This window comes from Delphinapterus leucas, chromosome X (genome assembly GCF_059928025.1).
Source record: "Delphinapterus leucas isolate spDelLeu-1000000601 "Yukka" chromosome X, BTC_Dleu_Yukka2, whole genome shotgun sequence".
NCBI classification, from domain to species: domain Eukaryota; kingdom Metazoa; phylum Chordata; class Mammalia; order Artiodactyla; family Monodontidae; genus Delphinapterus; species Delphinapterus leucas.
The window spans coordinates 3,813,049-3,883,783 of NC_143150.1; the positions used below are offsets into that span (position 1 = coordinate 3,813,049).

Consider the following 70,735-nt stretch of genomic DNA (forward strand, 5'->3'; position numbering starts at 1 on the left):
AAGTCTTAATAATAAGGATTTTTTGTTTTGTTTTGTTTGCGGTACGCGGGCCTCTCACTGCTGTGGCCTCTCTCTCTGCGGAGCACAAGCTCCGGACGCGCAGGCTCAGCGGCCATGGCTCACTGGCCCAACCGCTCCACGGCATGTGGGATCTTCCCAGACCGGGGCACGAACCCGTGTCTCCTGCATCAGCAGGCGGACTCACAACCACTGCGCCACCAGGGAAGCCCAAGGTTTTTTTTTTTAAGGGAAAAGAAGGGAGAGGAGAATTAGAGTTGGATGCTTCGTGAATGTGAAGTTTACTTTTGGGGTGATCAGAATGCTCTAGAACTAGACAGGGGTAGAGGTTGTATAACATCGTGAATGTACTAAATGCTAATGAGTCGTACACTTTAAAATGGTTAAAATTGTGAATTTCATGTTATGTGAATTTTACAACAATACAAACAAAAAGAGGGGAAAAAAAGTAAGAGAAGAAAGAAAGAGGAGCCAGCCATTCAGGGCTCCTTAGAATGCAGTCCACTCCCCTCACCTCTCCTCACCACAACCCTGTCTCCAGTCTACTGGTCCCCGAAGCCAGGTGCCCCACTACAGCGCAAGGACCTCTATGCAAAATTGGCATAGACGGCAGTGCCCTGGACTGGGGGCTTGAGGCCTGGCTTCCAGCCCCAGTTCAGCCCATACCTCCTTGGGTAGTTAGTCCTGGCCCTGTTTACCTTGCAAGCCATTGAGAAGACCTGGCGGGCTGATGTACAGGAAAGATCTCAGCACCCGACAGAGAGCCGCGCTGCTGTGAAGGATTATTGGGGATATTTATGACCAAGCCAAATTGCTCACAAGGCAATTTTCTCTCCCTTATTCCTTCCTGACATGGCAGTCAATTTCCATTTCAGTGACCTGGGACTTTGAGGATGCAGTATCACAATTCTTACCCTCTTCCTCAGGGCTTGCCAAAAACTTGGTCATCCCTCCTGATGTCAAATTAAAACAACGACTAAAAGACTGAAAGACATGTGATGCGGGGGGTGGCCAGGGGCCAAAGCTCAGAGCCCATCCCTCAGACACAGGATGGCTCCTCCAACAAAGGTTGCTGCATCCCAGAGCCCCAGGCCTATAGCGTGTGTGTGCAGGTTCAGGTCCATGCACCAGGCTGCATGCTTAGGGGCCTCCATCCTGACCCTGCATGGAGATGACCTCAAAGGGGCTGGCTCTGGTAGAGTGGGACACTTCTAGGCTGTGGGACAAGCTGGTGAGAGGCATTAGGACATTTCCTTTCTTTAGACGGGCTGCTGGCAGCTCTATATTTGTTTGGAGGCCCCTGCAGTTCCCTCATTGGTACCTCTGGGTCTCAGGGTGCTTAAGAAGGCAGCCCTCCTCCAAGGTCTTGGTGTTCAAGTCCAGCACCTTTGGTCAGGGAAGGTCAAGGCTGGAGCTGGTAATGCTAACACTCTAATGCATGTTTCCCTTTATTAGAAAATTCCTGTCCTGCTTCTCTGCCTGGAAAACTCCTAATCATCCTTCAATACCTTCCCTAATTCTCCCAGACAAGGTTAGTCACTGCCTCCCTGGGCTTCACAGCAAATATTCATTGAGCCCCTGCTGGGCGCCAAGCACAGTGCCAGGACTTGGGAATACAAAAGGGATCAAGACGGATGTGGTCTCATACTCACAGAGCTGGCAGTCTAGTTAGGAGAGAGAGAGACTGAACAAAGGAAGAAATAAAGGAGGACAATATAAGCAAGCAGTGCTGGCCAGAAAATTAAGATGGGATGATGTAACAGAGTGGCTGAACCGCCACTTCAGAACAGGTGGCCAAACCTGGTGACATTTAAGCTGAGTACTGAATGTCAAGAAGGAGCCAGTAGAGATTGGGGGACAGAGGATGCAGACAACAGGAACAGCAAGTGGTTAACCAAACATTATGAGCCTCTGCCATCATGAAACAATGACAAAACACACAATACCTTGGGCAAAGTGCCCAACAGCTCAGCTTGTAGTGGGGATGAAAGGAAAACAATGAGCAAAAGGCAATCACCTCCCTTGAGCACTTTGGGGGTTTGCCTTCTCACCCATCAAGCTGCTTCTGCTGGACAAGAGCTCAGAGTACACCAAGCTTAGCATCAATATTTTGTATTATGAAAACATTTCCTCTCTCTTTGATTACTTTGTCATAGTACCTGGACAAACATTTGAAAATTAGTAGACATATTACAATGAGGATAATAGTCAAAATGTATCTCTGAACGTATTGTTTCTTAATGGTTAAAGCAAAGGTATAATGTATGTTTAATAGGCCACAAACAGGCTGTTTTAGTTAGCCTAAAGTTCAAATTAAATCATGTATAAGCCAGAATGATTTCCCCATATTTCAATATGTGAACATTTCTTCCATCATTTTCCCCTTTTAATTGCAAATCTTTTCATATAAAGCATTGATAATCAGTATATTTTTCTAGCTCAGTTGGTAGAGCATGAGACTCTTAATCTCAGGGTCATGGGTTCAAGCCCCACATTGGACGCCAAAAACTGTAACCAAAACTGGGGTCTAGCTGCTCGCCGCTCAAAAGCCATTAAAGAGGCAAGGTTGGTGGAAAGGAAAGTTTGCTTTATTTTGGACGCTGGCAAATGAGGGTGGGAATGAAGGTAAGGGTGGACGCCTGTCCAAAGGCCGACACCCCCTCTGACAATCAGTGGGCAAGAGCTTTTATAGGCAGAGGGAGGGGGCTACATGCAGAAACAGCACAGTCAGCTCTGCAGTCATCTTGAAATTGGTCACCGATGGTCTGACCAGCATCATCTTGATTGTTTTAGGTACAGTTAATCTTCAGTTCCAGGGTAGGTTTGTTTCCATTTCTTGATTCTAGTTGTAGGAATTGTGGCAGCTCGTGTCATGGCTACAGTCTGGTCATCATGCAGTTAACTTCTTCCACCTGGCGAGGGTTTCAGTATCTATAAGACAGCTCACAGGCTGTGGCTCAGAATAGGACCTATAGCCCTTGAGAAGGAACTAAAGTCCTTGACTATGCTTAATGACTATATTATTATGTTGTCTCCTTTGAGTATTTCCTTTGTTTCTGCATTTTCTCACTTCTCTGATTAAACTTATTCTTTGGCTAAAGTTTTTCCACAGACAAAAGGCAGGCGGAGGGCCTGGGGGGCAAGAATCACAGGGGTAAGAGTAAGGAGGGGAGAGCAGCCTTGCGGGAGGCCAGGAAGGGGGGCAAGGGAGGCAAAGGGGGAAAGAGGAAGGGAAGGAGAAAGAAGGAGCAGAGGAAAGGCAGAGAAAGGGCCAGAAAGTGCAAAGGCAGCAAGAGAGCTATTGAGGGAGAAAGACGAGGGGGGGGGAGCAGGAGAAAGAGGGCGAGTGATTGAGAAAAAGAGAGGGAACTGGCAGAAGAAGGAAGGAGGGAGACAGGAGAGAGGAGAGCTAAGAAAGAAAGATCCAGGGAAAGGAAGCCAAAGGGGGGGTAAAAGGCAGGGGAGGACCACTTCAGCTGGCACCTGGGACCTGGGTGTGAGGGATGACGGGCCAAGCCTGTGAAGACCCATTTCAAAGAGGACATGATCGTGGCCGGCTGGCCAGGCTCTCAGGAGACAATGCGGCATTTCCCCAAGAGTAAAGCCTGCACACCGCATGCTGCCAAGATTCTCTCCACTGCATGAGTGACACTTGCGCCACCCTTTGGAGTGAGCCCTGCCACCCCGCAGAGCTGTACACTAAGCACTGGGTATTGGGTGCTGCCTGCCGTAAGCCACCAGGATAGGGCCCCGAAGTCTCCCTGCCCCTCCCCCTCTCTCCCTCTCTCCTTCCTTCCTCCCTCCCTCCCTCCCTTTCCCCTTCCTCCCTCCCTCCTTCCTCCCTTCTTTCTTTCTCCACTCAGGACTGGCCACAGCCTTACCTCCCCTGCAAGTCCCTCTACGCCCCAGTGAGACCCACAGTGGAAGCCAGGCAGAACCCAGGTGTGTGAGGCAACACCTCACAGCTGGCCGCTCCCTATACAGCCCTCACTCCTCTCCAAGTTGTGGCTTTGCAGGGCCACTAGTCCAAAGGACTAGGTCTCCCCAAATGTAAGGGGGGACATGACACAGAACTAGTTATGGTCACTGGCTATGAAAACTATCCTCTTAAAATGACAGGCAAATACGAACTAGCGGATGGGATTTTCAGGCCATTCAGAAATGATTCAATACACGGCAACATTTGAAAATATAAAACAAAAAGTTTTAAAAAAAGAAGAAAGAAAATAGGAAAAAACCAAGTTCCAGCCAGATCCAACTCAGAATCTTCAAATGTCACCAATCAGCGCTTACTCCATCTGGCTGTGATGTTATCTCTGCAGTTGGGTAAACAATCCACCAGAAACCCGGGTTTGGGGGCCCGCTGTCACTGGAGGATGAACTCAGGAGTAGCTTCCAGGTCGCTTGCCCTCGGCAACCAGCGTGCTGACCTGCCCACACCACGGGGACCTCCTGAGAAGAGTGTCGAAGCTGTCCTGCAGTGGGCACAATTAACTCTCAGCACGTTTGGGTACCATGGTCATGGCCTCACCTGCCTTGTCTCTGGGCCAAGGAAAACTGTTTTCTCTTCCACAGGGTCAGAACTGAAAAGGAAGAGCAGGACGGCGCCTGTGAAATGAGCTAGGTTCCCGGGACTCTTTTCAGGCATATTTCCTCTTTTCCAGACTCTGTTTGCCAACCCCCCTGCCCCCAGCCCACATCTGCACAGCACTGGTTTATTTCCTGAAACCACTGCTATGCTATGTATACACTGGACACACACTTGTTTCCTAAAGGGCTGTCCTTTTATTTCCTAGGTTTAGTAGGAAACACAGACAAAGCCAAGCACGTTTAAAAATAGAGAAATACACTGGTTTCCTCATTCTTACAACAAGTATTTATTGGCATCTGCTCTGCACCAAGCACTGAACGGGGACAAGGAGATGGAGCCACAAGAGGTGACTCGATTCAGCAGGGCTGGGGGATCTCTGGAGTCCCCCAGATCAGGGTAGCTTTAGGAAAGGTCAGTTTCAACTGGAAAACTGGGGGACTGGTCCCAGCCCTTGCAAAAGAGGGGCCAAGGAGGGGAAAGGACAAGGGCCATGGCTTCAGGGTCCAGTATGAGGAGGCAATGTTCCCAGGCCACTGTGGTGCACCCCAAATAGTTCCACTGTCTGGAGACAGGGCTCCAACTTGGCCTCTCTTTCTAAGCACATTGCATATCCAAGTGCTCCGCGATGAATCGATCGGCAGAGGTGACTCACAGGCAGACAGCCAGCGTGGTCACGGAGCCCTGTCTGCATTCCCAATTTGCCTGCTCGGGTTGTCACTGTGATAATGTTATTTACCAAGCCAGATGCCCCGAATGCCTGTCCCCAGCCCCTACTCGAGCCCTCCAGCCATTGTCTCTGTGCGCCTGTCACATCTTGTCACTGCCTCCCTGAATTCAACAGCTCTGGGCAGCCCATCTACAGACTTGCCTGCTCACTTTTTCGGCCTCAGGAGCCAGAAAGGTGGCCTAGGGGCCCCAGCCCCACCCTTCTCAGAGCGGGTCCCAGAGGGGAATGTCCCACAGCTACACCCCGCCTGTCTTTCGTCGCGCAAGAAGGGGGAGTGCCAACAATGGCTCTGCAGCGTGGCACTGTGTCCCTGGCAGATGTGCTCAGGGACCTGGGCAGTGAGAGGAGGGGGCGAGGGGCGAGGCTCCGCTGGGGGGATGGGGATGGAGAGACCTAGGGCAGGCGTCCAAGAGCTTCCTCCTGTCATGCCCTGTGCCCACGGCTGCGCTTCGCTCCGCGCCCAAGCCTCTTCTCGCCCGGAGACCTTGGGGTGCCCCCGCTCCCTGGAGTCCAGGTGGAGCAAAAGCGTTCCCGCGATGTGGAGGGTTGGCAAGGGCTTGGAAAGCGCCGCGGCCCGCTCCACTGGCGGCGCGAGAGCTCCCCCGCTCTGCTTTGTGGCCGGAGGCGGAACAGCAGCTGGGCGAGCGGTCTTGAGCCCGAAGCAGCCTGGCCAGCGGGCACCTCTAAGATGCTGGCCCAAGCAGAGGCTGCTGTTCACCCGACCCCGGCCGCCTGCCCACCCCACTTCGCTGGGCCTCCAAGACCTGGGCCCCAAAGGCTGTCCCCTTCAGCACTGGACGGACCAGCTGTACCCTGGTGGGGCTGGGTCAGTTCCCACCTCCCCAGAAGTAGAGTGCCCCCAAAATCCAGAACAGAAGGGTCTCCAGAGACCTTACCTGTCATACAGATAGGAAAACAGAGGCTGGAAGTTCAAGGCAGGGCTTTGTTCGCGGGCAACGCTAAGAACTTCTGATTATTATCGTGTCACCACTGCTCCCATCCAACACTAGTCTCAAAGCCCCTCTAACCCAGCTTGACCTCTTAAACCAACAAAGAGAGTCGGGCTATGCCCTTGGGACTCAGACCCTCAAGAGTACTACAGATCCCAGGGATACCCACTCCTCCAGCTGGCTTCTGATTCTTCCACTCCGGGAAGAAGTTGGAAGGACTTGGATGTGGCACAAGCCCAGGTTATGAAACTGAGTTGGCATTTAAATGACCTAACAACAAATTGCCCAATTTAATTTGCTTACTCAATTCAATAAAAGAGAAAAAAGAAAACCCTCTAATTAAATACATTGATCCGTAGAAACTGGCAACTCTGAAGTTCTGACTGGATGTTAGCGATTGGACAAACTTGAGTGATGCAGGGGTGTAAGTGGAAATAAGACAAATCAATTCTCCTCCCAACCCCAGAAGGGCTGCAAGGGGCCCTGAGAAAATCGTTCCTTACAATAAGTGGGAAAACAAGCCCAAAAGGGGAAGACCCCCTTAGAGCACTGCCCAGTTTAAGTAATGTGAGTACAACTAGGCGGAAGGTTCTGGAAACGAGCAGAGCCTCGCCAAGCCTGGAGGAGCCAAGAAAGGATGATTTGATTGGAAATAACGATAATGTCTTCTTCCTCAACTTCCTCACTGTGCTGTACTGCAGGTCTCCAAAGGTAGAAATTTCCAAGTCCCCAGCAAGTTCCTGGGCTCCCAGGCCAGTGCCCATATCAGGACCTCCACATGACCCTAGTCCCAGCCACAGCACTGAGCCCCTTTGGACCTGTGCTTAGCAAACCTTTTAGCTCGAAATGCATCTTCATCACCGTTCTGATTGGGGCTAGCTGTAGCAGGCTTGGTGTCGGGCCCTAAATCGGGACTGGCTTGTCCTTCTAGGGAAATGTCTGCCTTGGAAAGAAGCAAAATCACTTAGTCCTTGGCAGCTCTGTCTCTGCCGGGCGGAGGTGACCAGCAGCTGAACCCACAGCCAGTATGGCAAGCCGTTCCTCCCACCGGGACCAGATGGCACCCCGTGCCTGCCTACGAGCACTCCCTGTTCAGCTGTGGAGCTCTGCCTTCAGCGGGGCCCTATGAGGCCAAGTCCCCACCCACACCCCCGGGCCCAAGTAGCCTCAGCTATGGGGAGGGCATTATGAATTCCACACAGACCTCTCCCCAAGGAGCAAGGAGAAGAAAAGACACAAATACAGATGAGCAATGGGGACAGGGGCATTACAACTGCTTGTAAGGGATCAAAGAAAGCTTTGGGGGGGAGGTGGCATTAGGACTGACTTTGAAGGAGGAGAAGGATGTTGCAGCAGAAATTTGAGGGCGGAAGTGGGTGTAAGCTGAATTCCCTCTGGGGCAGGTTCAGGTGGGTTATGAGTCCTATGTGGCCGCAGCATGCCCAGGGCATATGAGGGTTAGCAGAGAGAGAGAAAGGCTGAGGATATGTGATCTAATCCATGAGAGAGAGAGAGAGAGAGAGAGAGAGGAGGGAGCCAGCCCCGCAGAGAGTTCCAGGCATTCAGCATGTAAATAGCACTGTGATGGCTAATGGCTGCTAGAGATACTGGTGACAGGAGGGGGACCAGCAATAATGTCTGCCTCGGGGGTGTGGACAGTCAAATGGGGTTTGAAACAGACAGTAAACAGGGAAACAAATATACAGAATGATGAGAGAGTGATGAATGCCCTGAAGAAAATCAAACAGGGTGATCAAACGGAACGTGACAGAGCAAATGGGAGCTGTTTTCAATGTGGATCTCAGCAAGGGCCCCTTCAGAGCCCTGAAGACAAGGTCCCAGCCACAGCAAGGTCCAAAGGCAGAGGAATCAAGGCAGAGGAAAAGCAAGGGGCACAAAAACAGGAAGAAGCTGGGCATGAGTGTGCAAGGAATTAAAAGGAGACTGGAGGGCCTGGGGTAGAGCAAAGCTGGGGGAGAGAGGAGTCGGCAAGGCCACAACACACGGGAACTGGAGACCATGTCTTGAGTTTGGATTTTATTATAAGAATAATAGAAAACCACTGGCAAGTTTTAAGCAGAGGAGTGATGTGATAGGATTTTCATTTTTTAAAAACCTCGATGGCTGGGTGGAGAGGATTGCAGGGAGGCAAGGTGGAAACAAGGATACCAGTCTGGAGATGACTGCAGCCATCCAGGAGAGAGCTGGTGGCAGCCTGGACCAGGGTGAGGCCAGTGGAGGCGGGAGAAGTGCATGGATTCTGATTTTATTTTGAAAGTTAAGTAGAGAGTGTTTCCTGGATGGTTGGATATGGTGGATGAAGCAAAGAGAGGAGTTCAAGATAACTCCAGGAGTTTGGCCTGAGCAACTGGAAAGGTGTATGTGCCATGGCTGACACGGGGAGGGTGGGAGGGAGCCGGTTGGGGAGAAAAGTAATTAAGAGGTGCGTTATGACGGCGTTCATTGTGAAACGCCATGGTGGTGTCAGTTAGGTATTTGGATATTTCGCCATCATCCGTGCTCTGCCTTCATGGGCCATTGGAACAGTTATTTACATAATTCTTTTCTTTAAATCAACCTTAAATCGGCTCTCATTTTTCTTTAGCTCCATGCTAAGGATTAATATCCATAACATCAAGTGTTTTGTGGGTTAGTAGCATTTTTTCTGAATACAGATTAAAATAATAACCACCAGGTCCCCTTGCAGTTCAACCCTGACATTTCCTCCATACCCAGCCAAGTCTGGGCATCTAGCATACACAGACTTGAACTGAGCCATTTGGCTTTGACACGCAGGAACATCTGAGGGCATTTGAAGGGATCACAGCAGGGCATTCGGGAGACAGACGTGGTCCCACAGCTCAGTGAGGCTCTGTAAGTAGCCACCGAACTGCCTCCACAGGCCCTTCTCAGCCCTCTGCTTGGGGATGGGGGGTTCACAGAGCAGAGCCCACCATCCTTTCCTTAGGTCCAAGCGCCCTCTGGTGGCCGGGTTCCGGTGCACCGGTGCACTGGGGGCTCCCCAGCTCCTGTTTCTGGAAGAGGGGGACCCTCTGCCTTGGCCTCTCCCTGGAGAAAGGGGCAAGAGGTCAGACTAGCTTTAGGCTCCAGACTGAGGGACAGATAGATGGTGCTGAGTCTGGGACTCAGGCGGGGCCAAGGTGGGGCCGGCAGTCTGCAAGCCAGGCAGGAGCCACCAAGGGTCAGACCGAAAGGGGAGGGAAAGTGGTGGGTGGGAGAAAGGGCTCTTGTTTCCTATAGAAGTTCACCAATGCAGAGAAATGCAACTTGATTACCATATACAAATAGGGCAATTTACCTTCGGTGGGTATTTTCAGAGGAAAAGAAAAAGTATTCCAATGTAACCATTTTTAAATTAAGAGCAGGGAACATTAGACTGTGCTGAATAAATACTATGACCGGTAATGGAAAATGTACTTCTTATATTACAGCCAGTTACGGGAGAGAAGCGGGTTGGCGGCCAGTGACAAGAGGGAGAGAGTCATGCTCTTGCCGAGAGAGACACTGAGGAGGTGGCTGGACAGGCTGACGGAGGGTGCAGAGATAAGCACTGTCTGCTTAGGGTGACACCCATGTGCTCACTCAGGCCTCCACGCTGCATCCACACAGGGGTTAACATTGGTGCACGCACACACGCATTCACACACTCACAGATATTCCTGCTGTTACTCCTTCATCCTCTTCTCAATGAACAAACTGTGCTTAGATGAGAAGAGACCAATGGCCAAACAGAGACTGGCAGTCCAGTGTGCAGGGGAGTCTCGCATAGAAGGCTGTGGTGGGGCTGAGGGAAGGAAGAACTGAGTCTTAGAGGAAGAAAAGGCAGAAAAGAATGATCCATGCAGAGGGAACAGCATGAGGAAAATCCTAGAAGCCTAAGAGAACACAGGCATTCGAGGCACCACAAAAAATTAGCGGTGACTGAACTCGAGGATGTCTGGGGAAAGGGAAGCCAAGGAGAGAGTGGGAGCTGAGAACCCTAAAGTCTGCGTCTCAAACCGGTGGGCTCCCCATGTGACCCAGGTGTGTCACCTGCTTTGCCCTGGGGAAAACCAGATCCAAGATACAATGTTCACCTGACTGATGTGGACTAAAAGTCATGTACCCGTTGGTGCTGGACTGAGGGTGAACCAGGCTCCAGGGAGAAATGCTGCAGATTTCTTGCTGAAACCAGGGCAACATTCTTCAATGCAGTCAGCCCTCTGCCTCTGGGCCCAGTGCCATCCTAGGGCTACAAAACTAACATCTACTTGCGGTTCTAGCACATGGTGGAAACTGACGTCCTTAGCGCAGCCTTAGCCATGAGAGTCTGGGCAAGCAGCTGGCTGGTCTCCAAGGCTTCTACCTCTTAGTGGCTTAGCCTCTCTGGAAGTGAAGGAGATTAAAGCCTTTTCTTCCAGTCCCATACCAAAAGGGAGGGCATACACAGAACACTGGCCTATCACGAATGCTGCCTCCCTACCTCTGCCACTCTCAGGGATCAGGGCCTAGGCATGGGTAATGTTCCAGATCTCTCCAAGTAAGTCTTCCCCTGATTGAGATTTATTACTACAAGCTAGGGAAGAGGCCAAGAAATTACATTAAATTTAAAAAGAAGTCTGGCTAGAAGAATGAATCCCAATAAAAATGAATGGTGACACCAAAACTCAGGCAACAAAAGAAATAAATAAATAAACTGGACTACAACAAAATTAGAATTTTCTGTGCATCAAAGGACACGATCAGCAGACTGAAAATGCAACCTATGGAATGGGGAGAATTTGCAAATAGTATGTCTGTTTTGGGTTAATTTCCAGAATATATAAAGAACTCCTACAACTCAACAACTACAAAAAACAAATAATCCAATTGAAAATTGAGCAAAGAACTAAATAGACATTTCTCTAAAGAAGACAAACAAATGGCCAACAAGCATACAAAGAGATGCTCAACATCAATAATCATCAGGGAAATGTATCTCAAAACTGCAAAGAGATACCACCTCACACCCATTAAGATGACTACTGTCCAAAAAATGCAGAAAACAACAAGTGTTGGTGAGAGTGTGAAGAAATGGAACCCTTGTACACTGTTAGTGGGAATGTAAAATGGTGTAGTCACTGTGGAAAACAGTGTGGCGTTTCCTCAAAAAGTCAAAAATAGAATTGCTGTATGCTGCAGGAAATTGAACAGACATTTGTACGCTCATGTGCATAGCAGCATTATTCATAGTAGCCAAATGATGGAAATAACCCAAGTGTCCATTGTCAGATGAGTAGATGAACAAAATGTGGTCTATCCATACAATGGAATATTATTCAGCCTTAAAAACGAAGAAAATTCTGACACCTTTTACAACACGATGAACTTTGAGGACATTATGCTAAGTGAAATCAGACAGTCACAAAAGGACCAATACTGTAGGATTCCACTTATATAACATATCTAGAGATAAAAGGTAGGATGGTGATTGCCAGGGCTGGAGGGAGGGAGACCGAGGAGTTGTTACTTAATGGGGACAGAATTTCAGTTTCACAGTTTGAAGAGTTCTGCAGATTGGCTGCACAACCATGTAAATGCACTTAACACTACCAAACCGTGCATTTTAAAAATATTTAAGATAGTAAATTTTATGTGTGCTGAACCACAATTAGTAGAGCGATAGAGAGAGAGAGAGAACTGGTATGCACAAAGGCATCTGAGTCTGCACCTAGATATTCCTGCCCACTAATTAGCACTTGTCCTTGGGGTTCCTGACCATCTGGTGGTACCCACTCAAGTATCTGAGCCTTCAGGAGATCCTCCCCAAATCCGCAGACATAGCCGGCGCTTCTGTAAAGACATGGCTTCTGGCAAATGGAAGCATAGGAGTTTTGGTGTGTTCACTTATTGTCCCAGTGAATAAACATTCTCCAAATTCCTCCTCTGTGCCAGGCATGTCTCCAAGGCTACAGACAGAGCAGTGAAGGAGACTGCCTTGGCCCTGCCCTCAAAGAGCCCACAGTCTGGAAACTGGATCCATCAAAATGGACCACCCAGTGTGATAAAGAGCCAGGACAGAGACGCCTAGAGAGGGGGTGATTGATGGCCTAGTGTGGGAGCCAGTTCAGTCAAGGGAGCCTTCTCCAACAAGTTGTTACCTGAGCTGAGTCCAGAAGGACCAGTAGGGCTTAGGCAGGCAGCAGAAGGCAGCAGAGGGGATTCCAGGCAGAGTGGGTCCTGGGTAAGGGAAAAAGAGAAATATGGGGAAAAGAGAGGGGTTGAGGTAAGAAGGGAGAGAATGTCAGCAGCGTGGAGCAATAACCACAAATAGTTCAAAGGAATTTATTAACTCGTAAGTGTCTCTACTGCAGATGTTAACTTGAAGAGTCATCCACCCACCACCAGCCTCAGGGCCTCTTCAGAAATGCTCTGCATAGAGATGATGGTCAGAGCTCCTGCCCACCACCTTCTCCAGCATTGCCCGCTGGCCCACTGCTAGTTTCTCACTCCCTGCTCTGGAATGGACTCGAGGCCAGGAGCATCATCATCCCCCTGGTCTAGAGAAGACCTCAGGGGTCGCAGTCCTGGTTGGCAGACAGGCAGATGGATCAACAGAGCAGGACGTGGAGTGAGCACCTCCTACCTGCCCCCTCCATACTTTTGTCTGCCTTGGAATACAGGCACTGAGACCAGTGCTAAGTGTCTGCCGCCAGTGCTTGAACTACATACTCATGCAGGGAAATGGAGATATTCAGAAGACATATTAGAAAAGAACCAAGTGAACTGTATATAAAATAGATAACCAACAATAACCTGCTGTAGAGCACAGGGAACTCTACTCAATACTCTGTAATGGCCTATATGGGAAAAGAACCTAAAAAAGAGTCGATATATGTATAACTGACGCCTGAAACTAACACAACATTGTAAATCAACTATATTCCAGTAAAAATTTAAAAAGAAATTTTTTGAAAAGGAAAAGAACAAAGTGGGAGGTGACTAGGTACAAAGGAGCCCAGAGAGATGCTGCTCTCCTCTTCCTTCCTTAAACTTGGACAGGCTGAAGCTTCTGGAAGCCAAGCCAAACACGGTCTGCACTCTGCACAAGATGGGCTGTTAGTTGGACTTGGAGAAGGGCTTCTGGATGATTGAGTCAAAAACCTGCTGACAGAGAGGCTTCTGGGAGAAATCAAGGGGACATGGGGGTGATGCATATATATGTGGGGACCTACACAGCTCTTCTAGCCCCCGGGGTCAAGGCCAAGGCTGCAGAGGCAGCTGGGCCCAGGGCATTATGGCTTCTCAGCAGCAGCTGGCTTGGGGCTATTCATTCCATCTGACAGGTAGGTAGTCGTCCTCATTATTCTGCTTCGTCTTGGTTTCCAAAACCGTGATGCGCTGCTTGAGCTTCTGCTGGGCCCCTGTGTACTCAGCCAGCAGGCAGGCAAAGCGAGTGTACAAGGTCTCCATGTTGGTTTCCAGCTGTTCTAGCTTCTCCTGCACATCTGCCTCGATGCTGGCTGCCACCTCATTCTCATCCAGCAATCCCTCCTTCATCAAGATCTCCCAGCCTCTCTCCTCCAAGACCCTCTTGGCATCAGGGTCCTCCATCACAGCTTCCATAAGGTCATCCTTGGACAAGCAGAAGAGATCTGAGTAGCCAAGGCCTGGAACTCAGCCCGGGTGACGTTCATGTCGGAGATCATGGAGCCCACGTTTCCCACGATGGTGGCAAAGATGAGGACACCAATCAGGAAATCAAAGATGACAGATAGGTACTCCTCATCTTTTACAGGGGGTGGTGTCTCCCCAATGGTGGTGAGGGTCAGTGTAGACCAGTAAAGGCAATAGATGTATTCCCTAGACAGGTAGCCATACTCAGGGTCAGTGATGTTGGGGTAAACCCAGGTGTCGACCCCAAAACCAATGGACTTGGAGATGGCGTAGTAGATGCAGGCATTCCAGTGGATGATGACCAAGATGAAGAGGACCAGGTTGCTGATGTGGAAGATGTTGGGGTGGCTGGTGCGTGTCTCAGTGTGGTCAAAGAACTCAAACATGCGGGCAAAGTGTAGCAGGCGGTTGAAGCGCAGCTCAGGGCTGTGGATGCCCACAGCAAAATAGATCAGGTCTGTAGGGATGATGGAAGCCACATCCAGCTTGAACTACAGGGTGTGGATGTAGTTGTCCCGCAACATCTTGGTATCTTTGACCAGCAGCCCCTGCTCCAGGAAACCTGATGGAGACACAGCCAACATATCACCTCTGCCTTCAGGCCTGTCCCCCCTGGTAGACTAGTGTCCAGCAAGGGACAAAGTGATCACTCGACTCTCTTTCCCAAGGAGGGGCATAGGAGACTCAGAGCCTGGCTGGCCGTAAGTACCCTAAGAGATCACCCCCAAGTCACCACCAGCCTGTGTCCCAGACAAACATTTGAGGCTAGCACCGTGCCAAGAGGGCTTCCTGAGAATGTGGATCCAAGCCTTTGGTCTCATGGGCCATGGTCCTGCCTGCACATCCCAGTTATCCACTCACCCGTGCGCAATCGGATGAAGAGGTCTGCGATGTAGACCACATCTGAGAAGTAGTCCAGCACCAGCCACACTATGTAGTAATCTTTCTGTAGGTCACTGAAGCAGGCTCTTCAGGAAGACAGGGCTGGGCTTCACCATAAAGCTAGCCAAGGCCCCCTGAAGTCCCCAAACTCTTTGCCCACTGTGAGCAGGGCTTGGGGTGGCCACCAGAGGCGCTGATGAATCAGTCAGTCTGCTGCCAAGAAGACGTTCACAAGCAAGTACTACTCCAACCCTTATTATTATGTAGACATCACTACTGACGATTACTTGTCTGTCTCACCCACTGGACTATGAGCTCCAAGAAGACAGAGGCCACTGCCTCTTAGTCATTACTGCATGCCCCATATCTTAGCCCAGAGCACATCTTAGCCCAGGATTCAAGTGCTCAACAAGAGTGAGTTGACTGAAAAATGAGTTGTTGGAAGAATGCACACAATACACAGCTGAATAGCTTCCATGCTCGGCTCTTCAACACACACCTATTGAGAACCCAACGCAGAGTACTGGCCAACCCAGATGAGAGAGAGAGCAGTAGCTGGGCTTAGACTCGAAGCAGTGGGAATGAAGAGAGGTTGGAGATGGCAGGAGAGTTTTAGGAGGAATTGACGAGACTTGGTGACTGGATGGGTAGGGGCCTCGGGAGAGGGCAGAAGAAGGGACAGAACCCTGGATGATGACTCAGTGAGCATACAAGTCAAGGGAGGAGCACTGAGCTCTGACTACTTGGTTACACTTAGAATAAAACCCAGCCCCCTCCCCTGGCATACAAAGCCTGTCTGATGCTTCACCTGCAGTCCTCCAGCCACACTAGGCCATCCTGAAACAGGGGCTTGGCACCTTGCTGTTCCCTCCTCCCAGAATGTTCCCTCCACCAACCTGAAGCATCTAAATAGCCGACTTCCTCTCGTCACTCAGGTCTCAGCCAAGGTACCACCTCCTCAGAGAAGTCCACCCTGAATGCCCTTTCTCTAGTAGCTCCCTGCCTCTGGTCCCTGGACTCATCTCGGGCATTGGTTTGTTCATGTTCACTGTCAGTGTCCCCCACTAGCCTGAGAGCTCCAGGAGCGCAGAGACCACGTGTGTCTTTTTCACCGCATTGTCCCCAGCCCTGAGCACTAGGCCTAACACCCAGTAGGTGCTCAGTCAAATCCTTGCTGAATGAATGACTGAGGTAGGGGATGGGGGGGGCAACACTGTCAGGAAAAGCTACATGTGGAGAATGACTTCAGAACTGAGACTGCAAGAAGAATCTCCATAGGTTGAAAATGGGGAAAGGGAATTTTCTCTTGAGGAAACAGCATGTTCTGATCCAAGAATAGTGAGTGCTGGGGCTGGGGTATGTCCAGAAGGTGGAGCTAGAGAGAAAGGCCAGGTCCAGAGGGCCTTGAAGGCCACGCTGAGCGCTTGAACTTCATCCTGTGGGCAATGAGGGACCATTGAGAGGTTTGTGAGGAAGGCCTGACATCATCAAATCCCAGTTTCTATCAATCATGCTAGTTGCAAGTGTGGAAGATGCATTAGAGAGGGCAAGAGTGTCTGTAAGGAATGGCTGCAGGGCTTTTGTACTTGTCCCAGGGAGAGAGGGGGGCCGGCCTCACCTAGGACAGTATCGGTGTGGATGAGGAAGTAGGAGGAGATTACAGACACCAGGAAAAGGATAGACATGAAGCTTTTGGCAGCATATTAAATCGGGTTGGGGTTGAAGGAGCTGGGGGTTAATAGGGAAGAGGGAGGGGCCACTGGCAAGCAGGGAATCCAGAAAGAGGGATGGGTTGGGGTGAGCTCTGTGTCCACAACTGGGACTGGGTTGCTTTGGCCACACCCTCCCAGACCACCCCCTGCTCACCTGGCCACCAGAAGGCACCAGTTGTAGAGGACAGGCATGGCGATGACAAATAGTTCACATTTCTTCCTGAGGAGACAGAGGCCAGGCTTGGGAACTGGCTCCCCAGTGTGGCCCCAGCCCAGCTTCCAGTAGCCAGGGGACCCTGAAAAAGCAACACCTAAGGGTATATGTGGTGTGAGGGACGGGTTGTCTTAGGGCCTCATTTTTCAGGAAGCCACAACCTGGCACTGTGCATCTGAGTAGAGCGTGGAGGGCGAAGAGACCCCACATGGGCCCACTGGCTCTTCTGTCCTCTGGAAGTCTCTTGCCCAGAGGGCGCATGAGGGGTAGTGCTTTCACTGAGGCAGGCTTCAGGCCCTGGGAAGGGACGTCCACAGCATGGTAATGAGGGCTCAGGGCCGGTTCCCACATCCCTCCGGGGAAGAGAGAGGAACTCCAAGCAAGGAAGCGTCACGTGCTTCCTGTCCCCGCCCCCGCCCCCACTCCCTGTTTAGTCCCCGGCCTCCAGCTCCCAAATCACTTTCCCAGATGCTGTGTCCTGCCTTGGCAAGAGCTCTTTTCCCCTACTGGCCAGACATCCACAGTCGCCTGCTCATTCCTCAAAGAACAGACCTTCCAGCTCCGCCTTCTCTGGCCTCCCCGCTTGTTCTGTCTCGCTCAGTTGTTTCTGGGCCTTCTCCCACCAGGCAGCCCCCCAGCATGGCCTCTTCAAAGACCCACCCCTGTGCTCACGTGGGCACCGGTACTGGCATGCCCTCCACAGCATTCCCTATATGCACCGTCCTCTGTATTTACTGACCGCTAGAACCCAGGCTGGGGCTGGCGCACCATTGGCTGAGCCCTCTCCCTGCCCACATTCAGGTAAGCAGCAAGAGGACAGCCGGCAAGAGGCAGCTAAGGTGAGAAAAGCCAGCAGGGGCTCCTGTGGCAGGTGGGCCGCTGGCTGTTAGAGAAGGCATAGGCCCTGGTCAGCCCCTGGCTGTGCTATGAGAAACCCCAGCACACCCTCCGACCACATGCTTGGGAGCCCTTCCAGTCCCACAGGCCAGACAGCTATACTTGCTGCCTTGCCTTCGCCCTCGCTGTCCTTGTCGCCTTTGCCATCTCCTTGCTGTGTCGTCACGGTCTGGAGCTCAGGCCCACAGAAACGCTCAAGGAACGAGTCAGGTCTGGGCTCCTCCTCGTGGAAATTCTTGTTGGCCCACTCTCTGATGACCCCCACCAGGCAGGCAATACTAGAGAGGAGAGAAGAGAACTGCACTGTGGAGAGAGGACCTGCGCCGAGGACAGGGGGATGGCGCTCGGGTGTGACTCCCAACACAGCAGCCTGAGTGGTAAGGGGCGAGTCTGGGAAGACTTCCTGTAGGAGGTGCCGTCTCTGTCGATTGTGAAGAACAAACAGGGGGTCTCTGGGGCAAGATGGAGATGATGCTAAGGGAGGACAGGTCAGGAGGAAGGTTGGCTCAAGCTTCCTGAGTTCCCCATGGGGCCTACAACTCTGGGCTGGAGACCTGGGAGCTCTCTACCTATACCCTTCCGCTGGGAAGCATCTCTCCTCCCAACAGTGCCACAGGCAAGTCTGAAGAGAAACCTGCACTGCCACTCCGAGCCTGCTCACAGGAGCCTCCTCCCGAGAAAAAGTTGAGCTAGGACAGCGTTGACAGTACTTCCCAGAGGTCTTGATAGAGAGGCCCTGTGGGACGGAGAGGACCCCATGATCTGACAGGCCCCATGGGACGGAGGGGTTGCAGCAGGGCAGTGGTGAAACCCACCTGCGGAAGCCACCCCTCCTCTGCAGGGGGGCATCCATCTCTGCCAGCCTCTGTAGTTCTGAGGAGATGTCATCGTCGGCCGCAGACTGTGGCCTGCAGAGGAAGGAGCAGGGGTGACCAAGGGCTTGTTTGTTTCTTTGTTTTTTGTCTCCTATTAGAACTCTCCCCTCCTGGGAGATGCCTAGAAATCCCATCGTCCTTTTAGAGGCTGTCCTTGAGCCAAAGATTATTTACTCTGTGACAATGAGGCACAGTTGGGAGAAAGTCACAGCCTCAGGGCCACCTCTGCAATGATCCAGCCTCAGCAGACTCACCTGTTGCTGGTCCTGTGGTCATCTTCGCCATTGACCTTGATGGCAGGAGGTGCATGATGGTTGTGGTTATTGGCTAGGGAGCTCTTCTCTCCATTGGCTTTTTCTGTCATCTTCCATGTACAACCAGGACTCTCACCTGCCAGGGAGAGGCCCAAGAGGGAGGTCACAGAACACCCTGGCACCCATATAAGGCGGGAGGGCCTCAGGTGAGCACTGAGAACAGAGCCAGGGCCCACTTGGCAAACCCCAGCTCCCCTGGGTATTGCTGTGGCAGTGCAGGGCAAGACCATCTGCATCGCCAGCGTGGCAGGCTCCAGGCACCCAGGAGATGCTGCTCTTCCCACCCCCATAGGCAATTTCAAAGGCAAACAGTGCTAAACTGCATGACGTGTTTCTTTTTCTTTTACCTCAGTGAACTTTTTGACATATGAACTAACAGAGGTAAACCAAACCAAAAAAGAAACAGTTTAAGCCATCTTCTGTTGTCCGGCACAGGCTGAAGCTGCTGAGCACCTCCAAACTAGCCACTGCCCCCAAATTCCTGCCCTGTGGGAGGAGATGTAGCTCCTTGGCCCAAGAAGCTGCCCCCACCCCCAGCTCTCTGCTTCTCCTCAGGTGGGAGTCCTATCTCTCACTGACTTTTTCACCAGGGGCAGTGACTCTGGGGGTCCTTCTTTTCTGCTCTGATCACATTCTCTCCGGCACCTCCAAGCTGAGGAACAAACGGTAGCCCGGTGGATGGGGCAAGGAGTGCGGAAGAGAGAAGGGAGAGCTCCCATGGGCTCTATAGGCAGTGGTCCAAACCAGGACTCTCTCCTTTGGGCTATGGGGAGCCTTGCAAGGGCTGAACAGGAGCATGACAAGGACGGCATTATATTTCAGAAAGATCCTTCTGACTGCTAGGTGGAGACTGGATTAGAGGGGAGCAAGAGGGGAGGAGTCTGGAGAAGATGGTGCCAGTGAAGCCCGAGACAAGGGGGAAGGGATTGGGCGTGTGGAGTGAGGGAGAACAAGTGGGTGAGGCCACGCAGGAAGGATCCTGGAGAACCCCAACATTTAAGAATTGAGCAGAGGAGGAGTTATCCACAAAATGGACTGAGAAGAAGCATCCTGAGAGGGAAAAATCCAGAAGAGAGACAGGAGATGGTGTTCCACCGTGTGTTTTGCATGGGGTCAGGGAGGACAGGATGGCTCTTCCCTGCTGAGGCATGCCCCACCAGATTTGGTCAGAAATGATGAGCATACCCCGCGGATTACCTACTGCTGGAGCTCATCACCCCAACCCCCTCCCCAAGCTTGTTCCAGCTTCTGAAGTCATCACCATGGCGATGGCCGGCAAGTCGGGCTCTGCAGTGAGTGGTAATAACAAGCAGCCTCAGAGCCACTCACCTGTTGCTCTCTGTGGGACTGTGGCACCAGGATGCTAATGAGGGAACCCGAGGGAGAGGAACCTGGATCGCTGAGTCCCTGCTTGGACCCTAGAGGTGGCTGACCATGGAGACAGAAAGTTCCAGGCAATGCAAACAAAGCTGGGGCCTCTTGCACTGATCAGGTTTCGGTGCTGGCCTCCTGGAAGCCTGAAGATGAAGAGGGGCTGGAACTCAGGCCCAGAGTGGAACACATTAGAGCACTGTCCAGGGGATGAATGGCAGGGGCGGAAGAGGGGCAGTGAAGGTCAAGTTCACTGCAGGTATGGAGGGGACACTGGTGTGGGAGGGTGGACCCGGACTACAGAGTGAGCTATTCTTACAGCAATAGGGCAGAGGGGTCTAAGGCCACCCAGGGAGGCTGCAAACACCAGGCCGAGGACTTGGGACAGCCTCTTGCTGATAGAGAGCCAGCGTTGGCCCTGCCTGCCACCACTTGGACCCCTCCCCTCCTTACTGATCATCCCCAATAGCAGTGGCACTGAGCCCACAAGAGGGACAGCTCTGGGGGCACATGACAACAGTTATGCCCTCGGTAAGTTTCTGGCACCAAGACAGATTCCTCTCCCATGATCCCTGCTCCTTCTCTGCCAGGAACAGGCTCTTCCCTCTGTCTGGCTGCCCTGCATGCTCTGCCACCCACATGCCCCTTCACGAGAAATGCCCCCTCAGACCTCTCACCAGGGAACAAGGGCAGGCAGCTATCCCCAGCCCGCAGGCAGCTAGGCCACTGCTTCCCATCTGCCCGTTTGCTCTGGAAACTTCATCCAGTCCCAGACCTCGCTTACCATTATGTCCCCACCCAGGCGTCTCTTCCAAGCTGCCCACCCATATCTCCAGCTGCCTGCTGGACACCTTCTTCTTTGAGGTGCCTCAAACCCAACCTACCTAAAACTGACCTTGACATTTTCACCTACAAATCAGCTTCTCCTCCAATTTCCTAACTCAGAAAGGGACCTGTCCTCTACGCAGTCACCCAAGCCAAAGACCTTCAGTCATCTGCTCCAAGCAGCCTCCGTTCTCAGTCCCCCCACAAAGTGTCAAAAATCTCCCATTCACTGCCCTCTGTCCCCAAGGCCCCGGCCTGGCCTCGAGCTTTCAGAGTCGCTCTCCAGGCCTGCTGCAGCCGACTCTGACCAGCCCAGCACTCACTGGGGTCTGGACTGGAGGGGAGACACGGACACCACCTGGGTTGCTGGCAGTTAAAGCTCTGAGAGGGGATGAGCGTCACCCCTCACCCCACCACAGCATGAGAGCAAGGCTGAGGGGAGAGTCCTGAGGAGACTGCGGAGGACAGGCCCCCAGAGACGGAGTCTCAGGGAGGGAGGAGCCTGCAGGGCCACATCAGGAGAGCAGGGCTGCCGGCAGAGGCTTACCCTTCCTCCCCCTGAGATGAGAGCTGGAGTGGCCCTGCATCGAATGCTAGGGGCCTCGCTGGTTACCTCATCAAGAGCAGCCTCAAGGAGTGCTGGTAGAGAGGTGTTTGTAGGGTTTCAGACTTCTTTTACACAAAGGAGATAGTAAAGCAAGTGGAAGGGATTTTGAGGAGGGATGGTGACAATATCTGTGCTTGTGACCAACCCCGGTTAGGGCTGCAGCTCATGAAAGATGGATAGAACGGGTGGGTCCAGGTACCAGAGTAGGTGAGAGGTGACTTATGAAGAATGCAGAGGGAAGGGGTCCCTGATGAACGGGCCAGGAAGGGAAGGAGGTGATAGGCAGACATGTTAGATGGGGGTAGGGGAACAGTGAGAGACAGGGCAAGAAGCTCACTCATGCCAATCCCCCGCATTCTCAGCAAAATGGGAGGGGGGTTCATCTTCAGAGGCATCAGGCAGTGGTAGATGCGGATCTTGCAGGAGGCCAGAAAGTTTGCAATTAAGGCACCTTAATTCTGTAAAAAGCCCAACATCAATCGTAGTGCACTTCTGGGCCTCCCTTCTCGTCGTCCACTAGTTGATCAGCCAGCCCAAGAAGGAGCAAGCTGGAACTACAACCAAGGCTCGAAGCCAGAGCTGCTACCTTCCAGTCTGTGGCTCATTCTAATCTCACCGCTGCCCAGTGCTTTTAGTCATTCATCTATTCCCTGCGTATGGTCAAGGCACCTGGTGTGCACCAGGTCTCTGCAAGGTGCTGAGCTGAGAAAGATGAGTCTGGCAGAGTCTCTGACCTCAGTGTTGCTTCCAAAATAAAAGAGAAAACCAGGAACACAGTTCATCCTCAGAGTCAATTCTCTGTCCACATCTATTGTGTTTCTCGGCAGCATTTTTTTTTTTTTTTTTGTGGTACGTGGGCCTCTCACTGTTGTGGCCTCTCCCGTTGTGGAGCACAGGCTCTGGACGCGCAGGCTCAGCGGCCATGGCTCACGGGCCCAGCCGCTCCACGGCACGTGGGATCTTCCCGGACCGGGGCACGAACCCGTGTCCCCTGCATCGGCAGGAGGACCCTCAACCACTGCGCCACCAGGGAAGCCCTCTCAGCAGCATTTGACACAAGTTAGGCACTCTCTCCTTCTTGAAATAATGGGTTCCATGTTCTTGGTTCTGCTCCTGCCTCAGTGGCCACTTCTTATTAGTGTCCTCTGAAGAAATCTCCTCCTTTTTCCTAATTCTAAACTTTGGAGTGTCCTGAACTCAGTGATTGAGTAGATTCCTTATCTTTTCTCTCTTTGTCACTTCTTCATCCAGTCTTCTGGCTTTAAACACATCTGTATACTGATGACTTGCAAATTATAACAACTTCCAGCCTCTCTCCTGAACTCCAGTTTGTCTCCCTGACGTTACCACTTGGATGTTGAATCTCAGGCTGAATATGTCGAAAACCGAGTACTTGATCTTCCCCTCAAAACCTTATCCTCCAGTACTCGTCAGCAACTCAACAAAGGCAATCCTGTTCTCCCAGTTAGTCAAGTCAGAAGCCAATAAGGACCTACTATATAGCACAGGGAACTCTGCTCAGTACTCTGTAATGACCTATATGGGAAAAGAATCTGAAAAAGAATGGATATATGTATATGTATACCTGAATCACTTTGCTGTACACCCGAAACTAACACAGCATTGTAAATCAACGATAATCCAATAAAATTAATTTAAAAAACCTTAGAGTCATCCTTAACTCCTCCCTTTCTTTCATACTGCCACACATTGCAAATCATGTGCTAGTAGCAATTCTGGCCATTGCAGTAGAAAAAATTCTGGGCAGCAGGCAGAGAACCGTGCCAAGGGGAGGGCTGTGCACGTCGTGGGTGGCAGGGAGGTGGGCAGGCAGGCAGACATAGACAAGGAGAGCCAAGAGGAAGCTAGAATGGGGAGTGGGGTTGTAGGGGGCAACTTCTCGTTCATTGAGCAGCTACCACTGCTGCTAACACTTGACCTAAGTTAACTCATTTCATTCTCACAAAAATCTGGCAAGGCTGATACTATTACCAGCCCCATTTTACACATTCACACCTAAGCAATCTGGCTCCACATTCAACCACAGGGCCAGCCTGGAAGGTGAACAGAGCCAGGGACTTGGGCATGAGTACCAAGAGGAGAAGTAGGTCAGCACTGCACCAGGCACAGCAGTGACCCCTTGTGCCCCAGGCCTGGAGGGACAGTTGGAAGGGGCTCTGCAGGTGGAGTGAGGGCCTGGCACTCGCTGGGCAGGCGTGGCTCCTTGATGCCAGTTCGCCTGTGGCTATCGATCACCAGCCACCTTGAGGTCAGGCTCGAGGCGAGCACCTCCACGGAAAAGATGCGTGACCACTATCTTCTGAATGAATGAAATCTCCAGTGGGGCGTACGGGAAACAGGACTCTGCCCAAGAGGTCTGGCAGACCAGCGTGCTTCGTCACTCCTTTGACAAGGGGCTGGAGCCTCTAGTGTGGACACCATTAAATCAGAAACTTTCCAAGGTTGGGCTGCTTTTGCCACCAGAGGCTTTATTTGTTTACAGATAAAGATAGGACTGGGGCAGTGTATCTGACATCAGCCACAGTCAGCCCACACCCCAGGGGAGGCTCCTCCTAGGACAGACGACACCCTAGAGACAGCAGCCCATCCCCCCAGCCCCTGCTGTCCTTACTGAGAAGCCACTCCTGGACTCAACATGTCCCAAACTGACATGACCCTCTGACCCCAGCCCCAGCTCCTATCTCCCCAGTGCCTTATCTTGAGAAAGGCACATCTCTCCCCACCTGCGCTCAATCCAGAAACCTAGGTAGGAGTAATCCTTGACACCCCCTCCCCATTCTCAAATCCTGTTGGTTGTACTGCTGAAATCTCTCTCCGGTACTTTCTTCTCTGTGTGTGCTGACTGCTGCTGCCCTAGGCCTGGCCCCAGCCCGTCCTCTCCTCTACCTTCCGCACCATCAGGGTGAGTGCAGTCAGTCCACACCTGGATCTATCTGTCACTCCTGCTTCTAAAACCTGTGGACAGATGCCCTCACCCTAGAAATAAACTTCATCACGACAGGGACTTGTATGTTTCGTTTTCTCATTAATCCCCAGAGCCTAGCCCCACGGCAAGCACATATATATTTTAGATGTGTGAATGAATGAATGAATTCCCTAAACTTGCTCTGCACATTCCAAAATCCACACCTTGTTTCATGTTCACTTTTTCATTCTTCATTTGTATCGTAGACTTATCGTGTCTTCACAATGATTTATTTGCTTATTTTCTGTCCCCCACAAGTTGATTACATCTATGTGAGCAGGGACCAGGAGCGCCTAGTTCCCTGCTGCGTCCCAGGACTAAAGACAGTGTCAGGTACTCGTTGAATGGATTGAAAGTTCATCTATATAATAAATTTCAAACTCTGTATTTGGGCATTCAAACCCCTTCCGGATCTGAGCAGACCTATACTTTCAGCTTCATCTCCAGTGAGAGCATCTCATGTTGGAGCCTGGTGGGGGGTGGACAGGCCTAGTCCTGGCAGTTCTGAGGCCACCATGGCACCCAAGCGCCCACCAGGTACACACCTTGTCAGTCACAGTTGGGACTCAACTCCAAGCACACGTGCCCAGTCCAAGCACCCAGTGACCCTCCCTCTGGAGAAGGCAGCCCGCACCCTGGAAGCCTCCCTTTGACACGTGGTACTGAGGGCTCTGCCCATATGCTCTGCCAACAGCAGGGCCCAGACCCTGGCAGGAGATATACAGAGTTGGCTGCCCCAACACTAGCTGTCTCCTCTTGGCCACAGTCTGACATGGATGGAGCTGCTACTTGCTGGTCTGGGCTCAAGCTGAGATGCATGGCAAGCTCAGCTGGACAGCCAAAATAGGAAGCCTATCCCTGCCCCAAGCCTGCTGGCTGGCTCCGGAATCTTCCCTCAGCCAGAAGCTCTAATGGCTTCGCTGCAGATGCATTTGTCAAAATGGCAAAAAGTAAATAAAATAAAATTCAAAAAATAAAAAAATAAAATATGGCAAAGGTGCTGGCCCCCAAAGCCTGAGAGGCGTGCAACAGGCGCTCTCCTTTGAGGCTGTCCTGAGGAGGCCAGGCTGCAGCTTGAAGGGGTGAAAGCAGAGGCTACAATCCCAGCAGGGTTTATGGCAGAAGCACCATATATAACCCCACTCCTACAACCGTTACTCCTCACATGCAGGGATCCAAGGAGCTCCAAGTGGCACAGTCCTCGTGCTCTGAGGCTCGGATGCCCAGAAATGTCCTGGACCAGGCAGGCAGTGGAGGCGGATGCAGGTGGTGAGGCCCACAGACTCCTCCCTCTCTCCCACCCACCCCTCCTGGCCAGGCAGGCTCTTGGCCCCTCCGTTGTCCCCTAGGAGGGTGGCAGGGAGGGTGGCTGGAAAAAGGCTTGGAGCAAAGGCTCAGCTGCCTTGAGGCAAGCCTAACATCACACTCAGTGCCTCCGTGCTCCTAAAGTCCCCAAGATTGCACTCGTGTACTTTGACAAGGGACAAAGTCTCCCCACACAGCCACTTTCGCTCAGCTCCCTGGCAAACCAGGCACACGAAGGCCCATGTCAAGCCCAGCTCTAGGACCTACACACGTTCACGGGCTCTAACCCTGACCCTGTGGAGGCCACCGGCCCTTCCTCACCAGTCAGATGGCTTCAGAGGCAAGGTGTCTTGGCCACAGTCAGCATCTGTTGGTCCGTCCGAGAAGCTTCCAATCAGAGACGAGCCAGTGGGGTCCCCGAACCCCCAAGCAGCTCACAGCCTCTCAGCTCTCAGTCAAAGACCTGCCCACCCTGCCCGAGGCCAGCAGTGGCCCAGAGGAGGTCATGCCCACAGCTGAGGCAGAGTGGAGAGGCAAGTCCCAGAGCGGCACTTGCCCACTGGAGAAGTTGTACTGCCCGCTGGCTGGACGCCTGACCTTCTCACTGTGGGCCCTGCACAGCCCAGGCTGCCAGCAGGTGAGGGTTGGATGCCAGGCTGCCTGGTGTGGAAGCTGCTTGTCTGCCCAGACCCAAGAGCCAGCCCCTCCCAAGCTCCCCGAGGAGGCCTCCCTTACACAGAGCACATATTGCTCAGGGCTTTGGGTCTGGGGACCCAGAGTCACCTGCTCACCGCCCCCATTCACCTGCCTCTGGCCTCGTTCACAGTCCCAGCCTACCTCCCGGGCCAGAGGGCAAACTACGGGGGAAACCTGGGAGAGACAAGAGGTACCTGAGGTGGGGCAGGGTTGGGGGGAATCCATTGCTTCCCCTCCAGGGTTCCCTGGACTTGGCCTCCAAGAGGGGCCAGGGTTGGGGAAGGGAAAGGGGGCAAGACCCAGCCCTCCCTTCAGGAGGCAATTAGGCCAGAATTGCTCGCTGGGGACCCTGGGCAGAGGTCATCCCGCCAGCCTTGGAGCCCTGCGGAGGGGCCAGCAAGGAGCAGCTCGGGCTCCGCCCTCTGGAGGCGTCTGGGGATGGAGCGGGCAGGCAGGGCTAGGAGCAGCGAGCAGTCACAGCACAGGGGTGGAGGGGCAGCCAGGGCCCAGGCCAAGGCTCCACCTTTGCTCACAGCCCGGGAGGCGTTTCTCCAGGGGCCTCCACACTGTTTGTCTGCACCTCAGCTAAAGTGCTCCCAAGGGTGAACCTTTGTTTCACAACATATTTTCAAGCAGATTTTTCTGCACACACGTCTGTGCTCGCTCACACACACGCACTCCCACGTCCCAGAGGGTAGACCTTGCCCAGCCCTGCAGAAGCCTTCCCTTCCTCTGAGCACCCCTGCATGGCCGGGTTGGAGCAGAAGAAAGGAGCAGCTTCAGGAGAGGCACCTGAGGGCGGGGGGCTGGACGGGTGGCCTGCAAAGAGGCAGCCCGGCCTTTCTCCAGGTCCTCAGGGGATTCCTGGGGCTCCAGGGCCCATTTGGCGGGGTCCTCCCTGGGCCTCTTGGCTGTCCTGACTAGAAGCGCTTGTGTCCGGGCACTGCCTTCTCCCCACTCTGCAGGGGTCTTCCTCTGGCACCCCAGTACCCTCTCTTCTCTGGGACCAGAGAGGGAATCTTCCAACTGTTTCTTCACCAAATGTTCTTGCTTCTGCTCTCAGCAGAGCCCGAGCTCCAGCAGCCATGTGCACTGGACGGCACAGGGCTGACAGGAGACCCACACCCTGCTCTCAGAAGTACCACAGGCCCCGGAGGCTCAGGAACTGCCTCATTGTGTGGAGCCCACTGAGGGCCAGAGAGGGGCGGGGCAGGGGCAGAGTAGGCTCAAGGACTCAAGTCTCTCTCCCTCTCACCATCCCTCCTCACTTGTGCTCTCTCTCTCTCTCTCTCTCTCTCTCTCTCTCTCTCACACACACACACACACACACACACACAGGGTCATGTTTATTTTATATCTAGTAACCAACACTCTCTCTCACCTTTATAGATGGAGAAGCCTTGACAGACACTTGGGGCCTTGGATAAGGTCCGTTTAGCCGCTAAAGCCAATGACAATGTAATGATCTAGGTCCTTGCCCCTGAGAAATGTGTGTTTATCCTTTGGTCCCAGGGAAAGAGAAGCAGCTCTTCCGAAGGCCTCCTGCAGCCCAGTACATTCGCCCTGAGGCCAGGCCCCAAGCAGTGACACTCCTGCCCTCTTAGGTCAAGTCCCACTGCCCTACCCAGCAATCTGTCCTATATGAGGTGAATGTTAAAGGGCTGTGGACACAGGGGAGAAGGATTCAAAGGCCCTCTGTGTGGCCTCCCATCCAACCTCCAGAGCTGAGTCGGGGCTGGTCCCCGACCAGTCTGTAGGAGGCAGGCTGAGCCCTAGACCCTAGATGGGTTCAGGAGACCCAATCCTAGACCCAACCCTGTCTCAGTCTTGCTAGATGACCCCGGGGCCATGTTTCCCCTCTCTGGGACTCAATTTCCTCCCGAACAAATGGAAAAGTTTCTGTTCCTGTTCAGGAGGTTCCTCTGATTGAGTTCCTGTAACACCCGACCAGGACAAGCTACTGTTGCAGAACCGCTTCCCCATAAGCTGTCGCTGGTGGGAGCCACACAGGAAGGACCTTGCCAAACCCTGCCCATAAGGAGGCCCCCGACTGGTCTGGCGACGGGGAGGGAGGAAGGGGCTGGGAAGAGGGAACCAAGGTCATTGTCTAGAGGGGCTGTCCCCACATGAGTCCCGGATGCAAGAAGCTCAGCCACCAGTGTTTGCTGCTATCACTGAACTTTTATTGAGAACATTCTCTGCGCAGAGTCCTGCGCACAACATTGAAGAAAACGGAGAAGACACAGCCAAGCCCCTGCCGAGGATGGAACAGAAGGGACACTGAGGGCCCGGAGGCAAGGTCTAGCTCTAAGATGGTCACCATGGAGCCCTGACAGGCAAGCAGGAATTACCTACCACTGGTGTTACTGTGGGGACAGGAAGCCACCCTCCTCGCCCTCCAAAGGGGCTGCATGTCAGCCCATTCAGACCTTTGGAATTCCACACTTCCTCCACCTTCCAGCAGCTAGGGCTTCTCTCAGGCAGAGTTGGGAAATGGCTGCTGGGAGTTGGAAGGACGATGGGCAGGGGTGGCCGAGGGAGAGAAGAGAAGAAGGGGAGGAGGGAAGGGCTCCAGTTGCATGGCGGGTCGGCATGAAGCACCACTGGTGCATCCACAGCCAGAGGTTGGCGATTCAGGTAGACAACAGCATGGCGAAGAACACGGCTTCCCTGTGGCGCCAGGTGGCACCCTGGTCCTCCACGGCGCGCAGACCGGTGATCACGTGCAGCTGCAGAGAGACCGGAGCCAGCTGGTGAGCAAGTCTCTTCTGGGGAGGCCCACAGCACACCAGTGGGGGGAAAAGTAGGACGTTAGCACAGGGAGGGCCTCTGCTGCCCTTTGGGAGGCCAAAGTGTCTCTGGGCAAGAAGAAAGCAGAGCATCTGAGACCAGGGGCTTGGGGTGGGCCCAGAGGGACCCGGGGGCAGGGCTGCCTGTGCTTTCAGGCCCGGCCGCCTCGCCCCGACCTTGGTGTCCTTCCCGTTGTCCGGAAGAAGCCAGCCCGTCCCAGCTGTGCCGGGTGGAACCGGGAGAGGTGTGGGGAGAGCAGCCCCAGAGGGAGGGCCCCAGGATGGGGTGACACGCAGGGGCCAGAGAGGGCCACCAGGGAAGATGCCCCTCCATGCCCACAGCCATGCCTGCTGGGGTCTCTTCCTGAGGAGACCTGGACTTGGCGTGAATGCAGGCGACCCCTCGCTCACACCTCTTGGCCTGCTCTCTCTGCATAGACTTCTCCTATCCTCTGACGCCCCCTCTACCTCCTCCTTTTCTCCTCCCCTTCTCCCTTCCCGCATCTCAGGGAGAGAGACAGGGTTGAGGCCGGGCGTCAAAATCGGACACGAGCCAAGACGGCTGCGAGGAAGGGGAGGCGAGCCTGACTTCACCTCCAGTGCTAGACGGTAAGATGATTGGAGAGGTTGTGCATCCTCCAGGTGGGTGGCCCCAGCCACCCCAAGACACCATGATTCTGCCTCCACCCTCCAAGTGGGTCCTGGACACTCGCCTGTCTTCTCATGACCTCCATCTCCAGTCCATTTAGTTCTTCCAGGCCAATCTCAGCGACCATATCTGCCTCCGGGTTGCTGGGAAGGAAGAAAAGACAGAGACTCAGAGCTTCTGGTGGTCCCACGCCGGGCCCGCCAGGATGCACAGGAGGGCCATGAAGGCAGGCGGGTAAGGTGGGGACAGTGTCCAGCTTCTCTGGACAGTTAGTCTGTTGGCCTGCAGTCCTTCCTTTCCCGGGTAGCTGTCCTCTGCCTGCACTGTGACATGCAGACATCGGCTGAGTCTGAGCAAGCACTGAAGGGGAGAGGAAAACCTCACTTTCAGAGCCAAGGGAATTGAGGCCTAGCGAGGTGACCACAGTTCCCAGGGGCACATAGGAAGCGCCGGAGCTCAGGAGAGAACCCTGGCTACTGGGAAACCAGGGTGAGCCCAGTCATCCCCTCAGCCTTCGTTTTGATCCATCTGCTAATGACTCCTGGGACTGGGGTGGGGGGTCTCTGGCCCAGAGCTCTGGGGTTAGAGGGGTCTCATGCCTTGAAGAGCCAGTGTGGGCCAGAGGAGCAGAATATGCCAGACCTGCCTGGGTTCAAATCTCAGCTCTAGGATTCCAGTGCAGGAGGAACTATTTCACCAGCTGCTTGTTTAACACACACTTACCACATGCCAGGGACCATCCTCTAAGCACTTGCCAATACCAAGTCATTAAATCGTCATCAGGAGCCTTTGAAAGGGGTATCACTATCACTTCATTTTGAAAGAGGAAAACTGAGACGCAGAGGGCAAATAACTTGCCCAAGTCACACAGCTGGTAAGTAGCAGAGCAGTCATTGAACCCAGGACGTTCCACTCCGGAGGTTGTGCTCTCAACCATGACACTATCATGCCTCTCCTTTTTGACACTGCTTCCACCTAAGACTCCATTAAAGTGACAGCAAAGACAGGAAAATGGTATAAACCCATAAGAAACAAGATAACGGGAGAGGCAATGAAGAATGAAAGCGCTCAACAAGATTGTGGAATTCAGAAAGTGCCGATAAAGAAACCCAGCAAAGCAGGCCTCTGCTTGGCTCGTGGCTCTTGGAAGCAAATGGGGAGCAGCTGAGCAGGGAGCTCCCTTCCCGGCAGCCCTCCGAGAGGACCCAGACCTGGAGTCTGCAGGACCACTAGGGTGGAGGAGGACTGAGGTGGAAAACAGGGGCACTAACTGAAGGTCTGGACATGGAACAGTCACCCACTGCTCTCATCCCATCTGGTAGGCAGCCGGGCACTTACCCTCAAGCCCAAACCTGAACTAAATGAGTGGGAAAGCGGAGGTGATGGTGCCTCAAAGTAGGACCCTCTGAATCGCAGTGCTTAAGGATACCGGGCAGGACAGCCAAAGCAGAACCTGCCATCTGACAGGCCTCACCCAGACTCAGCGTTCTGGGCTGCCTCTCCTATTTACCTCATTCTTAGAAGGAAATAGACAACTAAGGCTTACCTGTCACCTGAGAAAGATCTGCAGCCCTCCTCTGTTCCTTAGAAAATGTTAAAGTGCAAGGTGGAACATCTTCTGTCTAAAGGATTCCAAAGGATTTTCATAAGGACTTTGCCACCATGCTCCATTTGTTGTGATAGGACAACATCTCTTTTTCTCAAAAGTGCACACAAATTTTTTTTGTGTGTGATTTTTTTTGTGTGTGTGAACAGTAGTACTTCAAAGCCATAGTATTTTATTTTCTTCTTCCCCCTCCTCTTCTCCTCCTTCTTCTCCTTCTTCTTCTTCTTCTTCTTCTTCTTCTTCTTCTCCTTCTCCTTCTCCTTCTCCTTCTCCTTCTCCTTCTCCTTCTCCTTCTCCTTCTCCTTCTCCTTCTCCTTCTCCTTCTCCTTCTCCTTCTCCTTCTCCTTCTCCTTCTCCTTCTCCTTCTCCTTCTCCTTCTCCTTCTCCTTCTCCTTCTCCTTCTCCTTCTCCTCCTCCTCCTCCTTCTCCTTCTCCTTCTTCTTCTTCCTAAGATACCTCAAAAATAGCATTAAAAAGACAGTGTATGTTAACAAGTCTCCAGGACTATAATGGGGAATTAGATGGAGAGTTTTCTCCTAGAACAATTTCCACACTATCCCCTTGATTTTCCTATATCTTGGGATCAGAAGGAGAAAAAGCTTTTTGAGAGAGTTGAAGGCAAAATAAGGATCAGTGACTGGGGTGTGCTTGTTCGTTTGTTTGAGATAACATATTTTAACACATCAATATCATAAGAATTACTTTAACAACATCTGTAAGCTCAATGGTAACTTATGATCACCCATCAGATGACAGGTCTAACTGTCCAAAAAGGGTTGCCTTTTTACTCTTTTGCTTTTAATGTTAGAAACCCTCTATTTAGAATTATATACACTGTAAAACATCGGATTTTTATTTACATTTGATGGAGATTAGGAAAATCTATGAACTGCAGCAGGTCCCACCTTCCCTCTGTTAATTATTTCCAAAACTGTTATTTTTATCTTCATGCACTTTTTAAGGCACATTACATTTTTTCCCCCAATGAACAGAACAGTATTATGAATTTTTTGTTCTTTCAGGTTGTGGTTCTCTCAGAGGCAGTAAGAGTTCCATTAACTTTTTTACTCAAAAATAAATAATGAGTAAATAAGTAGAATTGAGAAATTTAACTCTAAATGTCTAAATTTAATTTCCAAATTCAATATAAGGACTCTAGTTTTTAAAGGTGTACTCCCCTGGTCCTAAGAGGTAACGTTAATTAATCCAGAAGTTAACTAAATCCCCCTATAGCACCTCCGCCTCCCATGTCAGTGTCAGGGCATGAACCTGACCTGCTGGAGCATCTTGATTTGAGTTCAGCCTTAGGACACATGAATCCAGTTCAATAGTTCTGGCTTATTTTCATTCCCAGGAGGTCTGTGACCTGGGAGCTCTCTTTCTCTTTATTCATTGGGGGTGGAATAATATCAGCATTTATTGTAACATTCCCTAGAACAGTCAGGTCTCCCTCCTCTCAGGTGGGGTTGCCTTTCCCCAGTAACCTTTGCAACAGTATAACAACCATGTTTCTGCAACTTGCCCTCATCCAAGGTGAATGTAGTTAACAGAATCAGCCACAGAACTACCAGACTCAAGTAGTTTCCTAGAACAGTCAGGTCTCCCTCCTCCCCAAGATGGCTGCCTTTCCACAGTATTTTATGCAACAACGTGGCCACCATTTTCTCTAGAACATTCCTTCAGATGGTGAGTGTAGCTTAAAAGATTCATTACAGAACAATGGAAGTCAGGTGATTTTCTAGAACATCAGTTCTCCCTCCTTTCCAACCCGGTTGCCTTTCCCCGGTAACCTTTCCAACAGTATAGCCACCATGTTTCTACAACTTTCCCTCACCCAAATCAAACGTAGCTGAAAGGATTGGCTACAGAAGGACGGAACTCAGGGACTCATGTGATTCTCTAGAACAACCAGGTCTTCCTCTTCTCCAAAATGGCTGCCTTTTCCCAGTATCCTTTGCAACAGTATAGCCACCATTTTTTCTAGAACATTCCCTCACTCAAATTGAATGTAGCTTAAAGGATTGGCCACAATATACTCAGATTCAATTGACTGGATTTCCTAATAACCAGGGAGCATATGAATTTCACTTGCCTTACCCTTGTCCCAGCCCTAAGATATAAATATAGATATATTTATATGTATATCTATATTTACATATTTATATATAGTTATATATAATTATTTTTATATTTTATGTAGAAATACATAATTATATATAGAAATAGATAGATATAAAATATAGATATAGAGAGAAAATATACATATATAGATGTACATATATAAACATAAATATATTTATTCATTTATTAATAAAAGAAAGTGTCATTTCACACACCCTGGACTTTTGTACAGTAAAGTATATATGTACTCCCGAAGCAATGTGTGCTTCAGGCATTCTGGGCTCTAGGTTGAACTGCCAGCCAAATAAATAATGGCCCTGACCTCTTGCTGGACCTTGCTGTCCTCGTTTGCCTGCTTAGTACACAGGAGCTTCGTCCTTCCCCCAAAGTCAACATCTGGCCCTGCTCGACCTACCCTCTTCAGACCAGAGCTGGTACTCCCAAACCCAACCCAGCCACCAAGTTTCAAGGGCCCCATACAGTACCACTTTCTTGGACCAGGTTGCAGGCATATTCCAAACCACAGCAGAGCCAGCAGCCTTTAGATCCAATTTCTGTTGCTTCTGAGAAACACCCAGGGGCTGGGAACCCTGCTCCTTCATTTCTAGGGTGAAGAACAGAGGACCCAGGAACAACCATAGAGGCTATACCAAGGCTTCATGGGCACAGAACACACCAGAAAAAGGATAGGATCTCCCGACTTCTTAGGAATCACTCAGCACCCATTCACTGATGTCTACCAGCTAATCCCAGGTCTCAGTTTCTTGGTCTATTCAAAATGTAGCAAGTATTTACTGAGTGTCAATATCTGGGCTAGGTTATTAAAAAGCCAGCAATGGCCGAGAGACAAGATGGCAGCAATCAAGAAACTGACCATCTGTGTGTGTAGAGAGAATGGGGGAGGGGCAGAAAATAGTCCACCAGTGTAGATTCAGATCAAGACGTACATACTCCCAAAATGATAAAAACAGGATAACAAGACAGAAGGAAGGGATTACTTCTAGAAAAGTCAGAAACAATATTGAGGCAGAGACCTGAAAAAGAGTCCAGCCATGGAAAATCTGGGGAAAGAGCATTCCAGGCAGAGGGAACACATTGCACAAAGGCTGTGAAGAAGAAACACTCTTGGGGTGTTATAAGGACAGGCATAAAGGCACAGTGGAGTGGGTCAGCAGGAAGTATATTGAGGAGATGACCTTGTTTGGATCTTGTAGATCATTGCAAGGAGTTTGGATTTTACTCTAAAGGGCAGAAGAAGGCTTTGGAGGGTTAGGAGAGAGAGTTGAGTTGATTGATCTTATAAATTGAGCTTTCTGAATGTTTTGCAATAGACACACTGGTGGCTTGGATGCGGTGGCGGGGGGGGATGTTGGTCACAACCTCCTCCCTCACAGGTTACAAAATGCTCACATCATCAATCCCTTTCCCCCCAACTCGCCTGTCACTCAAACCACAAATATATGTGTAGGCACACCAAGGCACAGACACACACATGTATCACACATACATGCAAACACACATGCATGCATACGTGAGTGTCTACCTAGCCACACCCACACGTTTTCCAACACACATGCACAGGTGCAGACACCCAAGGAAAGGGACATTACAGGGGATCCTCACCTGCTGGGATCACGTGCTTTTAGCTATGCCCTTGGCTTCCAGGAACCAGCTCTTCAGCCATGGACATTTCTATGTCTTCTTTGATGTTAGGGGGTCCTCCTGCCATCATAACCAGTTGTTCACTTGTAAGCTGTGGCCAAGAATGCACAGGGAGCAGGGCACAGAGGAGACACTTGGCAAATCAGCTCTTTGAGGGGTAGGCGCTCAAGGAAGATACACCTGGACATGGGGGTGGAGCCAGACTCCCTCTCTGGGCTTAAGCCTTGGACCCAGCACCTTCTGTTCCTGCTGTATCTTGCTGGCTGGGTCTGAGGCCTTCTCCCCTGCTACTCTGTAAGCAACTTAGGAGAAGTGACAAGGCTCGGAACCTTTGCCTGTGAGAACGGCCCTGGCTCTCGGGTCATCTGATTTGACCCCACTGGGGGACAAGTAGGCTCCACCCGGCATCATTTCTAGATAGAGGCAGACTAGCACAGGACTCCAGAGTCAGTCAGTGGCCAAAGCAGGGTTAGATCCCATCATGGCTTCTGCAAGGTCAGCTCTGGCTAATAATCCAGGTCACAGCACCCTTAAGAAAGCTCCTTCTGCAGAGCATCCCCCACCTTCCCCAATCCAGAGTTCCCAGACAGGGGACATGGCTTTTTGATGCCCTGGGTCAGCTTGGACAAGAGCCATGAGAACCAAAGGAGGGACGGGCAGGAGAAGAAGGACCTGCCTACGGCCACCGAAGCCCCAAGTGTCCCCAGCCCTGCCCCCCCCCGGTCTAAGTTCAAATTCTCCCTCAGCTTCCCTACTGATTAAACCTCTGTGAGGGTCAGGCTTATGTGTCCACTTGGCTAGCCTAAGGCCCCCAGTTATTCCATCAAGCACTAGTCTACGTGTTGTTATCAAGGCATTTTGTAGCTGTTGTTAATATCTACAATTGGTGGACTTTAAGTAAAGGACATTATGAATCCTTGATAATGTGGGTGGGCCTCTTCCAATCAGTTGAAGGCATTAAGAGCAAAGACTGAGGTTTCCCAGAGAAGAAATTCTGCTCAAGACTGCAGCATCAACCCCTCCCCAAGATTCCAACCTGCTGAACTGCCCTGCAAATTTTGGCCTTGCTAGCCCCACAGTGGCATGAGCCAATTTCTTAAAATAAAATTTTCTATACATACACACATATATATGCACATTTATATACATACACATACATCCTATTGGTTCCATTTCTCTGGAGAACCCCGACTCATACAAGCACCAAAGGTGAACCCTCAGCTCTTGGGAACAGCCCCAGAGCCCCTGGGGAAGAGGAGGTTATTTGCAAAAGAAAGCAAGCACAGCTGGGACCAGGTGGGAGGGAGAGGAGGAAAGGGGGGAGGGGAAGAGGAAGGGAGGAAGGAAAGGGGCAAAGGAGAGGAAGGGGAGGGGCCGGGCTCGCTTAGAGAGGGTGGCAAGATGTGGGCTGCCCGACCCCCTCCCTGGCCCCACCTGTCCAGCTCTGGGAACAAGCTGTCCGGAGCAGAGCTGACAAAGGCCCTGCCTGCATTCCTGAGGACCCTGGGAGAAGCCCTCTCCAGCTCCAGGAGAGCAGCTGCAATGAAATCCGAGCTTTCTGGAGGGCCACCTCAGGAGCCGAGAAGTGTGGTCTGTGGGACTCGGGAGCCTGGGAAGCAGGAGCCGTGCGTCTCTGGCAGGCCAGGGTGGCCAGACTGAACAGATAAAAATATAGGATGCCAACTGAATTTCAATTTCAAATAAACAACAAATAATTTTTTAGTGTAAGTATGCAGTATTTGGGACTTACATACACTAAAAATTTATCCATGGTTTATCCGACATTCACATTTAACTGGGTACCCTGTATTTTAGCTGGCAACCCTATGCCCTGCCCATCCTCCACAAGAGTTCAAGATTTGACCTTGGGCAAGTCTTTGGACCTCAGTGTCCCCATTGGACGATGGATGGAACTTACAGTCCCTTCCCTACAGGGTGGCTGATTGATTGTGAGAGTGGTCAAGTCAGCTGGATAGGTATGACCTTGCACTATTGACCTCAGACCAGATTCCCCTCTGACTACCAACTGGCCTTGACCAGTTTGGGGCTTCCTGGGCCCTGGGTCACCGGGTCCAGGTGTATGCAGAAGAACTGACCCCTGGTGGCAAAGGACCCCACCACCTAAAGCCAAGCAGAGAGGGTGGGGAGACTTCCTTCCCAATCCCTAGGGCCCCCAATGCCACCCAGAAACCCTGGTATTTCACCACCTTAGCCTGTCTGCCTCTCTTGAATTGGGCACCAAGGATGGCTGGGCTGTGGGAGACTAAATTTGCTGTGTGACTTTGAACTTGCCCCTTACCATGTCTCTCTAGCATGCTGAACTTTTCTCTCCAACAGCATAATTTCCTTCTGAAATTGCCCCAAACCCTTACTCCAAACACTCCCAAAACCCCCCACTGTCTGGTGTGACAACCTCAGGGGCCCAAAGGGCTAGAGAACCGTGGGTACAGAGTGATCTGGCAAGTCTTGCGGGTGCCAGGAGGAGGGTCCATGGCCAAGTGTGAGTGGGGGGCTGAACAGACCTAAACCCCAGTGGAGGGATCCCAGAGAAGAGAGCCAGGGAGCCCGAGGGTCTTCCCCACATGGAGGTTAGACAGATGACTCTGGGAGTGGGGAGGAGTGGTGCAGAGAGCATCTGGCTTAGATGTGTGTGTGTATATGTTTGCAGTGTTTTACATAAATGAGATCATACATCTGAGGTACGTGCTGTTCTGAAACTTACTTTTTGAAGTGAACAATGTGCCTTGGGGATCTCCCTTGTCAGAACAAATCTACCTCACGTCATTTGAACACAGTACGGTATTTTGCTGCACGGCTGCACCCCTGTTTATTCACATGCTCGTGGACATCTGGGGTGTCTAGAGCCTTTTGCTTTTATAAACAATGTAGTGGGGAACATTCCTGGACATGCCTCTTTGCACATGTGTCTACATGTTTTTGTGGAGCTGGTGCCTAGAGGTGGAATTGTGGGGTTCTAGAGCACGTGTGCTGACAATTTTGACCAATATTGACAATGTCCCCTCTGAAGAGGCTGCACCAAGGGGGACCTCACCAAGGGGAAGAAAGTGCTGGTTTCTTCACAGACTTGTCAATAGAAGATATTATGAAACTTTCTAAAAGGCATCATTGTCATGGGTGAAAAATGATCTCTATCTCATTGTTGTTTTAATTCATATTGCTTTAATTATGAATAAACCTGAGCATTTTTTCATATATTTATTGATCTTCTGTATTTCTTTCCTCTGAACTGTCTGCTGGAGGGCTTCAATCTTTATTAAAATAGGAGCTGTTTTATTAACAGAAAGGGATGGGGGCGAAAGCTCTCCCTCCCTTCAAGCTAAGCGTCTCCAAAGAAAACATATCATCTTTTTTTCCCTAAAGGTGATGGTGAGCTTAGAGCCTTCACTGGGGACCAAACAAACCCAGTTAATTGCATGCAAGTTTGTGTTGAAATCTAGAGGGCATCCAGCCCCCTCCTCCCCACAGAGCAAGTGTTCACCTCGGGCTGTTGCCTGCCTCTCTGCCTGTCTGCCCTCGTCTGTCTTGTGTCTGTCTGTCTGTCTGCCTGCCTGACCACTTGCCTCCACCAATACCTTCCAACCACTGGCCTCTCCCAGCTGTTCAGATAGCCACGCACTCCTCAGACTCCTGACCGGCTTGAGGTCTCATAGCCATGTCTGCTACCTGCTCCCACTTCCCTTGCAAGCAGAAGAGGGAGGTAGAGGGAACCCAGGCCCGGGGTCAGTACACCTGGGAGTGTCTCCTACCTCTGACACTGGGGCATCTTAGGCAAATTGCTTCCTCTGCTCTGAGGCTGTTTCCCGTCTCACATGGAAGTTTGGGCTAAAATCTTGTTTCCAATTGTTTCATGGTTTCAGGGAAGTGTGTTAGGGCTATTCCAGCCTCTCTTCACCCAGTGCAGCGCTGTTTTTTATCACTTGCTTATGTTGGGGTTCTATGGGAGAGGCCTTTCAAAGCCAGTGGGTGCAATGGTCTGCTGCCCCCCAGCTCTGTTCACAGCACAGTCTCAGGCAGCTAGTCTCAAGCCCCAGTAAGTGAGCCTGATTTTGGCTGCAAACCCAGATCTTCCAAGCATCTGGGAGCTTCCTCTCTACTTGCTAACGAAACTTAGGAACCTGTAAACAATTCTGCTTCCTGCTTCTGGAAGCAGCTGGTACTGAGGTCATCCCTGGAGCCCCAGGGCCCTCCCCAAGACAGAGGGGAAAGGGAAGGGGGACTCACAGAGCCTGGCAGCTGTCCTTCCATTCCTTAAAAAGACAGGAAGGACAGAAAGCAAACGTCAGGGACTATAGCTGGCCCAGGGAAAGAGGGCCACCTCATGAGCAGAGAGAGGGAAATAAGTGGCAGGGCCACCTGGGGAGCCCTTAGAACCCACCCCTCCTGGGGACAGGGCCATCAGCAGGAGGCTACAGGAAGCTCCTCGCTTTCCACATGTGGGCTTCTCTCATCCAGAGTGACCACCTTGAGTCAAGGCTGCTGGGTGCCAGGCACTGGGGCTAGGGACGAGGTCCCCATCCTCGCGGAGCTCCTGCTCTCGAGGGCACATAGAAACAGATGGGCCAGAAGTCCATGCGTCTGTGGCGACAGTAGCAGGGGATTGTTTTGTGGCGGTCCTGCCCTTAATCCTGCCACCTTCTGCTTCCCTGGGAGTGCGGTGGGTGCTCCCTAGAACTTTGCCTTCCCAGGGTACTCAGGTTGATAGAAAAGTCTTCCGTGCTTTGAGTGGAAATGCTGGTCACGCCTCCTGAACTCTGGTCCAGTCTGGGAGGGAGCAGCTCCAGCAGAAGTGAGTTAAAGACATTGACACAGCTCCAGATCTGGCTGACAAGCCTACCGGCAGAACCGTGCTGCTGAGATGCTCTGGGTCGCTTCAGATCAGCTACTAAAGTTTCCCCCTGTGAAGAGCAGCTGCCCGGACAAGGCAGGGGGAGCTGCAACCACCTAGTTTAGGGTGATTGTTGCTGGCTGATGGCCTGAGGGATAACTTTGGACTGCCCTACAGGTGGGGCAAGAGCAGGACCAAGAGCGAAGCATGATGACAGGAAACCTGCCCTCTGTCCCCAGACCCCACCCCACCTCGGTGTAGCAGCTGCCCCCACTGTTCCTTCTTCCTTCCTGTGTCTCCGTTGGCCCACGAATCCCTTCCACACAAAGCTGGCGGTAGATTCTGAAACCCGGAGGGCATAGGCACTTGCCTATCGGTCAGTTGTGCCTCTGGTGCAGGGAACCCTTGTCGTGGGTGGGGAAGGACCTCTCTCCTGATTCCCTAGGGATGGGATTGGATAAGTTGACCTTGCAGAGTCCTCGGCTTTGCCTGCCAGGTGATTCCTCATAGAGCACTGCGTCTGCTTTCAATTGTCTCCATAACCAATGACTGAAATGTGACGTGTATGTAAAATTCAAGAGAGTCGGGGGCCAAAGGAAAATGTCCAACGCAGCCGCAGCCCCTCTGATCTGGAGGAAGACACAGAGAGGAGAGCCCTGCGTGAGTGAGAAACAGTCCCGGTAAACTAACGACAAGCTCTCCCATCCACGAAGCCGATCCTCTTCCCAGTATCCCCCATTGTACAGATCGACAATTTGGAGCCCATGGAGGGCCGGGATGTGAGCCAGTTCACTTAGCCAGTTCAGTGGCGGGGGCTTAGATGCAAACCCATGTCTTCAGACTGGCCACCCAGGGTCTTTGTGGGAACAGGAGGAGGTCTGAGGGAGGAAATGGCTCAAGAGAGTTCCAGCAAACATCCTCTAGCCCCTGACCCACTCTGCCCTGCCCTTCACTCTTGGAAGATGGGGCCAGCAGTCTGGCTGCTCTCGGCCACCCCTCCCGCCATGGCTCCTCATTTACTGGCTGTGTGGCCCTAGGCAATGTGGCTTGCTGATCCCACCTGAAAACAATGGGGAAGGGGCCATGGAATGTGAGGCACTCAGCCCCTAGCAGAGTTCGAGCTTGAAGCTGGAGCTGTGGGATTTGCACACCGTCCTCAAGACCATCCTGCTTGTTCGTTTCAAAGGATGAACTGTCCACTGCTGGCAGAGCTGGTGGCCCTCGAGCTTGGGCCCCGGCTTCAGTTCTATCGGTGACCTATCTCTGCATCCTCCTGGGCCTTTGGCTACTCCCCTCATGAGGGTGACTCCCTTCAGCCCAGAAACATTGCCGCATCTTTCTCAGCTCTAGGATAGCAGTTCCATGAGGGCAGAGACCTTGTGGGCTTTGCTCACCTCTCTCTGTCTCCCCTGCACTTAGTGCACTGCCTGACTCGTGGTAGGAACTCATCAACTGTTGAACAAAAATGACCTGAATGGTAAACTAACAAACAAACATAAAAAATCCCAACTGTCCTCCCATGGTGTTTGGTCTCCCTCATGCCACCGTCCTCCCATGGGGTTTGGTCTCACTCATGCTAATGTCCTTTCTCAACTCCTGGAAAGTGTTGCCCCCACCACAGGCTCTGTCTCCACTCTCTTACCTCCCAGATATTCCTCTCCTCATTCGAGTCTGGCTTACTACTCAACTGAAAGTGCCCCAGGCCAAGGTCACCAATGACCTCCTAGCATCTCGATCCAATGGACCCACCTCACTCATCTTACTTGATTTCCTGGATGCATTTCATATCATTGTCTCGTCTCTTCTGCTAGAAACCCTCTCCTCCCCCGCTTTCCAGGACTCTATACTCCAGTGGGTTCCCCCTGCCTGCCTGTCATCTCTCGTGGCCCATTGGGCCCATACCCAGACTTCATTTAGCATCTTTGTGGTAACACAAATGACTCTGCTCTCTGCTGCTTCACCCTAGTCCTCCCTCTTTAGTCCCCCTCAGACACACTCCACACCACATGCTCAACATCCTCCCCGCAGCCTACTCTTCCTCCAGGGGAAGTGAACCTATTCTACCTTCGTGGAAAATGGTCCCACCATCTAACGCACTGTCTGAGCCCCCAAAGCTGAGAGTCATGTGGGACTCCTCCCAACCCCCTCCCAACCCAGTCAGTGACTATGCATGGTTCTGTTCCTTCTGTGATGGTTAATCTTTTGTGTCAACTTGACTGGACTACAGGGTGCCCCGATATTTAGCTAAACATGATTTCTGGATGTGTCTGTGATGGTGCTCTGGGTGATATCAACATCTGAATTGGTGAACTGAGTAATGCACATGGCCTTCCCCAATGTAAGTGGGCATCATACAATCCATTAAGGACTATGAATAGAACCAAAAGGCAGAAGAAGGGGAAATTTGCTTCCTCTGCCCCTCTCTCTGACTACTTCAGCTGGTACATTGATCTTCCCCTGCCTTTGAACTGGAACTCACACCACTGGCTTTCCTGGGACTCCAGCTAGCAGAGGGCATATTGTGGGACTTCCCAGGCTCCATAATTGCAATTGCCTGAGGCGATTCCTTACAATACATCAATCTCTTTCTATATCTATCTCTATATCTATATAGAGATAGATATCTATAGAGATGTATATTTATATCTCTATATCTATCAATATATCTCATATGGGTTCTGTGTCTGGAGAACCCTCAAACAACCTCCTAAACATGTAATTCAGTGTTTGAAGAAACATCTTCTCCGTGGTTTACTTCTGTCCGTCTCCTCTCTCACCAACCTAGCCAATCCCATCACCATCTCTTGCCTGGATGACTGCCATAGCCTCCTACCTTATCTCTTGGATCGTGTTGAGCCCGTTCTCCATACAGCAGGCAGAGAGATTGTTGCCAATATAATAGGCGTGGTCATGGCCTCTTGCTCCCACTGTCATTAAAGACTACAATACTGAGTGTGGCTTGGGGAGCCCTACATGGACTGACTTCCCTCTACCTTTTGCAGTCTCATCTGGCACAAGTCTTTCCCCTTCTGCTACCCTGGCTTCTCCTGTTGCCTTAAAAACATGATGGCCTTGCTGGCCTCCAGGTCTCTTCACGTGTTCTCCCTCTGCCTGGTTTAATCGTCTTCTGTTCTTTTTGCCTGACTGGCTTTCTCTGGCAGCCCCCGGCTCCAACCTAGCAGAAAGTTCCACATGCTCTGTGGCTATGGCTTGCCTCATGCCTCCCCGACCAAGCTAGGCCCAGAGCTCCAAACAGGTAGGGCCCTTCCGGAGCCCCATGGCATGGGTGGAAGCAGGGACACCCCCAGGTTGGGGGACACAGTGCTCTGCCAGCACCCCTCCCTCCATGCCCGGTCAGCCCCAGGACCCTGGGATGCTGGCATCAACCAGCCCACCCACTGCGCTTCTGTGATTAAGTGTAACCAGCCTGATATGAACGTTACCCAGCCTCTATAGCCTCTATTTTTATAGCACATAAAGCCCGGTGAAACTGAATCCATCACACAGTTTGAGCTCTTCAGAGAAATTGTTGAAAGCCACTGTTACTGGAGCTGCTAGGCTTGTGATTCATGAAAACAACATGTTTTGTCTATTAAAAAAATTTGAGAGGGCACAAATATTTTGTCTATGCTTCAGGCTTTGGGTTCTCCCATCACTCTCCACAGAGAGACCCTGGGAAAACCATTCTGAAGCCCACTTCGCCTCTCCCAACCCCACCTGCCCTGTGGGGGCCTCCGGCAGCTGTCCCAGGCCCATCCATCTGTGGCAAGTAAGAATCTGCTCTGGGGCACGGTTTGAGAATGGCAAGGTGCCCCTGTCTTTGTCGGCATCTCAGAGAAGTCATGATGTCCACGCCCAAGCTTTTCCAGAGTGTGTGTGATGTGCTCAGGGTTGGGAGAAGGGGCAACAAAGACTCCCCCTGCCATGAATAGAGTGGTATGGGCTGAACTGTGTCCCCCCTCCACAAGTTCATATGTTGAAATACTGACCTCCAGTACCTCAGAATGCGATTATATTGAGAGGTAGGGTCTTTAAAGAGGTAATTAAGGTTAATGAGGTCAATAGGGTGGTCCCTGATCCAATATGACTGGTATCCTTATAAGAAGAGGAGATTAAGATACAGACATGTACACAGGGAAGACCACATGAAAACACAGGGAGAAGACGGCCATCTACAAGCCAAGGAGAGAGGCCTCAGGAGAAACCAACCCTGCCGACACCTTGATCTCAGACTTCCAGCCTCTAGAAATGGGAAACAATACACTTCTGTCATTTAAGCCATCCAGTCTGCAAACTAACACAAGGAGCTTGGGTTATGACTGGAGAATAAAATCAGTCAACACATTTTATTTAATTGAACACTGACTGTGAGGCAGGCACTGTGCTGAGTTCTGGGGAAGAAGTGGTGAGAAAAAAAAAGTTATACATGGCCTCTGCCCTTGTGGAATTAACAGTTGGGCAGGAAGCGGCGGGGGGTGTGCTGGGAGGATGAACAGTCAACAAGAAAACAAAAGCAAAGTGATCTCCAAAGGAGACCAGCCATGCCATATGAGTGGCCTGCGCTGGGACAATCTGGACAGACTGGGGTTCACACGATGAGGCCGGCAATTCTTCCCTGGGAGGCCTTGGTCGAATGGCATGCCTTTCGGGCCTTGCTTCCCTCAGATGTCACGGGTTTATTGGGAGGATCATCTCAGTTAATGCATCTACAGGGCCTGGCGTACACTAAGTGCTCAATAAATTCTGGCTTTGATCATTTCCAAGCACAGCTCGTGGCTCCTCTCCACTGCCCTTCAGTCCCTTCATTCTGTGAGATCTCAAGCCAGCTGCTGTAAGGGTGTGGCCATGGTACAGGATGGGGTCTGGGGGAAGGGTGAAAAGAGGGGTCCCACCTTCCCAAGACCTCATGTATTAGCTTCCTTGCATGGACTAGGCTGGGACCCGAGGTGGCTGCCTAGAGTGCTAGTTTCTAACAAAAAGAGCCTAAAGTTCAAAACCTATGTTCATAACATGATCCCATCTGTGTGCTGGAGTCTGCCTGAAGAGTCTTCATTTGACTTTCCAGCATCTCCAGAAGCTTGGCATCACTCAATAAGCCAGCTCGGGATAAGAATAGAACCTAAGGCCTCTGGCTGTCATTCTTGGCATTGAGCCTCCACGTTCAATCCTTGAAAGAGGCCCTGAATTTCACTGCCATTGTCTCATCACTGCCATGACTTTTCCTATTAAAGGGTGGATTACTTTCATTACTGGGGATGGGCACAACTTTCACCAACAACTTCCCATGGCCATACCTCACTCCACACCAACAGCTGGGAGTGCTCGGGGCTAAGACCACACTTCCTCCAAGGGGAGGCTAAGGTATCATTGCCCTCTGGACAGTCTTGTACTCCTGCCATCCTCAGAATTCAGGAAGCTGAGCCAGGGCAAAACCTGAGTATTATGTCCCCCCTATGTAGGGCACAGAGAAATTTCTCCTTTCCACCCCTCCCCCCAGCGCTGAAACCAAGCAGGACATCTTTTCTAGTAAAGGACACCTCTATTAGTAACCAGGGATCAGGTGACAGGGAACTTGTTAACATGATTTGTGACAGACCTTACTAACCTCATCCCAGTGGGATGGGTCAGCAGATCATCTTACACGTATGGGTCAAACTTTAGGAACCAGGACTTCTCTGCTTCCTGCTTCTAAACTGGTTTGGGCTGTTTCCTTATCTACAGCCTGACTTTTGGAAAAACAAGTTTGGCCCACAACCATCCATGCCCCATGGAAGTTTGAGAGTCAGCAGGGATCCAAGATGGGTGAGGACAGAACACAAATGAATACCATTTGCTCTTTATTATTATTCATTATCTTCTGGTACAGAAAGAGACAAACTTAACAGCTAAACCCAACAATTACAAAAAGAGAGAGAGAGAAAGAAATCAGAAGTACGTTTGTTTGTTGCCCCCAGGCTCCAGTGAAATCCTGACATATTACTGAATGTACAGATTTCCCAGCTGACATGGGTCAACACATGAATTACGAGCACAGTTTAAAGTGGTACCAAAATTAATCCATTTCACAGTAATCTTGTCTATAAGCTCAGTTGCACATATCAGGGTTTCCACTGTCACAAATTCACGACCACAGAGTGAAAGAGCAGGTGTGTTCAGGCCTGGGAAAGCGGCATCCGTAAGGGGAGACAGATTGGGAGGCATAAGCAGCTGTGGGATTTGTCCCAATCTTGAATATCTGTGTTAATACTTGGGCTGGGGGCGGGCGAAGGGCAGGCACTGGGCAACGGTCACATAGCTCGGTACAGTGGGACAACTGTTGAGGCACTGAGCCCGAGGGGGTGTGCTGCGCTGTTAAGGATATCTTTGTCAGGAAAATTCTTGCTCCAGAGAGACTCACCGCCCACAGCCTGTGAAAGGAAAAGCTCGATATGTTTGAATATTTGGGGGCGAATGATGGGAGCGGCCGGTCTTATAGCGAAACATCTGCTTTACAGACTATTTAGCAAGATATACAGTTATATTACTTTAAACTGCAGTTTAGTTCACAGACTATTTTATTCGTAGAGCAAATAAAGGAGGAGGATGAAAAGCTGCCATACCCAACATTCCCACAGTAGACAGAGAACCAGAGATCATCCTGTACACGAAGAGCCCGACAAATGAGAACTGCCGAAGGCACGGTGAAGGGATCCGTAATACCTTGAGCCTTTTATTTGAAAAAGGTACTCATTTTACACTAGATCCCTCTTACACATACGACCCTGAAAACTACCTGAAGGGAAGAATCTCTTGAATATTTCTACGGAGTGAGAATCGCAGATACCATGAATTATCTCAAGTTCTGATTTTCTCTAAGTTTTGAATTAGTGGGCTTTGAATGAATGGGCTTTTATCACAGTTGCAGGCAGTCTGATTAAAGTACTTTTAAATTAGCTAATTATACTGATTAGTACGAGTAGAGTTCAGTGGGGAGGATGTGCTTGTTTCTGAATCGGTGCAATCCTGAGATGGAGCTGCGCTCTTGTCAAGCTGAAAAGCAGCTTAGACAGCAGCTTGGTTGCCCAGCTCTCCATCTCAGCCTTGAACGTGAGGGCACACGCATGACACACAGCACACACACGCACACTCCTAGAAACAGAGAGTGTAGGTAAGAGAGTTAAGAGAGTTTCTCTTAATAATCTCCCTCTCTCCCTCCCTCCCCCCCCACAAAGGAACAATCTAGAGGCAGTGTTGTTTTCAGTTCTTCTTGTGGGATGCCATTTGGTTGTGAAAAGATCAACCCCCCCCCAGCCAGAGAAGAACCATGTGGCTCCAACTCCTTAGCAAAAAGATGCTTTCCTGACCCGGATCCGTCATCTTCAAGCTACCAAAAACACAAAGTCCAACAAATTGGGCAGATTCCTATTTTCCGAAGCGCCCTAAGGAATTCACACTAGTGGCAGTGTTGCGTGTCCGTCAGCCAGGGCGCGTCACAGCTGTGCAGGGCTGCACACACTGGGCACCTGCGCACTCCACTTCCTGTTGTGCTTTTGTTTTGAAAACCCCCGGGTGATGGGGAGTAGCAGGGGAGGGACAAGATTGTGATGCTTGTTTGAAAAAGTCTTTAAAAGATTTTGGTTGAAAACATGTGACAGTCACATTCCAAGGAATTTGTCAAAGCCTTTTCTATTTTCTTTTAAGTGAAAATTATCTAAATAACCAGCCCTGCCATTCCCAAAGTCAACAGTCACACATCTTTCCACCAAAAATAAAAATAAAAAACAAAAAGGTCCAGGAGTGCTCAGATTTCCTTCAGCTGCTGATACCCACAGAACAGAAGCCAAGGCTGGGGGCACTGCTCCAAAAGGGCGTGTGAGCGGGGGGGGGGGGTCCCACAGTGGGACTCGTGACCTGGCGGGCTTGCTCCAACAGCTAATCTTGGCTTTCCTGACTCAGGGTCCTGTCCTCAGGCTGCCTAGCCCTGGGAGGTGACATTCCTCCCTTCAGACCGGAACCCTCCTGGTACAAATATAGCCACACGCCGGCTATTGTTTCAGATAAGCATGTGAGAAAAGGCAACGTTCACACGTGTATACACACACACACACACACACACACACACACACGCAAAGTCCAAAAACAATGAAAATGTGGCTACTGCAGATTAAGCGCTGTATCAAATCAAGAACCATACAAAGACAGAGTTTGAAAAGATATGTACAGGGCATTCGTAAAAGCCAAATGTGCACCGCGAGGAGTTATGACCATGGTGTACTGTACAATCTTTTTTTCTATGACATACTGCGAAAAACGTCCCAGAGACCACGGTGGCAACCCCACGTGGAAGAACGCTGCAAAGCACCTGAACCGGAGAGCTCGGCGCCTGCAGGATGCAGGCCGCCCTCCAACGGGCCGGGCTCCTGCATCCCACCCGCTCCCACCTCCAGCCAGCTGCAAACAGCAAGCAGCTCAGCAGAGAGGGGCTCGACGGGGGCCAAAGGGAGCAGGCAGTCCCGGGCAACCTCCCTCTGGCTCTGGTGAGTGGGGCCCACGCCTGGCTCTCTCCCGTGCTCCCGGGTCACACGCAGGCACGGCCCCCGAGGAAAGGCTGGGATGGCAGGGACCGGCCCCGGAGCCTCAGGCTGCCCCGGGTCCTCCAACATGGCTGAATAGGATGGACCCCAGCATCCCTCATGGACAAAGCAGGGGCTTTCTAGGCCCCAAATGCCTTTGTGAGAAAGGGCAGGATTGCGGTGCTGGAGGCCCAGAGGGAGGAAAAGAGGAAGGGAGGAAAGGTGGAATGCCACCTGGTCAGCACCTCTGGCATCAGGGAGCTCTCGGGGAAGGGAGGCAGGGGTGCGGAACGGTCCAACTCGCAGGAGACTGACTCCCCAGGTTGAGACTCGACTTCAGAGTCCTACAAAGGCCTCCACTAGAACTGGTCCCTTATAACCTACATATTTCTAGAAGAATCTTCCTAAGGGAGAACTGCACTGGCTTCCCGGTGTCTCAAGCAGTACACAGGCATTAGCTCAGTCAGCCTCCAGCAGGCCTGTGAGGTAGGGGTAAGGATGGAAAACCCCGGCCACAGGGTTGTGTTGTCTAAGCTGGTGGCCTCGCTGGGGTAAGAACACTAAGCCTCCTCGTTTGAAGCATGTTCCTGGGTGAGTGCCCAGGACTGGAGGGGCCTCCAGAAGTCATCTGTGGCCTCTAGGCAGGGCCGCATTCAAAGAACGAGGCCTGAGGCCTGCCTTGGAGAGCGGTTTAGACAGAGAGAAGCTTGTCTTCTCAGTGGGTTTTAAACTGCTGTGGTTGCCAATAGACCCTGGCTGTGCACTCTTTGGGGCCCCACAAAAATTTGCTACATTTTTTAAAGCACCACAGAGGAAAAATGGTTTGGTGCTGAGGCCAGGAGGATGAAGATGGAGGGGTAGGGAGGCGGTATTGACGGTGTCTGTTGCGCGGTCACTGACAGTTAAAGGGCGGGTCACCTCTGCCCCGCTGCGGCCCGAAGCCTCACTGAAATGGAGAGGTGGGCAGCTCCTGGGCCACAGAAAGGGGTTACTAACAGTGGACCAGCATCTGCTAATGACAGAGCAAATCATTGATGGGCCGTCAACCCCAGGTCACGAGCTTCCCCATCTCCCCCACAGAGAAATTTCTAAAAAGGGACACTTTTGGATCTTCTCCCCAGGTGGGCACCATCATTAAGAAGAAATCAGCCATCTGAAATTCAAGTTCATCTCAACACGCCCACTCACGAAAAGGGCAGTAGCCTAAAAGTTCACAGCCAGAGAGCACAGTGCTGAGGAAGCCCAGTTTGTGGGTTTAATCATCCTACGGGCCAACCTCACAAGGAGAAAACTTCAGCTCTCTGCCCTAGCCTGGACCCCGCCCGTTCAAAGGCCATGGGCTCCACAGGCAGGGTCAGCAGCGTCCGTTTTCCCGAGGCTCTGATAGGGCTCGTGCCAATGGGTAGCGGCTTTGGCACAGCTGGTACGCGTGCCTGGAGAGCCAGGGTCTAGGGGAGGCCCAGCACAGTAGGATCAGAGCTGCCCTCCAGATGGCAACGTCCCCAGTCTGAAGGAGGCAGCTCTGTCGGCCAGGCCCTGTCCCTCGTCCTTCACACACCCCGTAGTCCTTCCAGGTGACTCCAGACATTCCTTTGAACCTGGTCGGGAGTGTGGGGTGAGTGTCGGGGGAGGGGAGTGTCACAGATGACCTGCGTGACTGATTTCCCTTGAACCCCTATGAGTGGCCCGGGTGATATCGTTTTGTTTTATTGTGTTCGTTGTGTTATTACTCTTTTTGTTTCTGTTCTGTCCTTGTCCTTGCCAAACGTGAGCAAGGACAGAAAGCACAGGGCTAGTGAGGGAAAAGGGCGCTGAAGGGCTGGCTTCTCTCCCTCATCTCTGTGGCGAGGCTTCAGACAAACAGGTCTTTGGCCAGCTGCGTGGCCCCCGGGCCCGAGCCTGTGGACGTTCTGGCCACAATCAATTCAATGGGGTGATTCCTTTGGCATAAGAGAAGCCAGTCCCTGACAGGAGGACAGGATGGCAGGGGCGTGAGGGCTTCTGGAGGAGCTGGGCTCTCTGGCCTGCGGCTCTCCCCAGCGGTGATACATATGCATATGATCCCTACCCCCTCCACCTGTCTTTGACAACCGACTTCCTACAAATCCACGGATAGGGAATTATTTGGCAACAAGGAGGCTAAGGCTGTTTTGTGGTGGCACAGTCTTAAAAAAGTTAAAAAGAAAACAGGAGGCCCCTGAACGAGACTTTCACACCGGACAGGACACGAGTCCTACTACTTGTCTGAGTCAGGGTTGGTGGCCACTATCTCCTCATACTTTGGGGGCGGGTCACTGTAAGAGACGCTCGCTTCCTCACTGCTGCTCTCCTGGGGAGCAGTCACCTCCTCATAGGACGGGGGAGGGGTGGCACTGGACAGCCTGGAGAGAGACAGCTCAGGAAGGTAGAGGGTGCTCTCGAGGCGGACCGTGGTTCTACCCCCGCGACTAGGCCCCAGCACCACCTGCGGGGGGCTCCCTGTCTCCCGGTGCCCAGAGGCCTCCCCCTGGCTGTGCACGGTGCCCCGGTAGACCATGACCCGGGGCAGGCTGTGCCCCGCGCGACTCGCTAAGTACCGGTTCTGAGCATATGAGGGGTGATGACGGGTGGCCTTCTGCAGCTGACACCTCCAGATGATGAACAAGGCAATGACGATCAGCAACGCCACCCCCAGAAGGGGCACCACCACGTACATGGCATCTGAGCTCTGCGCAGGGTCTCGGACTGAATAGACTGCATTCGGGTACCCTTTCCAGAACTCCATCTGCAAACGAAGGAGGAAGGCGGCTGACACTTACACGTAAGCTCTCGTATCCCAGATGGAGCTCAGAGCCCTTCAGCAGGTCTGGGTTTACGTTCAGCGGGGTCTGCGGCTGCCCCCGCCCTGCCCTGTCTGACTAGCCTCTGAGAGCCATCAAAGAGGCTGTGGAATGCCCCGAGGACAAAGGACACCACTCACAAGTCAGGAGGCCCCCAGAGTCAGGCAGATGGGACTCTAAGGACAGGTGATCTGTTCTTCGGTGGTCCCAGTGGCCCTGGCCTGGACTCGGCTGGATTCCCTTCATTGCTTCCAAATCGTCTGAGATCCCCAGGGCCCACTCTGCTTAATCCTGAGGCTATATCTGTGCTCCCGGCACCCAGCCCCAGGGTGGTACATGCCGTTTTCTCCTTGTCCTCAAACACCTCCTTGACCTCCTCGTAGCTGCAGATCTCCTCCATGCACTCCCGCTCAATGGTCCCCTGGCGCAGCTCCTCCAGGAATTCATTGGCACGAGGGAACCGTTTCAGGACCGAATGGGCATTCTTGGCCTCCAGAAACACTGAGGAGAGAGTCACACTGAGGTCTGGAATGGGGAGGGGCCCAGAGGCTCCTGCCGACCAGACTCAGCCCAGGCACAGAGGCACCATTATGGAGGGAAGCAAGACAGAGCCAGCAGGCAGGACACCACCCCAGACACGTAAAAGGGATGGAAGGGCTGGCTTTCTGTGATGCCACAGTGTATCTGCCTAGAATACCATGGACCCAACAAGACTCTGGAGGAGAATGGGGCCCTTCTGAGAGTGAAGTGCATGTCGCATGGGAACCATGGACATGACACATTTTGAGTGTTTCAGTGAAAAAGTACCTAGTATCTTCTGCCTTGCCTCAAAAAGAGACAATCAGGGCCCTTATCTTAAGAATGTATTCCCCTTTGAGGCTGACGCTGTAACCAACACCAAAGAGCCCCAGAAGACGCTGCCAGGGTGGTGTCCCTCCACCTGAATGGACACCTGTGCCGTCAGGTGGCCTGGCGTCGATAGTCTTGCCCCAGACAGTCTGGTACAAACCCAGGCTGCGGTAGATCGGAAGACTGGACGCACGTGAACCGGAGAATGCCTCTGGGAAGGGGGGTAGCAGGGTCTAGATGGAGAATCTAGGCTTTTGGAGACTGGGCACAGATGCATCCATCAAAAATGTCATGGAGTGGGAACCGTATCTACTTATTCTCAAGGGGAACCCCAGCTCCAGCTGAGCCGACTGGCACCCCTGTAAGCCTGAGCTGAGACTTCAGAGGATGAAAGAAGAGGTGACATCTGCTCCTGGTACTCCCCTCGAGGTGGGACTTCCTAGTCCTCATGTCAAGCAGCCCCTCTTGGTGCCCAGGCAGGCACCCCCGCCCCAGGCTCCATGGCCTGCCATATGAGTTTCTCTCAGAGTGGCCTGGGGAGCTGCGCATCTCCAAGGGAGCACGTGCTCCAGAAGGGAGCCAAAGAGTTGAGAGGGTAAAGATGTGAGCCAGCCAATTGGACAGGGGCCACAGGAAAACCCCCAGGGAGAGGAAAGCTGGAAAGGACTTGATAGTTAGACTTGCCCCTTTCCCATGAGCCCCTAGGCATGGCTCTTCTCCCCGTCAGCCTGGGCCCGGAAAAACTCACCTGCCATGGCGCTCCCTCAGATCCAGTGTCTCACTTCCCTGACAAAGGAGAAAAGCAGAGTCATGGTGAAATCACACCCCGAAACCTACAGGGCACCCTCTTGGTCCTGGGATGTGACTCCCACCCACACTGGCCGGGTCAGAGGGCAAAGCAGCACCCCACGGAGCACATCACCCTCTGTGCAGCCACTTACAGCCCTGCCGCTCTCATCCTTTTCCAAGAACACGCTCAGAGAGTCTAGACCTAAGGGTTGAGGGTTTCTTTTCAAAAAAGAAAAACTCCTACAGGCTGAGGTTCCGCCTTCCTCACTCTCCTCGATGAATCTCTGCACTTTTGAGCTGGAAAAGACCTCAGAGACAAGGGGCAACAACAACCATCTCCAAAGTCATGGCCCAAGCCCAGATGACCTGCTGTGTTCGTCTTCCACAGACAGGGTGGCAAGGATCTCCTGAAACAGACTCATCTCTCTTCTCTTTGCATTAAATAACACAGCAGCAACGCACACTCCCACTCATGCACGTGTTCCAGAGCACTGGCCAAGCCGTCCACATCTGGGAGCAATCACCCCACTGCTCCCCTCCCAAGCAGAAGCTCTGGTTTTATGACTAACTGGACGTAAGACACAGGAACGGTGTAACCCTTTTTGCCTAGGCTGCCAGGAAGTTCAGTCTTAACATTAACCGTGAAGGACAGGCGCCCTGGAAGCCCAGCTGTTAAACACTTATGCGTTCTCCCCTGTGACACAGTATCCACTTTTCTACTTACGTTTTCAATCTTATGTATATTTAAACTATACCCTCTAATCCTTTTGGCAAACAGGTAGAATAGTAATCATAAATAAAATTAAAACTCAAGGAAAACTAGCAAAGGTAACATCTGTCTATGGAAACACTGTGTTAAGGGAGCCTTTCTCTTTTGCACCCTACAACAATCCCACCCAAAGCTATCAGCATGAGACTTTGTCAACAGACGGGCCTGCCATTGTGAGAAAAGTTGACCCCAAGTGTTTGCTTATAAGAGAGAAGATGTAATATTATCTCAAAATCCTGCTTCTATTATGGATCTCTGAGGTTCCCCTAAGGCCAATGCCAGTCACGTGTCTAGGGTGTGGGTGTGGCATGCCTGACAGCAAGGTTTTTGACTGAAGAAAAATGGAGCTGTTGTGTCAGGGTTTGAAAAGAATGAGCAAAGGCTTTAATAATAAGTGATGACGGAAAAATACATGTTTCATTGCTTATCAATGAGAACTGCATTTAGATTTTTTCTGTGGAGAAATTACGTAACAGCTTCCATATAGCTATGTCTTATCCCAAACACACCCGACTGTGGTGCATGCACACCCACACGTATCATAGGCCAGACTGTGTTATCCTGACACCTGCATAAGTCATTAGTTCATTTTTAAGCTTCAGACATGCCAGGAACTCCTCCAAACAGCTCCCAGGCATGGCCCACTCCATTAACAATTCTGTGGCCACCCTCACTACTGCTGCTGCCCTAAGGCCTCCTCCCCCTCCTTCCCCAAAATTTAGCGCCTGCTTCTTCCCCTATAAATACACCATCAATAGGCCGTTACTATGGCAACAGTGAGGAAGCGCGAGGGCTCCACGACAGAGAATACTGCTGCAGTCACGCATGTATATGTCCCTCCTGCCCCTGGTGGATACTGTAAGGCTGAGTGGAGGCCGGAGGAATTTTTAACCCACTCCCCACAGGAACACAGCTGAATCCTGACGGCCTGGAAAGGAAGGAAGGCAGGGACTGGCCACCACAAAGACCTTCCTTAACCCCCACCCCCACCCCCGCCAGGCTGCAGCTGACCCGTCCCACCACTCTGGGACATCACTCCCAAAGTCCCTCGCATGGGGACTGGCAGCCATCTGAGCATCTAGTGTCCCAAGACGTGGCCTCAAAAGCGTTTCTCCAAATCCCAGCCCTTTTCATTTCCCTCATTCAGAACTGATCACTAGGAAAGGCTTCTGTGATCTCCAAATCTCATGACTCATCAACCCACCCGATGACACGGTACTCCCAAATTACGCTCCAACTCAAACTCTGGGCCCTCCTCGTCCCCCTTCCACTCATGCCAGCCCTGAAAGTGCCCGTGCTCGCCCACCGTCGCCCGCCACCAGTGCCCGCCACCAGTGCCCGCCACCAGAGCCCTGCCCAAGAACTCCTGCTTCTGGCCCAGCAACTGGGTCTGCTGGTGAACCCCCAGCGCCCTGGCCCGACCGGGCCTCCAGATCCTCCCCCAACAGGGCCCAGCGCCCAGCTCAGTGGCCCTGGATGCGGCACCGTGCCCTCGGGGCTGGGGCGCCCAACCCCAGCGGCCTCACCGTTCTCCGGGCCCAGGAGGCGGCAGCCCTGTTTGCGCACGCAGCCCGCCACCTCGCTGCTGCGCCTCTTCCAGCAGGGCCCCTGTCCCCGCCCACCTGCTCCCCGTCGGCCAAGCCCCCCGGCCCGGCCCAGCCGTCTCCTCCCACCCTCCCTCCCCGCCCCGCTGCCCTCCCACCGCCCCGGGCGCCCCGTGGCTCAGCCCGGCCAGGGCCGAAATGCGCCTGGAGCTCCCGCCCCTCGCAGCCGGACGCCCAGGCCCTACCCATACCTCGGTACCCCCCTGGCCCTGCTCTCCTCTGGGGGCTCCGCCGCTGCCCGCCCCCCACACCCCGCCGCGCCAGGTCTGGCCTCGCGCCCCGCGCCTTGCGCGCCACCCTCGAGCGCCACGACCACCGCGCCCCGGGCGCCAGGCCGCGATCGTCGCGCCGCACCGCGCCACGGGCCGCCGGGCCGAGGAGAGTAGAAGGAGTAGGGGGCGACGAGAGCGGGCCGAGGGGGTAGGGAGGGCGGGCCGGCGAGCTGGGCCGGAGGGGCGGTGGCGCGCACCGAGCACCGCGCGCCCGCGCCCCACTCCGCCAGCGCCGCCCCTGCCCCCGCCCTTGCCGCCGGGGGGCGGGGCCTGGCCGGCGGGCCCGGGGCGATCCCGGGACCCTCGGCCGAAGGCGCGGGCCCCGTCGTGCCCCCGGGCGTGGGCCCTCGGAAGCCCGGCGCTGCAGCGGGCTCGGGCAGCCTCACCCAAAGCCAGCGCGCCAGGCGTCCCCGCGCAGCCCAACCCCCCAACTGTCCCCCACCCCGGCTCACCTGTCATTCCGGCGGGCCCGCCCCCGACTACCAGCCGAGAAAAGAGGGGCGGGTCCCGCAGCCCGGGCCTTCCTCGTCAGGGTGCCAGCGGGCCTGCAGAAGAAGGGCCGGGTCGAGGCCGCGTTCAGCCAATGACTGGGTGACCTTGGCTTCGTCACTTACCTCCCCCCGACCCTGTCCCAGGACGGCAGTCTTCTCTCTGGTCAAATCTGGGAAATGGGGAGCATCCTGCCGCCCTCGCGGGGCTGCAGCGAAGTAGTGGAAGAAATGGGCTTGGGAAACTCTTGACGCGTAGAAATGGGAGAGGATGGAATCTTCTGGGCCTGCGAGGGGAGCGCTGGGTGGGGGTGGGGCCCTCAGGAGGCCGCGATGTGGGAGGTTCAGCATGACAGGACAAGACGCTGGTAGCAGAAGGATGACACTAGTCGTGGGAGAACCGCGGGAAGAGGTGGACTGCTAAAGGAGGGCAGGACGGTTCCAGGGGAGCTCAGGGTCTCGGTCTGCCAAAGCCTCCCACGAGGGGCCCTGTGCGGCCTGCTGGGTTTTCGGGGCTCTTTTTGTTCTCTGCGCTTCTGGAGCCCAGCCCAGCACGGGAGTTGACAAGCCCACCCCCCTAATTTGGTGTTTTGGGGCAGAATGAGCCTGGAAGGCGTCACCCGAACTACCTCCGCCCCCCATTCCAGGCAGAGAAATAGCAACTTGCCCACCACCCTTGGTTTGGTGAAAATAGGGAGGGAAAGCTTCCATCATCCCAGCGGCTTCCAGTTCAGCTCTGGGCTGGCAGAAAGCAGCCTTGGCCAGGGCCCAGCTCCCCATCTTCCTCCCCTTTCCCCACTCCCAGTGGTGCTTTCCTCTCCACCCCTGCCTCCTGTTCGCAGAGTCCTCCCCTGGCTTGCTTGCTCTTCCAAGGCGGCAGGAGCCTTCTTTTCCCAGCACAGACCATCTGAACCCTCCCCAATGAAGAAGGCAGCAGGGCCGGACCCCTGGCCTGTGGGGTGGGCTTCCACAGAAAAAATCAAGTTCACCTGGGATTGAGAATGGAGCTCCTTTGGGGCCCAAAGGGCTATTTATCTTTTCAAAGCACCCTCAGATCAGAGGGTGAGATCCTGGGCCCTGATTGGTGGGGGAAATGGTCTGAGGCTCTTCAGGAACTGACTTCCTGGGTCTCCTAGTCCACCACCCTGTCCCACCCTGATCTTAACATCCACTGTGTTCACAGATGACTTTGTGTAGCTTTCAGGGTGAGGTGAGGGTCCATGGCTTCCACCGCCTTCTGGCATCCCCAGCTAAGCTTCTGGCTCCAGCAAAGCCAGTCTAATTCTAGTTCCCTCTCTGCCCAGGATGCCTTTCCTCCCACCGTCAGCCTCTGTGCGTTTGTATTCATTCTTCCCAAATAGCTCAGATGACATCTCTACTCTTGAGGTCTTGTGGGATTCTCCACCCCCACCTGTGTTGACTGTTCTATTCTCAGCTCTCTGTCTGCAGAGACTATAAACGTGCGGGCTTCTGTGGATGCCAAGGGCAGGAAGGAGCCATAGCAGTGCCTCTGCAGCACACTGCCTGCTTCAACTCTTGGCGGTACCCCAGATCAGCTCTCTGATACTCAGCAAGTGACTTAACCTGTCTGCATCTCAGTTTCCTCATCTGTCAAATAGGAGTGATGATAATAGTACCTGCCTCAAACGGTGAGGAAGAGCGCAAATGGGACAGTCATGTCAAGTGTTCCTGGTGCTTAAGTATGAGTGTGACGCATGCTGGTTTTTGCCTGCCTCCAGCTGCGTTGTGTTCATTTGGTTTCTCACTTGTGTTGCACACTTGCCTCTTCTATCTCGAGGCCAGGGACCTTGCCTCTTCGAGTGTCCCTAGCATCCAACAGAGAGCCTCATCCACAGCAGGCTTAGTAGACGCTTGCAGAGCTGAGGCAGGAGAGGCTGGGCTGCTATGAGAAGCTGGAGTGGGGGTCAGCCTTCAACTTACCACCAAGATATTGTCCCCAACACCACCAGCAGCTCTGGCCCCTGAATCCTCCCTGTGGGGAGACTGAGTCTTGGCTTCCTCCAGATTTTGGCTCCCTTAGAGGGTTTTCTGCCACCCCTCAAGATGGCTACAGGCACTCCCAAGGACTGGCTGGGGAAGGCTGCAACTCTTTGACTCCTCCCCTCCTGCTTTCTGCCAACATTGGCCAGTCTCTCCTGTCCTCACCCCTCAAGTGCACTGACTCCATCAAATTCCTCCACATGGCCTCTCCCTTTGACTGAGAGAAGTACCCTCTTCCAGCCTCATTCAATCCTGGCACCTCACTCTCTACCCTACCATCATCCAGCCCAGGATTGAACCCTCCTATAAGCCCTGTTGACCCCCATCCTCTTATGTCCTCACTGACCTTCACCCCATTCCTGAGTCTAAACACTGGTCCTTACTCCAGAAGAGTCTTAATCCATCTCTGTACACTGATCAACAAATCAAGCAAGTATTCTGGACTGAGTTGCATCCCCCCAAACTCATATGTTGAAGTTCTAATCCCCTCAGAATGTGCCCATATTTGGAAACAGGAACCTTACAGAGGTAATTAAGGTAAAGTGATGTCATTAGTGTGGATCCTACTCCAATCTGACTGGTGTCCTTATAAGAAGAGATGATTAGGACACAGACATACACAGAGGGAGACCATGTGAGGACACAGGGAGAAGGCGGCCGTCGACAAGCCAAGAAATGAGGCCTCTGAATAAACCAACCCTGATGACACCTTGATCTCAGACTTCCGGCCTTCAGATCTGTGAGAAAATAAATGTCTCTTCTTTAAGCCACCCATCCTGTGGGACTCTGTTGTGGCAGCCACACTAAGACATCAGGTATTCGCACAGTGCTACTATGTGCCAGGTACTGTTCTAGGACCTGGGATTACAGAAGCCGACAAAACAAACAATTCCTACCCTCATGGAGGTTAGACAAAAAAGCAAAGAAGTCAAAGATACGGGATGTTGGGTGATGATGAAAATGAAATAGAGAAGGGTCTTGGCTCAAATGCCATCTTCTCTGTGGGGTCTTCCCTGCCCACTGCATGTAAACACTCTCCACCCTGATGCCACGGCTTTTGCATGTCCTCGTGTCAACCAAGAGGCCAATGTGCTGAAGTGGGGCAAGTGAGAGAGGAAGATGGTAGGGGATGAAGCCAGAGAGGCCACGATGGGGGTGGTGAACGATCATACAGGGCCTTAAAGCCTTTGTAATGACTTGGACTGTTCAAGTGAGGTGAACAGACAAGTACGGAAGCAGGGAGACTATTTAGGGACTATTGAAATAATCCAGGTGAGAGACAATGGTGATGCAGTGGAGGTGGTGAGAGGTCGGCCGATTCTGGGTCAATTCTGATGGTAGAGTCACTAGAATTTGATGACAGATTGGTATTGGGCTATGACAGAAAGACAGGAGTCAAGGACAGCTCTCAGGATTTTGGTCAGAGGAACAAGAAGGATGGAGGTACATGAACTGAATTAAGGAAGACAGCGGTGGAGTAGGTTGGACAGAGGACTCTGGAGTTCAAGGGGTAGAAAAAGAAAAGCAACTCAAGAACCAAACCCTGGGCAGGCCAACATTTAGAAGGGTCGTAGCTGAGAAGGAGCCAGCAAATGAGACCGGGAAAGAGTGATCAGTGGGGTAGGGGCAAACCAGAAGAATGTGAAGCCAACTGAAGAAGGTGTTATCAAGAAGGAGAGAGTCATCAACTCCTCAAGTCCTATTGTCTGGACAAGCAAGAGGAGGACAAAGAATTGTACTTAGCAATATGGAGGTTATTGGTGATGCTTAAGAGCAATTTCCAGGGAGACATGGGGGCACAAAGGCAGGTGAGAATGTTTTCAAGCCATAGTGGGAAAAGAGAAATGCCAGTGAGTAGCGACTGGCCGTTCTCTTGAAGAGTTGTGCTGTAAAGGAGAGCAGAGAAGTGGGAGAGTGGTGGTTGTAGGGATACGTGGGGACAAGATGAAAGCGGTTTTCTTAATATGGGAGAGACTACACCACAGTAACGTGTGTGTGCTAACAAGCCAGTAAAGAGGGAAAAATTGATGATGCAGGAGAGAGATGCCCAGATGCAGGTAGGTGGGAGAGGTGATGGCGGAGCTCGGAGCAGCTCTCTTCTGATGGCTTCTATTCTCTCAGTGAAACAGGAAGCCAGGCTACCAGCTGGGAGTGAGGGTGGGAGAGGGGTGTCAGCAGTTTGAGGAGAGAAGGCTTGAAATGGTCTTCTGGGAGATAGAGAGGCTGGATGTTCTATGGAAATATAACATGATTGCTGGGCTGCGCTAAGGGCTCACTTGAGGCTTAACGGCCATTAACTTAAAGTGAAATTACTCAGCATGTCTGCATGGTTTTCTCCAGCCACGTTCAACATCACGGACGCAGACCCAGAGTAGGTGGAAAGTTGGATTTTATCAGGGCTGAGTTTTGCTAGCTGAGTACAGAGAAATGGCAGTGGGACATGGGAGTTTCCTGTGGACTCTAGAGAGAGGTGATGATTGATCGTGGACTCTGGGCTGTGTAATTAGGGAAGGTAAAGATAGAGTCAAGGTCTGGTGAAAGTTGGAGTTCTTGTAGTACTAAAAGGAATGAGCTGACTTTCGGAAAGCAGGATGTAATGGTGATTATGGAGGGGTGATGGTGACAGATAAGGCAAGGTATTAAGATATGACCAGAGGAGTAAGTGGCTGCGGTACGTAGGGAGAAGGGAAAGAGCATGGGTGGAGAATAGGTCAATGGACTGAGAGACCAAGGAGTTGAATCATCTACGTGGATGTTGAAGTCACCGAGAAGGCACATATTTAAGCAGCTCTTGTACCAGAGCCTTTGAAGCCTTACCTTCTCCCCGACCCCTCACTCCATTCCTTGGACTCTTTGTGAACCTGAGGGGCACCTCATTGTGAGCTTCACCTCTTCCCAGAGCCTCACGCCTCCTTCAAACTCACTTGTCCTGGAGGTCACCTCTCCTGAGCCTACGTGCTAGCGAGAGCCACAGCCCAGCGAGAGCCACACCCCATGTGCTAATCCATCATCCCTTCCCTGAGCCTTGCCCCTGAGCATTTACTGAGTACCTGTTACGTTCCAGGCACTCTGCCTCCTGCTGGTGACATAAAGGTGAATCAAATGGACCAAGTTTCTGCCCTGCTTCCTTTCTGGTTGGAGGAGAGAGACAATAAATTAGCAAACATGGAGAAGACCTAACAAGGCAGTTGGTAGAGGTGCAAAACTGGGAAGGGGGACAGGAACACTGACTGTTACCTCATACTGATTCTAAGCCCAGCCTGATGGGGTTCTCACCCCAGGCCAGTTCATGGTGGCAATAGAGAGCTTCAATCACTCCCCCAGAGTCTCCCCACTCCAACCCCAGCACTGACCTTCACCTTATTCCTGGCCTTGACCTCAGAACAGCCCCCGATGACATCCCTCATCTATTCCCCAACCGTCAGCTGGTTCATGATCTACTCCTGAGCCCCACTCCAATACTACCCATCCTCCCACTCAGACTGGACTCCATCTGCTGTCTCTCCCTTCCTCCTCTCCCAGCTCCTACTCTAGCTCCTACTCTCGACCACTTACATCCCCCTCAGTACCCCTGCCTGCCCCTCACTTCATCTTGCATCTTCTCACAACCCCATCCTTGATCACACAACACATCTCTAAGCTTCCTGCATCCCCATGTCTTCCACCATTTCTGGCTAGGAGCACAAGCTCTGGAGTCAGACCATCCAGGTTCAAAGTCAGCCTTTCTATTTGCTAACTGGGTGCCTTGGGCAAGTGACTTTACCTCTCCAGGCCTCAGGTTTCTCATATGAAAAATGGGAATAATAATAGATCTCAGTTTCAAAAATCCGTGTGAAGACTGAACGAGACAAGGCAAGCCCAGACTTTAGCACAGCACCTGGTTCAAGGGGTCTCAATCAACGTTAAGTACAAAATTACACTAGTCTTGGGCAAATGGCCTGGCACAGTGGATGCTTCCGGGTTGATTTCTTTCATCCAGCCTGGAAATCTGCATATACCATCACAAGGGAAGGTCTACCTTTACCAGCACTACCCTCACCCTGGGCTTTGGAACGGTCCCAGCAAGTCCTGATGCTCTTCTGACAAACTCTGGCAGGGCAAGTGGGACAAGAAGAGAGGCTGTTGATCTTGAGCTTGCAGGTCTAGGGGGATCAGAGCAGCTGGTGTCGCACTGCCTCTGAGAACTCCCCGCCATGTGGCCCGGGGCGTTCCTTGGGGAGCCAGGGTCTGCGGGCCCAGGGTCCTGGGGGCTTGAGGACAGCTGAGGAACTGCCTGAGATTAGAGGTCGGTCCTTCTGTAAAGAGGAAGAAAAGATCCCTCACTGGCTGAAAGGTCCCTGGCACCCCTGCCCTGGTAGTGGAATTTCCTCCCTTTCACTGACCGATCATTTTCCCTTTGGCCATCTGCCCTGACTAGGGGTAGAAGAACCCCAGACCAGTATTTCTCAAAGACTATGATGCACAAGAATCCTCTGGGATGCTTTTTAATCATGGCAATTCTCATGGCTTGCTCTGTATCCCATACAGAAACAATAGGCCTGATGGGAAGCCCGAGGTCTGCGTGCTTACCCAATATCCAGCGTGCTGGTGGCTCTGTGATGTGCATGTGGGGCCCGGGTGAGCCACACTTTCAGAAACACTGCTCTGATCTTGACTTTCTGCTCGGCAAGTGCCCTCCCCCTTTCTCACACACATACACCCCAGCAGAGGACTCCCAGAGGATGGACTGTAACATGAGCCAGCACATGAGGTCCTCAGAAAGCCTAGGAGCCAGCAAAAGCATCTCAAGACCTGGGACAGGGCTCCTGAGGGGTCTGAGCAGGGTTACCTGGGCGAGCCAGGTTGTCTAGGGCTGAGGAACCAAAGCCAGGGCTGGGTGGCCATTATATAGCTCATCATACCCACACGCTCCTTTTGTCCCGACACACACACACACACATACACAGCCTAAGTCAGGAAAAGATGCTTAAGCAGATAAGCTCCCAAGGCCCTCAGCCCCCGTGCACTTCACTTTCCCTGCTGCCCTCTCCTGGACACTGTGGGCATGGTGACTGCAATCATGGTCCCCAGCAAGCACACTCCTTTCCTCTCTGGATACCGTGATCACACAAGTTGCGACGACCATGCTTGAGGGCTCCAAATTCAAGTCCAAATACGTTCCTTGCCCCTGACTCTGATGATTGGGGCTGGGGCGCCAGAATCATGTTTGCAGAAGGGATTGAGCCTCCTGGAGCCACTGCCTTGATAGGAATGTTCACCAGGAATCAGAGGTGCCACGAGCCACCAGCCTCTGGTCTTCAGTAGACACTTTAGGGAAGAGGACGCTGATGAAGGATCCGAGAGGTCGAATGACAACTGTGGTGGTCAGACCACACGCTGCTCAAGCCACAGTGGCCTCTTTGCTGTTCTAGGAGCACCAGGAGCCTGTTCCTGCCTCAGGATGTTTGCACCTCTTGTTCACTCTGCCTGGAATTCTCTGTTCAAAGTTTACGGAAAACGTTTATTGGGCACTCACTACGCACAGGTATGTTCTGGAGGCTGAGGGCACAGCAGTGCCCCAAGTCAACTAAAGCCCTCACCTTCACGGACGTTACAGCGAGGGAAGACAGACAGCGCATTAGTAAATAAGCACAATATAGACCATATTCCATCAAATCTAAGATGACACCAATTGCACGAACTAGCAATTAAGCCATGCCGCCTATTAGGACACGATACAATGCTTTCTTAGCACACACAATTTTTATTTTGTACTTGCTGAAAGAGCTATTTTAGACGTCATCAGACATTTATTTTTATCATAGATCTCTCCGGTGTTTACAGAAAAAGGAAAATATAAGTAAAATTAATTAGTTAAAGTAAACTTGCTTCTGAGGCCAACTCTCCTGAATCACCTTTTGACTGAGACTTGCTGATGGCACTGTTTTCCCACACACCATTGTCCTCTGAGTCATCAGGAATATCGGGGAGGTGGCCTTTCTTTAAATAATGTTTTGGTTTTAAAAAAAATAAAAAGCCTGTAAGCCCTAAAACAGGCTTTGTGATTTCCAGAGGCTAGCCCACGTTGGACTGCTGCTCGGGGAATGTAGTTCATCTAGCTGATCACATTTGATTAACTACCTCGGCACCGCCTCTCCACCAGGTCCCCATGGCCATTGGTTCCTGGAAATGAAAGGAGTCTCTCATCCACTTTCCTGGTTGTGGTGAGGGATAGGACCTTCCACCATGCCCCTCCCCACCTCAGGGCACAGTTTCAAGCTATACGACCGCTTGGCTGCAGTATGGAATTGTCTCCTCCAAACACAGCGCTCCATGTCTTGTGCTGCCGGTCACCTGATCCTTGTGGAACTAAGGCCACGAGGAGGTGACAGAAGCTCAGTGTGGAGCAGTGGGAGAAGATAAGTTCAGGTGAGGCCGCCTCTCCCCACTCTGGGCTCCTTCCCAACCCCTGGCTTCTTGCCTCTCTCATCTCATTTCCTACCATCTAGCCCAGGAAATGTACATATTTTTCTTAGTTCTGATTATAAAAATAATATGCTCCCATTGCGTCAATTTTAGAAAGGACCACTCACAGACAAAGCCATTATTAAACTTTGTATATATCGCCGTCCTGTTTTTCACTCTATAAATCCAAATTTACCTCATTTGGTTTATGCAATGTAAAGATTTTTGTTAATTTACTTTGGTTTTTATCTGATTATGCAAGTCATAGTATGCACATTATAAAAACGTTAAGGCAAACATACGTGTATAAAATAGAAAGTTAAAAATCACCTATAATCCCACCGCCTGGTGAGAATCATTTTAGTATTTGGGATTTATCCCTCTGTGTGCTTTCTTCCACTGCTTTTTCCCCTTGACAAGATCTCATGACTTTGTGGGCATCCCTTGCATTGACAAAGCGTATGACTGAACCAAAGCTTCCCGATTTCCCACTTCTTTCCGATTCCAATTCCCATTGCTCTCTTTCCGTTGTAAACAATGCTGTTGTGGCCTCACTGGTACGCTCATCCTTGGCATTTGACCGCGTTCTCCTTTTGCTTTCATGCTTGCAAAGGCATTCTCCACCCTCAACATTTTTTTTCCAAAAATGACTCATGCCACCATTTTTACGTTTTCATTACTTAACATGTCAATTTTTAAGCTGTCCAGAATTGAATTTGGTTTAATACTTAAGCTAGGGATTAGCTGTAGTTTTTCTAATTGTTTAATCTGTTTGTAAAACATCGTCATTTCTCCATCCGGGTTGGAGAGAAAGGGTGGCTTAGGGGACTGGAGCCCCTATAATAGCTATGTTAATTAACCTCCCCTCCCCAGCATATATTTGATATAGACAGTTAACATTCCCTCAGCCTTCAAGATTCACCCCCCACTACTGACCAGAGAGCCACCCTGAAGATTCATCTCTAAAGCAAGTCTGAAGCCACAGCTACACCACACTGATTGAGGTGCCAGCCCTGCCATGCCCTTCTTATATATCCTTGGCTCCGTTTCTGGTCTAGTCCATCTCCTCCTATGTCAGCCACACACTGTTAAGACCAGTGTAGCTCTAACACACCTGTTAATATAGGCTGGGGCAAGTACCCTCTTACCCTCTGCACCCAATCATATCTACTTCTCTCCCCCCATAATTTCATTACTGCTTATTTACTCTTCTATCAAAACTCTGGAATAGTTTCATAAAGTTACAAAAGAAAAATAATAGCATCGATATCATGGTTGTAACTGCATTAAATTTATGCATTAAATTTGGAGAAAACTGATAACTTTACAATATAAATCTTTTCAATCAAGCTCACGGTATTTCTCTTTATTTTCCTAAATCTTATGTCACGTTCCTCAGTAAGGTTTTCAAGTTTTGTTCTTATATGTCCTACATATGTTTTAATATTTTATGTAGAGTGTGTGTATAAATATATAACATATATGTTAACATATGTTATATAATGTTATGTCTATTCTATTGTATATATTATACATTTTACGTAACATATAATATATTAGCATATATTATATAATATGTAATGTATATATATTTGTTGCACTAGTGAATGGAATCTTTTTTCTGGCTAGTTATTACTGGTTTATGAGAAAGGTGCTGATTTTTGTAAAATTCTCTTGTAGCCATCTGTCTGACTAAAAACGTTTCTTAGTCAGGTGTAGTTTTCCAAGTAGGTGATCATAGAATTTGAAAATGATGATAAATGTATCTCTTTCTTTCCAATATGCCTCCCATTTGTTTCTTGTTCTGGTCCCACTGCAATGTCCTGAGCTTGGCCTTCATGGCAACCCCTCTGGGGATTCACTATGCATACCAATGTTTCATTTACCATTGGTTCAGATACATTTAATATATCATGTTGAGGAAGAATCCTTTTAGTCCTAGTTCACTAGTATTTGTTATTTTAATCCGAAATAGAAGTTGAGTTTTATTAAATAACTTTTGTTGATTTGCCATATTTTAAAATGAATACAATTTCATTGCATGGAGGTTTCAAAATGTACCTAACCATTCCTCAGGGAGTTGGAGGCCTAGGTTTTTTCTAGTTTTCATTATTGTAAATGATGCTGCAAATGAATACCTTTCTTTAAAAATATAGATATGCATCTTTTTTTTTTTTTTTACATGAGGAGGAAGAAAAGTGAGTGACCTAGATTGTCAAGCATCGCCTATGGATCTGGTATTAGGAATGGTGTGTCAAGTCTGCTGATCTCTCTGATTCATCCATGCTCGAATTAGTTGGGGGACACTTCTAGCAGTTAAGTTTTGGTGAATTTTCGAATGAGTAGGAGGTAGCTAACACAGAACGAGGAGTCTATGTTTTTAGACTTCTATTCGTTTTTCAGCTTAATTTAGCTCAGTAAATAACCACTGAGTGCTTCTTGTGAATAAGGGAAGGTGTGGATTAAAGGCAGATTCTACCCAGCCTCTGCTTTTAAGGGTCTCTTGGTCATCGCGTCCTCATGTAAATGAGAATATGCATCTGTTTCTTAAAAGTAGAATTATGGGGAGTTCCCTGGTGGCCTAGAGGTTAGGATTCTGGGCTTTCACTGACGTGGTCCAGGTTCAGTCCCTGCTTGGGGAATTGAGATCCCACAAGCCGCGAGGCATGGCCAAAAAAAAAAAAAAAAACGTAGAATTATGGGTCCCTAGCAGTAAAATTATTGGTTAAAAATATAAACTTTTACAGGGTCTGATCCTGAAGAGCTGAGCTGCTATACAACAAGGTTGGTCCAAATCCCAGTGTGTAAAAGTATTCATTTCACCTTGCTTTTGCCGGCAAAAAAAAATTATGGTAGTTTAATTTTCTTTGCAAAGTTTATTAAAATATTTCATAGTTATGGGCTTCCCTGGTGGCGCAGTGGTTGAAAGTCTGCCTGCCAATGCAGGGGACACGAGTTCGAGCCCTGGTCTGGGAAGATCCCACATGCCGCGGAGCAGCTAGGCCCGTGAGCCACAACTACTGAGCCTGCGCGTCTGGAGCCTGTGCTCCGCAACAAGAGAGGCCGCGACAGTGAGAGGCCCGCGCACCGCGATGAAGACTGGCCCCCACTTGCCGCAACTAGAGAAAGCCCTTGCACAGAAACGAAGACCCAACACAGCCAAAATAAATAAGTAAATAAATTTAAAAAAATTTTCATAGTTTTATTTTACATTTCTATCATGCTCAATTTTTCACACTTTCTTTCACCATTCTCCTTTTCTTTACCGTGAAGTATCTGTATGTTCTCATTTTTTTGCTGCAATCTTCCTTTTTTTCTCCTTGATGAACATATGCCCTTTGTACATATTTACACTCTCGCTTGCCTTTTATTGTTGCATATCTTCTTGTTGTCCCTTTGTGATTCTTTCTATTTCTTTTAAACATAGACAACCTCATCCATCCAGGGATCAGAAAGATATTTCATATATTTTTTTCTTAGGTTTTTTTTTTTAGGGCTTTATAGTTTCAGGAAAAAAATAAATTTCCCAGGCCTTTGCTGTGGAGGTTTCTTCTCCCTGTAACGTCCACCAGCCCCCCTTTTCCAACTGGTGACACTCATTTGGAGCTGAGATCCAGTAGAGGCCTGCACCTGGACATGCTTCCATTAGAGCATCTCCATGTCTTCCGCTTTTTTTTTTCAATATACACCTAATGCTTGTCCACCCTGTTTCCTGGGCTCTGGAGAGAGTGGGAAATCAGCCTTGAGCCCACTCTATGATACTTGCAGCTCAGAAGCAGGGGCAGAAGGCAAATAGTTATTTATTCAATATGTTTAAGTCCATTAATTCACTTATTTATTCAACAAAATAATATCTAAGTACACATGGATCTAATTAGTGCTGTTAGGAGCATTTATGAGAGGGGAGAGGATTATAGTTAAAATAATATAGTAACGTTAGAACATGGCAAAGGTGCATCATTAATAGCAAATTCTATGATTGCTTGCTTGGAAAGCTAAAGATGATTAACTAAGAAATCTTTTTAGCAAGGCGGATGGTTACAAGACAGTTTCACCCAAAACACCCAACTGTTTTATCAATCAGCAATAACCAGCTAGAAAATACAATGGAAACAGGTCCCACTTGTTTAAACTGAGACCTAAAGGGAGAGGTGGAGTGAGCCACGTAAGGGGGTATTAGCTGATAAGCATTTCTGGCAAGTGCTTGATGTTCAAGGGCCATAAGGGAGGCTGGCGTGGTTGGGGCCTGGCGAGCAAGGGTGGGGCAGAGACAGGAGAGGAGTTCAAAGAGAGGGCAGGGACCCTAGAGGACTTTGCAAGGGGCTCACAGTCTCTCTAAGTACAACGGAATGTGTTGGAGGCTTTGAAGTAAGCAAGTGATGTGATCAGCTTTACATTCTATAAAGACCACGCTGGAAGTGGTGTAGGGGATGGACTGTAAGAAGCAAGAATGGAAGTAAGGAGACCAGTGAGGAAGTCTTAGCAGTGAGACACGGGAGAGACGGTGGTGGGCAGTTGGCAGGTGAGGAGCAGCAGATGGATTTTGGCAGTCGAGCCAACAAGACGTGGCTATTGAGTGGATATAGAGAGTTTAGAAAACGAAAGTAGTTAAGGCTGATCCCAAGAGCATTAGTACCATAAGCTGGGTGACTGTCTTAGTCATCTGGGGCCGCCATTATGAAATACCACAGGCTTGCGGGGCTTAAACAATAGGCATCTATTTTCTCATGGTTCTGGAGGTTGGGAAGTCCAAGATCAAGGTGCTGTGGCAAATCTGGTTCTCGCTGAGAGCCCTCTTCCTTACTTGCAGATGGTAACCTTTTCGCTGTGTCCTCACATGGCCTTTCCTCTGTGTGAGCGCAGTGAGAGAGGAATCTCTGGTGTCCTTTCCTCTTCCTCTAAGGATACCAGGCTTATTGGTTTAGTTCCCCACCCTTACAACCTCATTTAACCTTAATTACTTCCCTAAAGACCTCCTCTCCAGAAAGAGTCCCATTGGGGGTTGGGGCTTCAACATATGAATTTGGAGGGGGGGGTACATAATTCAGTCCACAACAGTGGTTTAAATAAGAAATGTATTGTCTCCCAGTTCTGGAAGCTTGAAGTCCAAGATCAAGGTGTGGGAAGGATTAGTTCCTTCTAAGGGCCATGAGTGAGAACGTGTTCCTGGCCTCTCTCCCAGCTTCTAATCGTTTACCAGCCATCTTGAGTGTTCCTTGGCTTGTAGAAGCATCACCCTGATCTCTGTCTTCATCTTCACATGGTGTTCTCTCTCTGTATGTCTGTGCTCTAATTTCCTCTTTGTATAAGGACACAGTCATAGTGGATAAGGGACCCACCCTACCCCAGTATGACCTCGTCTTAACTAATTACACCTGCAATGACCCTATTTCCAAATAAGGTCACATTCTGAGGTCCTGGCGGTCAGAGCTTCAACATATGACTATTTGGAGGACACAGCTCAGCCCATAACATCGGATTGCTGCCTTATAGAACTGGGGGAACGAGGGGTTCCAGCTACTGAAAGAGGGAAGACTATGGGGCAGTTGCATATATGAGTCTGGTTCGGTGAAGAAATGTGGTGTGGTGTGGTGTGGGGTGTGTGTGTGTGTGTGTGTGTGTGTGTGTGTGTGTGTGTGTGTGGTGTGTGTGTGATTTAAAGTTATGGGACTGGATGTGATCATGTAGTGTGTGAAAGGAGGTAGGGAAAAAATCCAAGACCCAAGTTTAGGAGTCGGGAGGAAGAACCAGCAAAGGAGAGTGAGAAGGAACAGCCAGTGAGGGAGCAGGTGGGGTAAACAGAAGTGAGGTGTCCTAGGATCTTAGAGAAGGGAGTGTTTAACAGGAAA

The 70,735-nt window shown here is 51.3% G+C and overlaps 2 protein-coding genes and 1 non-coding gene across 3 annotated transcripts; 1 reads left to right on the forward strand and 2 right to left on the reverse strand.

The window, feature by feature from the left end:
- The first annotated feature begins 2,442 nt into the window (after positions 1-2,442).
- TRNAK-CUU (transfer RNA lysine (anticodon CUU)) lies at positions 2,443-2,519 on the forward strand. The gene has a single exon. It is a non-coding gene; the product is annotated as a tRNA-Lys (tRNA).
- An 11,041-nt stretch (positions 2,520-13,560) lies between these two features.
- Positions 13,561-18,901, reverse strand: CNGA2 (cyclic nucleotide gated channel subunit alpha 2). Its single transcript, XM_022561142.3, is given in 8 exon segments — positions 13,561-13,614; positions 13,616-13,931; positions 13,934-14,504; positions 14,804-14,910; positions 16,691-16,756; positions 17,704-17,925; positions 18,463-18,555; positions 18,777-18,901. Coding segments are annotated over 8 exon segments (1,539 nt in total). The 5' UTR covers positions 18,887-18,901.
- A 26,987-nt stretch (positions 18,902-45,888) lies between these two features.
- PRRG3 (proline rich and Gla domain 3) lies at positions 45,889-52,175 on the reverse strand. Its single transcript, XM_022561128.3, has 2 exons — positions 52,011-52,175; positions 45,889-51,615 (listed from the first exon to the last, which is right to left on the reverse strand). Exons 1-2 carry the CDS (start codon positions 52,068-52,070, stop codon positions 51,088-51,090), a joined length of 588 nt encoding a protein of 195 aa, XP_022416836.2. The 5' UTR covers positions 52,071-52,175; the 3' UTR covers positions 45,889-51,087.
- Between the last annotated feature and the right edge of the window lie 18,560 nt (positions 52,176-70,735).

Excerpts from the sequence above, each read along its gene's own strand:
- PRRG3 (XM_022561128.3), bottom strand. The coding sequence starts at position 52,070 with ATGGAGGAGATCTGCAGCTACGAGGAGGTCAAGGAGGTGTTTGAGGAC. Across the intron at positions 51,616-52,010 it reads TTGAGGACAAGGAGAAAACG|ATGGAGTTCTGGAAAGGGTA; the intron begins GCATGTACCACC and ends CTTCGTTTGCAG.